The sequence below is a fragment of the Dermacentor silvarum genome, unplaced genomic scaffold (assembly GCF_013339745.2).
Source record: "Dermacentor silvarum isolate Dsil-2018 unplaced genomic scaffold, BIME_Dsil_1.4 Seq315, whole genome shotgun sequence".
NCBI lineage: Eukaryota > Metazoa > Arthropoda > Arachnida > Ixodida > Ixodidae > Dermacentor > Dermacentor silvarum.
In genome coordinates, this window is record NW_023606036.1 from 49,962 (window position 1) to 122,050 (window position 72,089).

Below are 72,089 nucleotides of genomic sequence, written 5' to 3' on the forward strand. Positions count from 1 at the left end.
TCTTGAAGCGGGCATGTGGAGGCCGGCGTCGTGAAACGCATGCCGCAATCCATGAACACCTAGCGAGGCGTCCCATGTCTCAAGATAATGTTTTTTCAAGGTGACCAGATGCGATGCGGAGATATCCTTGTCAGCCTTTGCTTTCACCCATTTGGTTAGATGATTGATGACGACAACCACGTATCGATTCCTACTCGGTGTTCTTAGAAATGGGCCAAGGTGATCCAAGCTCACGGCTTTCACCGGAGCTTCGGGTGGAAGAATAGGCTGGAGAGGAGGCTTTGGCGGGTGAGGCACACGCTTTCATTTCAGTGACGTGGTGCAAGGTTCAACGTAGCTCCCGATTGTCTTTGCTGTGTGAGGCGACTAGAATCTTTCAAAAACCTTCCTAAGCGTCTCGCGTACGCCGAGATGACCGGGAGAAGGAAGATCGTACGTTCGCTCGCCGCAGTTGGTGTTGGCGAGCCCTTCTAGGATTCCTTGGTGGCTGACGTTGTCGAAAGCTCCTTTGATGTCGATTGCTAGGAGGGCATGTTCGCCGTTGCGGGGAACGTTGCTGAGGACTTCTTCCTTGATTTGAAGTAAAACGTCTTGTGTGGACAAGCCTGCGCGGAAACCAAACATGGTGTCTGGCAAGTGCTTGTTGTCTTCTAAGCGTCTCTGTAGTCTCTTGTGTATGATTTTTCGTACACCTTGCCGAGGCAGGATGTGAGCAAGATGGGTCTGAGATTTTCAATTGCCAATTTCTTCTCCGGTTTGGGGATCATGATTATGCGTGCGTGTTTCCACATCGCCGGCACCGTACCTTGTTCCCTGTGTTGGTTGAAAAAGGCCGTGAGCGCGGAGATGGCCTTGTAGCTAAGGTTTCTGATCATGGTGTTCGTGATATGGTCCGTGCCCGCCGCTGTGTATGGGTGGTGGCTGCGATGGCCGCTTCACCTCGTTTTCTGTGATAGGTTAGTCCAAAAGTGGGTGGGTTGTCCCATGTATGGAGTTGTACATGGTTGCGTGGGAGCTGGATCTCCATAGCACTTGTTCTTGATGGCGTCGATGAGGTCTTGTTGGCTGCCTGGGTAGGTGTGTGGTAACCGCTCCAGGGCCTTGTGCCCCTCTCCTTTGGTTTTGGTGGGGTCCAGGATGGCTTTGAGTATGTGCCACGTCTTGGCTGACATCGCGTCTTATCATGTTGCCCACTTGAGGTGCAATTTCATGGCGTTCCGCAAAGGACGAGCGTTGTGGCTGCTGGTGGATACGTAGATGGCCCCTGGCGTCTATTCTGTGGCAGACAACATCTGTACATCGAAGTTCTGTAGGATCAAGTTATACAGCTACGGTATTTCATCAAGAACTTTTGAGGGCAGCGACCTGAGGTGAAGTAAAGTTAGGGTCGAATTTGAAACGTTGGTAGGCTGTCAGATGCTATGTTGCATCGCAGTGCAACGTAGCCACTGGCAAGCTTGCTTCGCAGGCAACCGGCTCGCTGGGGTGAGCGTTTCACCAGTTCGCAGCACGACGGACTTAACAACCAGGTTCAGTGCCAAAACTTTCGCGACACATACTGTGCACCGCTCATTTCTTTCCAGGAGACGACTCCAAATGTACGAGAACTGCCAGGTCGCCCGACCGCATTCCATCATGGGTAAAAATAAGAAACCAAAACTGCCGCATCCCTGGTACACGAAGGTTGGCAGCGACAGTTAGTGGGCGTGTCTCAACATACTCTTTATAATGGAAGGAGCCGTCACGATGACGCGACGCCATACATGACATACCTCCAGAGAATTTTGCCTGGATGGTATGAATGGCGTGGCAGAAGTGGTCATAGGCGCAGGCTCTTACGGTTGCAATAATTTGTTCGTCCAAGGACATTAAAGTGAGAGAAGCAAGCAAGGCAGAGGGCCGGTGACAAGGAGTGTTCTTGAATAGACAAACTACCTACAGTTGGCTGTTCAGTGCCGACACATTTTGTTTCCTTCAACGGGATACAGGAATGGCAAGCGATTACATGTTGCTGACTGCCGAGGAAAAGAGATGTGCAGTTACACACCAGTCGCAGCCCAAATTATTGGCCGGCGTGAATTCCAAACAATGACAAATGGCACAATCTCGGACAAGTCAACAGCGTATACGGAGTGGGAAATGTGACCTTCATGGACCCGTTGACTGGTGCCAAGAGGTGGGCGCATCCCACATCTCGTCCTTCAGGTCGGAAATTGAAGAAAGTTTGCGTCGGTTAGGCTAACCGTGGCGCTTGGATCAGCAATGGCCTCCACGGGGTCATTGAGCCCGTATATGATGAATTTAACTCAAGGGCAGTAGCTGCCCAAGAAACCCGCTGAGGTGATGGGGAGGGCAAAATGAATGTAGAAAGTGTCGTAGGCGCCGCTTCTTTCCACAAATAGCAAAGAAAGGTGGCGCAACACTCCATGGCACAGTCCGCAGGACCTTTGCACAAGGTGCCTGAGTGTCGAGTGACTGCTGTTGAAATGCCACTGGGAGGAAGTTGAGGCGACGACGAAGCAGCACGAGTTCCGAGCGTCTTTAAAGTCGCGGCTTCCACTTCTCCATTTAAGGCTCAAGTAAGTTCAGCAGAAAGGCTCTTCGGATGATTCAGGCGCACGTGTCTTTGAGCCTCCGGGTTTTCAATAGCATCAGCAAAACAGACGATGTGACAGCTTCTATGGCTTCCTTGGCACAAACAGAATGCGCTTTCTGCACAGTTCGGTAGACGTCATAAGCCAGGTCTTGGAGAGATTGTTGTCCTTGCTGACGGGATGTATGCGGCGCGTGGTAGACAGGTTGCAAATGCTCATCGCCGAAACGGATGGCGAGTGCAGTAAACGACTGGTTGACGGAGGACCATGTTTCAGGGCGAAAACACTGGAGGCATTCATATGCCTTGTCATGCAGGCTAGCCACCAGCACATGTGCCGAGAAGATCGAGTTCCATACGTTCAAAGGAACAGTAACCCTGAATTGAACCAAGAAGGTTCCAAAATGTGTAGAAGACCGGTGGCGGATACCGAGAGACTGGCATCCTGACTGGTTCATCCTTTTCTCATGACGGTCGCCGTTAGCGCAGAAGAATTCTTCATAACGCCATTCGCACCAGCGTGGGAACGTGAAAAAGCGAGCTCTCACCGCTTCGACCAAATGAAGGGTAACGCAAACAGTCGCGGTCCAACATCCGGTTTTATTCCTCTATTGATGTTGTTTCCTATAGAGCATGTGATTCCCACCCATTCGGGGACATTGGTCAAGAAATGGGGTTTTATTTCATTTTATAATGAATAATGAAATTTCAGAATTTATCTGTTCACATTCGCTTCATCCAACCAAAGCACTCATCTTCTTCGTCCGTTAAAATATACATCTTATTTTATTGTGATAACAATTATATGGAAACTCCCGGCGCATTTCGGCCGTCGTCGTCACCATCGCCGTGAGGTTCCGTATAAAGTCCAAGGGCGATAAAATCGTCGCCGCGCGCTGAATGCTGTATGTGCGAGTGAAAGCTTGCGAGGGTAAGCCGGCGTTAGCGGCTAAATCTCGTGCACGCAAGGGAGGGAAGCGGGAATGAAGCGCCTCGGCTTCCGTGGCGCGCGAGGCTCCTGGGGGAGGGTACGAAGGGCGGGGGGCGTTCAAATCCAGGTGGCCCGGGCAGTCGCGCGTGCCCGCCCGGGCCGCTGTATCTTGAAAGCCATCTGCGTCGGAGACACAGTCCACCGTGCGCTGTGTTTTCGCGGCGTAGTTCGCACTGATGCCAGACGCAACATGAAGGCCAATTCGCTCGCTGCTTCCCCGCGATTCCTCACTCCAGCGTTGTTACAGCGAGTTTCCGCGGTCATCGGGTGCGATGCGTTCAGGTTTGCTTGTGCGCGCGTGACACTATGCTTGTTAATTTAGTTATTATGCATATGTTTACAAGTTAATACGGCCGAAAAAACTACTATCTTTACTTCGTATAGCTGTCGACTGATTTGCCATCGCAATTGATGCTTCAACTCTCCAGCGAAACTGCGCCATTTTTTGTTAACAGCGGTAATTATTATTGCTGGAGGCATAAATTAATTAATTTGCGCATGGTAACATAAGAGGGTTTGAACATGAACTCGTCTGTATGAGCCCATCGAAGATAACAGCGCTGGAAACACGGAGGAGAAAGGAAGAAGACAGGACGACAAGATTGAGAGCAGTCTGGCTATTCACTGCGCCAATCTCGTCAGAGCCCCTTGACTCGTCCTCACCGACAAGGAGCACATACTTCTCCGGGACCACTCATGATGTATTCGTTCATTTTTATCTTCAGACCCATGCGCGACTGCTAGTTTCATTCTCCCACTATTTTCGTTCGCCCCTAGAGATTCCTTTTTAAGGAATCCCTAGGGGCGCTAGAATCCCTAGAGTCCATATTTGCGCACGCACAATAACACCAACTCTTGGCAGACAACGCTCGTCCTGTCTTTTTCCTTTCTCTTCCGTGTTTTTAGCGCTGTTTTCTTCGATGAAAACTGCGCATTTACTGCAACAAGCATACAGCTTAATTTCACGTAGGTACTGGTATTAGCCTCCGTATTCGCTGCTCCGCATTTCATGTGTTGTTCTCCATGTTCTGGTTTAGGACACCTGAGCAACGGAAGAAAACTGAACAATCAACAGTATCTCACCTTCTCTCCTATTTCAGTATGGTCTCGTGCAGGAAACGTATTGATATCCTTGACGAGTTCACAGGCTTCGAGCACTCGCCTGTAAAGAATCGGCTCATACGGTTTGCCGAAGAGGATGTTGTCCCGCAACGTCGCGTTGAACACGGTAGCCGCTTGAGGCACGTAGCCGATAGTTCCCTGGGGCATCGCAAAAACAACAAGAAATAAACCTTTAGTAGCATTGTTCTTAGTAGCGCTGGCTCTCATGCTACCTGCTGCGAAGCTTTAGTTGAACGATGCAAAGCAACCAGTTACAGCTTAGAGCGGAGCCTAATTCAGCGGATTCACTTTTACACAAACCCTACACCAGTGTTTTCTCCAATCCCTACACTAGAGCCCTAGAATCAATAGAATACAAGCTAGATTACATAGGGAGATACGTTACATGTCACTGGCACGTTGCCCATGTCATGGATTGGCGTTGTTCATTTGTTGCGCATAGTTACAGCGAAAGGTTAAGCAACGTGCTCGCTTTTACTTGGCTGATGATTAAGCCAAAAATACTTTTGTTCATTTCTGTGAGCTAAATAGAGTTTATTTCCGCTTTACTAGGCGCTATTGGATTTGGAAGTCACGCATTTCTAGAGGTATTGTAAAGTAGCTTGCGAAACAAGAGGTTTGCAGCTAGGTGTGTTCAAGTGTTAATTGTGCTGTGAGGCCATAGAGCCTTAGATCAATTAAGTACTCAAGTTTTCTCTGATCTTCTATTTTATGTCATGGTATTGAAATATATGAGCTTTTGCAAATTTCTTTGACTTGCGTGCGAAGCAATGAGCTTCATTGTGATCGCGCTTCCTCGCTCCAGTGGCACAACTCATATATGCTTTCGGCTGGTGCACATGGCAACGCATCCGAAATACTCTGCAGTGGTGAGCTACTTCCAAAAACTTAGTGTTCTTTTCCAGTTGAGATAACATGCAATACGTTTCTCGAGTAGAGGGGGCTTTTTGTTGGCGTACTGCAGCTCAACCGAGCAAAACATGTCTCAGGAATAAAAAATTTACAGCAGAACCCACTTCATGGTGACGGTCGACAGTAATTCGATTAGCATTCAAGCAATGTAGCGACACATTGTCACCACCGAAACGCGTCATGCATGAGCCGTCGACTGCAGCCGGGGGATGGATGGATGGAAGAGGCTGAACCCTTTAAATCGGGCGGTGGCACACGCCTTGACTATTACCATATTTTGTACTTTGTGGAGAGTGAAATTTCACCCCTGCCTTCATTTTAGCCACCAATCAGATAACCTCCGTTTGGTTATTTCTACCCGGCTTAAAGTCTATTTTGCCTCTACTGTCCCTAAACCCAATGCTTTGAAAAAATCAGCCCATTGTTTTGCACTGTAGGGTTAAGCCCCTTACAAAAAAGAATGAGGTGTTCAGCCGTTTCCTCTTCCACTCCACATGCACCGCACAACGTGTACCTTGGTACTTGACTCAGTACATCTTAGTCCGAATACTCCCGTCCTGGCGTCAAACAACAAAGAGCTTCGCCTAGAATTATCATAGATTTCTTTGGAAATTTCGTGCTTCAAAGTTCTGTAGTTCCCAGTGCTCATTTCGTCTGCATCCCTGTTTCCATAGACGCTCTCTCTTTCTTTAACCTTTTTCTTAACCGCTGTTTCCTGGTTTGCACCCCTCCTGCATTCCAACTATTTGATTGACAATTTGCTGGTCCACATCCTCCATTTTGTCTCAACATTCCTCATGTACAAATAACTGAAAAATCTCCTTGCCCACCGCTTTTCTGCCATTTCTCTCAATCGCTCCTCAAATTCCATCTTGCTGCTGGCTTGCCTGCCCTCGAATGACGTCCATCCCATGTCACCCTGTACCCCTGATTTGGTGTATTTCCGTGTGCTCCCAGAGCCAGTCTACGTACCCCTCGCTGCCTAACTTCCAACCTTGCTCGAACCTCTGATCTCATGCACAGGACCGCATTACCGAAAGTCAAACTAGGGACCATCACCCTTTCCAAATCCCTCTCACCACTTCGTACCTATTGTAATTCCACAGTGCCTTATTTTTCATCAGAGCTGCATTCCTGCTACCTTTATTCGTTACATATTTTTCATGTTGCGTTAAGTACTCAGCCCCATTGTTTATCCACACTACAAGATATTGTATTTATCCACTACCTCCAGTGTTATCTCCTGTATCCTATGCTCACTGCCCTGATTATCATTAAAAATCACGACTGCCGATTTTTCTTTACTAAGCTTCAAACCTAAGCTATCTACCTATTTACCACAGATGTCCATTAATCCCTGCAAGTCTTCCTTGCTGTCAGCCATAAAGCCATAAGCACGATGTCATCCGCGTACATCAGTCCTGGTAATGACTGTTTAATCCATTCTCCTTGCTTGAAAAAGGAAAGGTTTAAGCCAAATCCGCTCCTCTCTAATTTTTTCTCTAATCCTTGTAAACACAGCATAAACAACAAAGGTGACAGAAGGCACGCCTGCCTAAGCCCCTGCTGTATCTCTAAATGCCCAGATACCTTGTTTTCCCATTTTATAAGCACCTTGTTACTTTTATAGATATCTTTTAAAAGATTTCTTACTCCATCTTCCACATCTAGAGTACCCACTATGTCCCACAAATCCTTTTGGATTACATTGTCATAGGCTCCCTTGATATCCAGAAATGCAAGCCATAGGGGCCTGTGTTCCTTTTCTGCTATTTAAATACATTGCGTCAATCAGAACAGATTATCTTCTAACTTTCTTTGTTTCCGGAATCCATTTTGTAGTTCCCCAGCACCTCCTCGCTCTCCACCCATGCCTGCAGTCTGTCCTTTACAATCTGCACCACCACCCTGTAAACCACTGACGTCACTGCTATGGGACGGTAGTTGTTTATGTCGGCTTTGTCTCCCTTTCCCTTGTATATCATGCTCATCCTGCTCAGTCTCCACCCGTCGGGGGCTTTACCTTCCATTATCGTTTTGCTCATGCCTCTCTTAATGCTTCTTAGATTTTGGGCCCAATGTCTTTATTAACATAATTCGGATGCCATCAGGACCTGTCGACGTGCTACTAGGAACCCTCTCTCTGCCCTTTCCCACTCGCTTTGTTCAAGTGGAGCCACTGCACTCTATCCTCCCCTGATTGAGCACATGCTACGTTTCGTTCTTTAAATTTTTCTGTCATCATTGTTCTGATATGTTCTATTGCCTCATCTCCCTATAGTCGAACACCTTGAGCTGTAACTATAAACCTCTGCTCTATGCTAGTCTTATTACTCAAGGAGTTGAGATGTTTCCAAAATTTCTTCGCTGCTTTCCATCCTTTTTGTTTACTTCTGACAACCATTGGCTTCCCTTTCTTCTAATCTTCTCATTGATCAAATGGGATGCTTCCCTTCTACAGTTTAAGAAGTTATCCCATTTTCTGTCTACATCGGCCTCTGGTTCACCCTTCTGCTTTGAATATCTGTGTTACCTGGATGCTTCCTCACGTTTCTCCATGGTCTTCTTAACCTCCTCATCCCACCAGCTCTTGGGTTTACGTCTTCTGATCCCTTTGGGCGTGACTCGTACCTTAGCAAGCTCTAACTCAAATAGCCCTGTTAAATTTGCATATGGCCATTCTGTTTTAGTATCCTCTAAAATTACTTACTCAATTTGTTCGGTTGCTATTTCCAGCTGCTTTTCCGAGTAAATATCCCACCTGGTTGTTCATCTTACCTCCTACCTACTTTCATTTCTCTTCCAAAACTCAGATTAATACGTTGTGATCACTACCTAGACTTCTGGAGCCATATTCATCTATGTTCATTACCTTTAGCCTATCATGCATCCTATGTGACATTAGTGCATAATCTATCGTCGACTGCAGGCTCCCTACCTCCCATGTTATTGCCCTTCACACTTCTCAGTACTGTTCCATACAACTAAGTCATGGCTTTCACACATATCCAGCATCATGTTGCCTGTTGAGTCTGTGTACCCGTCCATGTCTTCGTTCATGTCGCCTAGTATAATAATCTCGCACCCTCCTCCTAGCTGATTATTGTCACTTGGTATGCATTCCAGCATTTTTTGTTTTCCTCTTTGGCATTTGCGCTTGTCCACAGGTATGCAAGTCAAGGAGTCTCTGCTCTCCTGCAACTTTCCCTTTTAGCCATAAATACTCCTTGCATACCTCTTTGACCCTTTTGGCAATTCATACTTTTATGAAGAATGCCCCAATTCCATCCCTTTTCTGCGCCCTCTGTTCTATTGCAATATTCCCAGCATAATCAGGTTTACAGGGTGGTTGTTCTATGTCCCTAATAGGCTAAGATGTGTTCCCACAAACCCTACGCCATCAGCTTTTCCTGCCTTAGTTGCTCGTCTATCTCTTCCCACTTCAGCCTATTCCTGCACCTTGCATGTTAATATACCCTATGTCCGAATAACCTTGCCACTATGCTTACGTGTATTTCTTCTACAGACTCTGCGTTTCTTGAATCTTGGGGCTCTCCGGGTCCGTCTTTATCTACAGTGGTGGCCTCAGGCTCTGGGTCCCCCCAAAAAAAGCCATAGCTTGGCGCCCTATCCTACTACCTACGCTCCCGCCCGTGGCACCTGTAGTGAATGCCATCCTGTGCAAAGGGTGGGAGCCAGACTCGTACACTTCCCGGTTTACCTCCATTATGCCGTACCCAAGTGGTCTGCTCAGACCCCTAATGACCCGGTTAGCCTTAACCACACTCCGTTCCATCCCGCTAGCCTGGCCCTGGACCTCTGGGATTGTGCATGGTTACATGCACATTTGCAGAGGCTTCTCTGAGTTTGCGCAACCCAACCTCTGTCTCTTTAGGTTCTGGCTCCTTCCCTTCAGAACATCGTTGGACCAACATGAAATACGACCAGATTTCGTGCTCCATGTTGTCCCATACCATCTTCTGAGCTTTTCCATTGCGTCAACCATGCACTTCCCTGACTGGGCCTCCACCCTCATCCTCCCGTCCGCCTTCACTTTTGTAAGGACCCCTGCTCAGCCCTCACTACGTTGGAGTCCCCACCACCATGACCCTTCACTCTACACGTTCGCCTTCCGCCTGCGATTGCTGTCCTCCAGTTAGCGGTAGCTGGTTCTCCACCTGCCGTGCGCCACTGACATGCGGCGACGGGCTCCCTGCTGCTCGTCCCGTCTCCACCCGAAGCCTGCCGCGCTACATCGCTGTAGCGTTGTCGAGCCCCGTGTTTCCGCCTGCTCTCGCCCGCTGTTCTACGGCCCTAGGTGTCCCTCGCTGCTCTCATAGCATGCCTCTGCCTGAGACTCCGCGCTGTCCTCGCCGTCGCCTGTGCCATTAGCGCCTCCATCCGCTCTTCCAGCACGACCCACTTTTCCCGTTCTTCTTGTAGCTCGCAGCTACTCGCTCCACCAGGTTGGCGTCGGCCCCGTGCCTGTCAAGCAACTCGCGATCCGAGTTTCGAGCTCTATCCTCCCCTCGCTCCACCTTCAGCTTCCCTTGAGCTCCTCCACACTAGCTGCCCATTCCCCTTCCATCCGCCGCATAGCCCCCTTAAGTTCTTCACACAGCCTGCACGCGAAACTAGCCTCCTCAGCGTCGGCTAAACTTGCGAAGTGCGTTTCGTCCAAATAACACCACGTTGCACTCCTCGCACTGCACCAGCTCGCCATCACCCCGACTTCCCTAGCCTACCGCTCCATCGCCCGCAGACCTCCTAACGAGAAGCCCGCCAAAATACCTGAAGAAAGCCCCACGGTAAGCCCTACGGCAATCTCGCTGTCGGCTACCTCCGCTAGCTTCCCTTAACGCGGTTTGAAAGTGCCGCTCTTCACTGATTTCACAATGCAACACGTCCGCCACGACCCGCTTCCAAAAAATACAGAGTTGCCTACTAACATCCAATCAAAATAACCAAGAAACTAAAAAAAGCACGAAAAACAATATATATATATATACAGAGTGTTTCAGCGAACACTTTCAAAAATTCTTAAAGGTTGCCCTCCCGCCTCACCGACCATCGGACACATATACGGCGCGCGCGGGCAGCCAACGGCTGGGCACAGTTGCTGTAGTATACGCTTGCTTAAAAGAAAGCATATCCAGAGAATTTAGGTTGTGCTGGAGGAAGAGACGCGCGCGATGACGTGACTTCCAACAGTGGGTGCTGGTGCACATGAATAAAACAACAAAAGAATCTTCGGCATGTGCAACACGCAACTTCTTAGCACCTGGACCGTCTTTGTGGCAATTGAGAAACAACAAGATGAAGACTGTCAAAATATATGCGCTACACTTTAAAAAATATCTAGTGTTTATGTAACCATAACTTAACGAGAGGTAACAACCAAACCTAAACACTCAGACGTACGAAGCTAAACGATAAAGATGTAACCGTTGAGAGAACCAAGCTAAACATAAGATTAATCGTACCTCTCGCTACGTACACCCAGGCATAACTGAGTTAAGCCACAGCCAATTTTTTTCAACCAAACGCACTCCAAGTCTCGGATGCCCTCTAGCCCTCCGCTCAAGAGCCGCGCATGCGCTGTCGAGCGTAGGACAGCAGGACGATGGTGGCACTAACAGAAGGAACGCACCTCGACCGTCCGTGTAATTGCTGCGGCAATAAAATTAGGGTTTTGGCTGTTCTTTGAGCTTGAGACATCTTAGACATCACGCAGCAACGACAGAGCTTGCCCACGACGTCTCATCATGTCATGCACTCTCATACAGGCGTGGCCTTAAGTGCAGAAGGGTGTGACTGGTCAAGTGTGGAAAGAAGAGTGAGCCGGTGAGGGAGTGCACGTGAATGTGAATGCAAGAGACTGTGGGCACGCGAGTGAACGCGGGTGACCGCAGCTGAGCAGAGGCTAGTATGAGCGAGCGAATGGCGGCGGTGGATGTGCATGTCGACGTGGATGTGCATGTCGGCGGGGCGAGTTTGACTTGACGTACCAGATTGAGTAGCTGCTATATAGAGTGCTGGAGAGTGAGTTTACATGAGTATGAAAGTCAGCTCGAGAGTATCACTGAATGTGAGCGGGAATGAGTACGAAGCATGTTTGCGTGCCTGTGAGAACCAACGCGAGTTCATCTCACTTCTTTGGGCAGCAGAACCGACACATATCAATCGCGCAAACTAATTGTGCAACGCAGACGATGAGATACGAAGTAATAGACAGTTTTAGAATAACGTTTCCAGCCAAACGTAAACGCATTATGTACGTAACAAATGGCGCTATCCTTACTGTGCATGCTCAGTACGTTATTTTGTTTCAGTGGTTTACGTGCGCTATGATAACGTACGTTATTTAAGAACTGTCTAATGTTGCTTCTCAGTAAACTAGAAAGAAAGAAAGTAAGTTTGAACAGCTTCAATCTCTTTAATAAGCATGTAACTGCGTTCAATCCATCACATTGACGCTCAGTGTATTCCATTACACGATTATTGTTCTTGCGCTTTATGCAGAGTGTAATCGTAATATCATGCATTTTATCCTTGACAGATTGGGCCTCTGCACAGCTCGTAGACAAAGTGTTATTGTATTGGCGTGATCTTAAGATTTCCTTTAAGTGAAAAACAACTAATAATATCGCCCACTTTGTTCTTCGTTTTAAGAATCTGCGTTGTTCATGAGCAGATGCTGCGAACTGCCAACATAAACATTGTATTTTAAAGACCCCTCCAATGGGGTCTTTAAGGTAATAAAGTGAACTGAAGTGAACTGAAGCTCTATTTTTGTATTATAAGTACAGATTCCTGTGTCAACCATTGCTATATGGTTAGCTTCTGTCGCACTCGGCAGGACACTGAAATGACTCATCACGGAAGCGCTCATGTTCCTGGCCCACTGGTATGTCCACAGTCTCTTCCTGTATCTATTGCGTAAATTAACTTTGCCCTATTTGCAGATTGTGTATAACGCTGTTACACTTAATACAATAGAGAGTTTTAGCAGAGCGTTCACCGTCCGTTTTGCTCAGACCGGTGTACGCTAGCAATTTGCTCACAACCGCTTAGGGGAACGCTAGTGCCTGTGCACACAGCGCTAATGCCAGCGACGGCTTCTCTCGCTCCGTCAATTGAGCGCACGTGATGGTTCTTGCACTTGTATTTTAGGGGCGAAGCTCCTTAGGGTGTGGGTCGTTCCCTCCTCTGTAGTAGTAGTAGTATGTAGCCACCTGTAGTTTTATGAAGTGTTCACTAGATGGCTTTCCGGTTCCGGTTCCACTTTGCACGCGTTCGGTGCGAACGCGGGCAAAACGCCGACGGCGTCGACAACAGTTTTGCGCGTTGCTGGTGCTGCTGCATGTCCAACTTTATACAGCTGATAAAACTACCTTGAGTCGACCCCATGGCTGCTTCGCATACTACTCAGGGAAGACGGTGTAATTTTCTCTCTCGTTCCCGACGCGCGCTCTCTTTATCTCTCGTCCGTAGCTGTGGTTTACCCGAATGATCCCCCGGTGCTTCGCCCACTCATCATCACTCACTTCGTGGATATGCTCCTTTTTTTCTTCGTCGTTTGGCAGCCGAACTGATAGCTCATCGTTCGCAGCTCGGCAAGCCGCACTTATAAGAAGTACGATATCTAAGCAGTTCTCAGCAGTGGCTGTGATCGCGTGAAATCTGAGCGGAGTGGAGCGTAAACGGCGCTCTGCTAAAGCTGACCGAAGTTCGGGTCAACCAGCGAATGCCCGGCCACCCACTCACTCCCGAAAATAAAACCACGGAAAGGGGCTGTTATGACTTGGGATTGTTCTTACGTCACCATAAGGGTTTCAGTGTAGCGCTACTATAGTACACGAACGCCATGTGTGTGTGTGTGTGTGTCTCTTTTTCCTCTTTATCCGTGTAATAGTTGCGTCATACCGACAAGTCTTCATAAGTGGGGAGGCCTGCCCAAAACTTGCCCGTAAATGGTGTTGATATTCCCGTAAGGAGAAGTGGTCAAAGTTTCACTTGATTTAAATACGAAGAAACTTTTGCATAAAACAGATATGGTGGTCAGCTCTAATGACGAAGCCAACAAACTTTGACTTGTTCTTCTGGTTGTGGGCAAGAGTTATGCATCTCAATAAACACGCGCCGTGGTAAGTCCGAGGGCGCGGGATCAAATGCCTGCCGCAGCGGTCGCATTTAGATGGGGGAAAATGCCAATACGGCTATGTACCCTGCACTGGGTGCACGTTAAAGAACCCCGAGTGGGCCAAAATAATCCGGAGGACCCTGGTACGCTGTGCCTCATGATCATATCTCGGTTTTGAACGTGAAACCCCAGAATTTATTTCAGTGTCAATAAATACAACGTATTGAGGTCACCTAAACGTTCAACCGCCCCATTTTGATTCGAAATATTTGTGATACTATGCATCAGAAATCATGCTTTATTTAAGTAAGCTCCATCATTAACAGGTCTGCAGAACCGCTATAATTGACAAGCTGAAATTTGCTGGTAATAAATCAAACTGGTCATCCTGCACATGTTTGTAGATTCCTGCAGACTGGCTTCTAGATTTAACAGTGTTACGGCGTGACGTTCGCAGTAATCTGTCTACCGTACCGTTGGGTCTGTTAACACAATCCTGAGTTAGTTCTTCTTTCGTTTCACTATATGGCCTGGCGCTGCACTCACGTTGATGCGAGCGATGCCTTTAACACGATGTAAGTCTCCGAGGATGGCAGACAGAAGCGTGGACTTGCCGCTACCGACGAAACCGATGATCGCCACGAGTGAACCAGCTGGCACGCTTAGATTGATTCGTTCCAGCGCTGGCTCGCAGTCTTCCCGGTTCGTCCGCGAGTAGGTGCAGTCTTGGAGAAACACTTCGCCTGCGCGAGACAGCGATGTGCGGGTTTACGTGACGCTGACAGCAACGTCTAAGATGACCGCTGAACGTTTGCTGCCATGGCCAATTCAATTGCTGACTTTTAGGCGCACTTCGGCAGAACTCGGCAACCGACGACCAAAGGCACGGGACATTTACTCCCGTGTCCATAAATGCATCTCCACCTGAAGCCCATGCTTGGATAGACCTAAATGACACCTTGCCTGAACGCGCCCAGTACGCTCAATGCGTTTCTTTCGGCGCGTTCACGCCAGGCGTCATTTAGGTCAAGTCAATCATGGACTTCAAGTTAAGATGCGTTTATGAATACGGGGGTAAGCCGCTTTCCGTGGTTTGCTGCGTAATATGGCTTTCCTCGTTGCGTCTTCAGTTCGAATCAGTGCCCGTGCAAGTCAGCAGCTCGAAAATAAACTAGCTGCAGCCGTTAGATCAACGTATACACAATAATACAATATTATACAATAGCACAATCACTTCTGCAAGATTATTACATATAAACAAAAAAGAAAAGTCCGTGGAGACCTAAGTAGTTCGAATGAGTTGTGAATGCGAATGCAAAAATGTCCACTTGAACGCTGCTGAGCCGTCGTTCGAGCTATGAGCTCCTCGCGCGTAACGAGCGCGTTGAAACGCTTGGTGCGTTATGTTTTGGCCTTACCGAGGCGCAGTTAGAATGCAGCGAGTGCTTGCGCGGACAAGGAGCGCGCGCATAACACAGGCTTCCGAGAACGAGAGCGAAGTTGATGTGTCGTAACACCTCCTTGTTTAGGTGGTGTTGTGTGTCGTCGCGGCGATTCCCTCGCCCCTTACGCAACACCTGGCGCGCTACTGCCCATGAGGTGTCCCCTTTGGCCGGCTCTGCTCCGTCGAGGCGCGCTCGTGACGCGGAGTCGCAGCCAACAGGAATTTAGGTGCGTTTCGCTGCTACAGACGCCGGACGCCGGCTTTTTGCTCAATGACCCATTGGACACTTTCGCATCAGTACTTGCCGTGCGCCTAGAATCGCTCCAGCGTGGAATTGATAAGGAGCGATATACGGTTAGCTGTGCACTTTGGCCACCTCTGCGAGCCTCAGCAATGCCGATGTCTGGTGAGTTAGAGGAAGAGTGTTCTGTAGTTATGAGGTTCTTAATCAAAAATAATATATATATATATATATATATATTATATATATATACTGTGAGCAGTCTATTACCGCTTCATCTTCTTCATCTGTACATAATCATCATGGCCAGCGTCATTCTTTAATTTCGGCGCGCGGCCTGCGAAATAAACCGTCGAGGTTTAACAGCTGTCTCGCAAGTGGTGGAGGCTGCTCTGATACCTTGGTCCTCTACGACTTCGAATTTCCCTGGAGCTTCGTTCTGATCGCTGCTTGCTCCGCCTTTCCGCCATAATGCCCCAAGAAGATCCACCAGGAGCCTTCGGCGTCACCGTCTCTGCCCCACGGCCCTTTCTTCATGGACCACCAGCACGCGGCAGCGCGATCCCACCATGTTCGCTGGCTTTCGTAGTGACGACGTAGACGGCTGGCTGGGCAATTATGACCGCGTGAGTGAGTCTAACCGGTGGGATGATTTTCACAAGCTTCGCAACGTCGCATTCTACCTCACTGACGTTGCCAGGACTTGGTTTCTTAACCATGAGAGCTCCTTGCCTGACTGGGCGGCATTCAAACACCAGCTTCGGCAGACTTTCGGTGCCCCAAACGTCTGCTCTGAGTTCGCCAAGAAAAAAAATATGTAAAGTTGATGTACGCATGAAACTTCCTGGGGAAACATACATCTCTCATATCGAGAAAGTCCTCACCCTTTGTCCCCGTGTTGACGCCACCATGACGTAATCTGATCGTGTTCATCATACCCTAAAGGGCATTGCCCCCGTTGCGTTCAACGCACTGGCGATCAAGAATCTAAATACCGTTAACGATGTAATCGCGACTTGCCAACACCTGTACGCTCTGCAGGCCACCCGTTTACAACCTGTCGACTGTGACATGTCTCTTTCCTCGGATACAGACCTGCGTATGCTGATTGGGACTCTCATACGCGAAGAGCTCCAAGCGCATGGCCTGCTCAGTTCTCTCGTTCTTCAGCCTCAACCTTCGGTTCCTGGCCTGCGCGACATCATCAAAGAGGAGCTGTCCTCCATGACCTGTACTGTGGCTGTGCCCCTCCTTCGCCGTCGACCTCGTATGCTCAGGTTGCGGCTATGCAACCAGCGTTCGTTCCGACAGCGCTTCCTGCTCCTTACTGCTCCCAACCATCTGGCGACTCTAGCACCCCGTACGTCTGCCTCAGCAATTTACACTACCCGGCCATTTGATTATTGCGGTATTCGCGGGCACATATCGCGTTTTTGTCGAAGACAACAGGACGAACGCCGTGGCTACGATGCTTATGAGAGAGACCCGTTGCTTCCTCCGAGACCCACCAGCGCCGGCTTCTCCACGCTCACTTTCTCCACCTCCCAATCCCGAAGCGCTCGCAATTACCGTCCAGGGCGCCGCCGCTCGCCCTCCCCTCTCCGACGCTCGACATCACCCCTGCAACCGGCCACCCGCACTCCTTAATACCGATCGGAAAACTATATGGTGCAGTTTTTGGAGGGAAAGCAGCATGGCTCGCACAGACTACAATTCCTCCAGCGTGCCCGGCCAATACTTCATTAGTGTGTGTAGAAGCTGTCCCAGTTCCAGAATTCAATGATACGGGAGCTGACTTGTGCTCTCGCCTACGCAAGGTTACTACACCTTACAATGGTGCTATTCTATGTGGCGCAAATAATGTTGTGATTCGGCCATCGGCGCAATGCACCGTTCGAGTTTCGATTGACGGGATCGCCACCATATCCAGTTCGCAGTGTTGACTTCCTGTGCTCACATGCTTATACTAGGGTGAAACTTTCTCTCTTCGGGGTCTGCTTTCATCTCGTGCCGTTAACGCCTCGTTAAGTTGACAGAGACCGACAATTCCGACGACGTGGACGAACCGCGCCTTCGCTTATGAACTGCTGACAACTGCATGGTGCCACCTGGCCGCGAACAACTTCTTGTAGTAAACTCTGAAATCACCGATGGTGACGTTTTAGTTGTACCGTGATCCCATTGCCTATCAAAAGGGATTGCTCTGGCACCCAGCCTTGTTCCCTTCACCAACGGCACGGCCACTTTGGTTGTACCCAACCCAACCACTAAGCCAGCCTACCTAAAGGCGCTGTTGTCATTTGCGTCTTGGACACTCAGCCTGTGTCTGTGCTTACCTCGACTACTGCTGTTTCAAAACCACCCTCAGCTATAGATGCGGTCCCTGCTTCTGTTATCGCTAGTGCAATCAGTACCGATATAACACCACAGCAGACGGAGGAGTTACTGGCGTTGTTATCCAAGCATAAAAACTCCTTTGACGTTCACTCTCCTTTTCTGACAGACTTCTGCGACGGCTCATCGCATACACACAGATGTAACTTCCATCGTGCGCCGGCGGCCATATCGCGTTTCTTCCGCCGAACGCCAGATCATCGATACCCCGTTGCCGACATGCTGTAATGAAGCATAATCCGCCTTCCTCAAGCCCTTGGTCGTCACCTGTCATTTTGGTGCGTAAAAAAGACGGCTCAGTGCGATTTTTCGTAGCCTAGCACGCCTTCAACAAAATAACCCGCAAAGATGTATATCTACTGCCCCGAATCGATGATGTGTTAGATTCATTACAAGGCGCGGAGTATTATTCCAGCCTTGGTCTACGCTCCGAATACTGGCAGATTCCCATGCACGAAGAAGACAAGGAAAAAAAAAACGATTCTGTTTCTCACGATTTACTGATTTTCAAACTTTCCCTTCTTAATATTGACGCCAAGCCATGGCTAAAGGATTTCCTCTCTAACAAGGCCCAGTATGTCACCGCTAACGAATTTACATCAGACCTTGTTCCGTAACATCCGGTGTACCACAAGGATCGGTACTCGGTCCCCTGCTTTTTTTCATCTATATTAATGACCTTCCTGACTGTATCTCTAATTCAATCATTAGGCTGTTCGCGGACGATTGTGTCATCTATCGCAAGACAACTAACAATAGTGATTCTCGTAAGCTACAGGACGACCTGGATAGTGTATCCAACTGGTGCATCAAATGGCGAATGCAGCTTAACATAACTAAATGCAAAGTAGGCGCGTCTCCTCTAGCTTTACCCCCTCTGATATATTCCCATACTCTACTAATGGCACTGCCCTGTCGGTTGTTCACTCATATAAGTATCTTGGCCTGTATATCCTAACAACCTTTCATGGAACATGCATGTTGAATATGTCACTAACAATGCTAAGCGAACCTTAGGCTATTTGAGACGAAACTTTGCATCATCACCCCTCACTAAAGCTTACTCTATATAAAACTCTCGTCCGCCCGAAATTAGAATATGCTTGTGCCATATGGGACCCTGCTCACACCAATCTCGTCATTTCCTTTGAAAGCTTTCAGAACCGCGCCGCCCGTTTTATTCTCTCAAATTATTAGCGTCATTCTAGCGCACGTGCATGAAAAGAACACTAGATCTGCCTGACCTTTCATTACGTGGCAAGTATTCTCGTCTCTGTCTTTTTCATAGAATATGTTACCTTAACCCTTCTCTTAAAGAAAACCTTTTCACCACACCCAGTAACTATGATCTCGTATCGACCATCAAGAAAATTGAAGTGCCATCTTGTCGAACTCATTTGTACCATTCTTCCTTCTTGCCAAGAACCGCCAATGAATGGAACCGCCTTCCCGCCTCTACAGTCTCCATTTATGACGCCACTAACTTCAAGATTGCCGTTCAAAGTGCCTTGTAGTTTAATCTTTCTGTTCTTGTTCTGTACTGCAAATATTGTATATTTTCACCACTCCTTTCTGTTGTGCCTAGTAGGACTTGAAAGTATGTATATAATAATAATAAAATAAATAAATAAATAAATAAATATAAATAATAAATAAATAAATAATAAATAAATAATAAATAAATAAATAAAGTACAAGAAATAAAAATAGGAAGTACAAGCAACTCAATGCGGTGGCGAATGTCGTCGATGAAACACGAGCAGTACACTGTCCGTCGGGGTGAATGAATGCATTATTAGCACCGCAGAATAGGTCCAAGATAAGGCGTTCTGACTTTTCGGAGCCGCGAACACAGATCACTACGAAGAACAGACACGGCGGCACCGGTATCGACAAGAGCTGACACAGGTAACCTTTAACAGTTACAGAAAGCATGTTGGCCGGGCGAACAGGAGGAATTTTTGAAGACCGATAGGAAGCAGTTTTCTCTCAAGAACTGCAACAGTTAGTTTTCGAGGTGCTGGGACGCAAGATGGGAAATGGGGCGAAGCGGTGACGTAGAGCGCCGGTAGGGCGAAGTAGAACGACGTCTGGCCGAACAGGAACTATGGAGTGGATTGAGGGCAGCGGGAGGACGGAGAACGCTGCCGAGCAAACGAGTACGCCCCGGGATAGTAGCTGTCATGTCGGCGGGTACGGTCCATCTCATACTCAGCATAGCTCTTCGTTCACCCTGCTGGCGACGGCGGCAGAAGCGAGATATATAACCGCGTATACCGCAGTAAAAACAAACCGGACGAGGTGGACGCCACTGAGGGTAGGATGGCGCAGCAAGCGCCCTGGTGTCCATCGAAGCGAAATGGCCATAGGTCACTTCAGTAGGAACAGAGGTCACGGCAGGGTTGGTAGCGAAGCAACATCCGCGTACGTGGGCGTTGGGTGCGCTACGGTAGTAAGAGGCGTCGTGGGGGTAGTCATGGCTGTCAACTCTTGCTTTACGACCTCGCGCAAGTCGAAGGTTGGGGTTGGGACACAGGCAGCAGGAGAAAGCCGTAGGTCTTGTCCTTGAAGCTCGTCGCGGATGATGCTGTGGATGAGAGCACGCAGATCAGAATGATGGGGAACCAGAAGATCGCTGTTGTCCTTTTGAAGACTGAAGAGACTGCAGCGCGTCTAGGCGCTGGCAAGTGGAAGTGATGTCTTGAACGGAAGCCGGATTTTGCACGATTAAGGCGCTGAACTCGACAGAGGCAATGCCTTTTTATATGTGTCGAACACGTTCGGCTTCTGTCATGCTAGGGTTCGCACGTCGGCATAGAGCCAAGACATCCTCTATGTGTGACTCGTGCGGGAGTTGGAGGCGCGTGGCCAGCTTCTGTTTGGCGACTTCTGCACGGCCAGACGAGGAAGCGAAGATTTCCGCAGCTTGGTGGTAAACACCAACCGGCGATGTCAGCTTCGTGGTTGAAATACCAGGTCTTGGCAACACCGGTCAGATAAAATGCGGCGTGCTTTAATTTCTGGGTGTCGGTCCACCGATTGCACGAACTCACGTGGTCGTAGTTGTCGAGCCATTCGTCGACATCATCACCGCGGAGTCCCGCAATGACAGGGGATCGCGTTGAGGGCTCGTCACAGTCCAAGAGGGCACCGCAGGCGGAGTCGTCTGTGTGGTAGGGTTAGAGGCGCCGGAAAAGCCGTGGTTGGAAGTGTCCATCGTTGTAGGGGTAGCCGGGCGCAAGCGGCTACCGGAACGTAGCTCCAGGGAGGACGGGAACGCGAGAGGACGTCGGGGTCCTGACGTACCTCCACCACTTTATAAGGCCGAGACCGACCAAGCTGTCAAGCGCTTTTTTTATTCCCAAAAGGAAATGCCCCAGCTCATGCGCGAAGTAGTAGAGGGATGATGATGAGGCTATGTACAAATCAAAACGGGGAAGTGCGTTAATAATGCTGACAATATATGTATACATGAAGGCAGTATTTCTTCATATCCGGTGTTTAATAAATTAAAAGAAGTGTAGGCGCACGTAGAAAAACAAAAACATCTAATTTCGACGTTTCGGCCGGGGTACGGCCTGCATAGAGAGTCTGATAAAGGCCGGACCCGGTCTCGGAATCGTCGAAATTCAACGTTTTTGCTTTTCTGCGTGCGTCCGCACTCATATATATATATATATATATATATAATATTATTATATATATATATATATATTAGGGACGAGGGAGGCGCCGGCGCCATTGCGCGGGCTTCGCCTGTTCTGCCGTTCTTCGCCTTTTTCCCCGTCCGCGCCGCCTAACGGTTCCCGCGGTGGCGCTGCCCTCGCGGGGGTTTGCGCTGAGGGCGGGGCGCCGACGTCACTACTCAGCCGCGTCGGCTGCTAGCGGCGGGGCGTGGCTCTCTTATTCCGGGACCAGCGCACGGTACGTAACATGATTTCATCTCGTCCGCCGACACCTTTGTAACTAGGACTAGAGCTAGCGCACGGTGCCTTTGCCCGTGTGGGGAGCGCATACTTTGTGCTGATCCTTTCCCGACGCTAAGCCGACGAGCGGTGCCTAGTGCTCGCGCGAGGTCGTACCACGCCGAGCCGCACTTGCCGAAAGCCCAAGCCGAAGGAGATTGCCCGAGCTCTCGCGAGTTGACCCATTGGTTATCGCCAGAGCAAGTAGCATAGCCGCCGAGACTTTCCTAGTGGCGTGTCCCAGCTTGAGCCTGTGCTCTCGCAGCGACGTGCTATAGGCGCCTGTTATTGTATTTTCGCCCTGGTGCGGGACCCCTTTGGTTCCCCGCCGCGCGGGCGTTTGTGCAGTGCTGGTGCTGACGGATTCAATAAACGGTTTCCGTCCACTCAGGGCTTGACTGTGGTTTTGCGTGCGCCGCTCGTAGCCCCTTGCGGTCTCTGAGCCCGCGCGCGAGCGGTGCTGGAGGCGACGGCTGATGCGGCCCTGTGGCTCGCTTCGCTAAGCTCGAACCCGCGGTTGGTCTCGTGTGAGAGACCAACAACCAACAATATATATATATATATATATATACCCTGGGAGGGTTAGCCAGCGCCACCACTGTCGGATATATATATATATATATATATATATATATATATATATATATATATCTAGTCGTAACACAAATACGCCTGAAAGTGGATGTGAAAACGGCTCCGCGGAAGTTCAATGGCAAGAGCATCGCACGCGTAATGCGAAGACGTGGGATCGTTCACCACCTGCGGACAGTTGTTTTTTCATCCATTTTCATTTTCCCTTAATTTATCATTTCTTTCATTCAATTAGTAAGTACAAGCAATTTCCCCTATGTTGTTCTTGGTGTGATTGTTTGTTGGCTTCTTATGATTGATAAATAATAATCGAGCCCCTCCTTTACCTTTGTTCTCGTTCATATATATATATATATAATATATATATATACATAAGTTGCACGTGACGTCAGTTCCTGCCTTCCGGTTTTGCGTCCGCCATTACCGAGCACATACGTCGTGGTGCCGAGCAGCGGAGCTGTGTTTACGTCCGTGCGGCGGATCGTTTTGCTTTGTGCGTATGCTTTAATCGATTGCCTTGCGCGCATGGCGAAGGAGAATTGTGCAGGACTTTGTCCTGCATAGTTTGATGAACTTGTGGGACCAACGCGGGCCAGGTACAAAGAAAAATCGCCCTATGTGACGGCGTGGATCCATATCGGCTACCAGTTGGTGCGCAAGCCGCTGGTAATGCAAGCCTACTACCACCGGTTACCCATGTTGACATTATAAATTATCTCGTGTTATCAACAAAATACATTATAAATTATCTAGTGTTATGTTTCATTAGATCATATGAAGGCTTACAAGTCGCTCGACTCGCACAACTACTTTACGAGCGGATGGGTCCGGAACCTCATTGCGCAGAAGTTGCCGTCTTAGCTAGTTGTCTTGCTTAGCCAGGTGAGTTGAATGCACTCGCCATTTCATAGCTGTGATAAAAAAAAACAGCAATAACCACATAAAGGATCGACATACATCAGCCTAAGTGAAATTGAAGCTTCAACTCGCGTCGGCCACGCGGCGATGTCGCCGAGCGGGGATAACGTACACCGAATTTCACAATCTGGATCAGAAATGAGCCAACGCAGAGTGAAAGCAAAAAAAAAAAAAAAAAAAAAAAACACCTGTTTCCCTGCTATCCGTTAAAGGAAAGCAGCTTTAGTGTGTCTACTGCCGACTGTATTTTTTACTGCCCCTGAGTCCCTGTTCTTTTCCTTAAATTACTTGGATTACCTGCAACGGGAGCACGACAGCTGCTTTCAAGACTTGTGCATGATCATTACCAGCTTTGTGTCAGCCAACAACACTGCAAACAGCAATTGTGGTGCTCAGTCACCACATTTTCTTCTTCTTTCTTTGCTTGCAGCCGAACACAAGAAGAACAACTGTTGTAAGGAATAGCAAAAAAAAAAAAAAAAGAAAGAAAAGAAAAAAAGAAAAAAAAAAAAAAAAAAAAAAAAAAACGATTTCATGTGATTGCTGACAGAAAATGAAGGCTGTGACGGAGATTTGTTTTGACTGTTTTCTCTTGCTGTAAACATTCTTGAGGTCCTTCCTGTTGATGCGCGCAAGCCAAGTACCTCTCCGCTTCTCGGACGCGCCTTTGTGTGGTCGCACTGATTTGTTATACCTCAGGCAAACAGTACATCCCCGAGTCTGGTCCATTTTTCATGCGATTTGCACTTACTCTCGTACTGCAGCCAAATATTACACAAATCGCCATTGCGACGTACGGCGTCGACGGGAAATGAGAAATCCGCACAGTTGGCGCTGTGTCGTCTGCCGCAATGTGCTCGGTAATGGCGGCGCCTTGCGAGATCGTATCCCAGAGTTCCGCGTGTGACGTAGTTGCAAGTTATGTATATATATATATATATATATATATATATTATATATATATAAGGAAATCAGAAGCAACTTCGCGGTTATCTTAGGTTTATTATTTACCCAACAGTTTCGGTCGGTGGACCGACCTTTTCAAGGGATATAGGAAATTCTCGCAACAGTTTTTTATATCTTCAGGTAGAGAGAGAAAAAAGGCGCCAAAAAAGTGAGAAAGGAGAGATAGAAACAACAACAAAAAAATAAAAATATAAATAAATAAAATCCCAGGGAGAGAGCCAATGGTAGGGAGATACTTGTTGCTAAAGGGGTTCTTCAGGACGTGTGCTTGTCATTATTGGCAGTGGATAAGTGCTTGATATGGTCCCCATTATGGGCGCTGTTAAGCGTGTTTGACATGCACATTTGTCGGAACGCCTGTCATGTTAAGTTGAAATGCCAAAAAGAAAAAAAAGAAAAAACGGAGAGAGTTAAAGGAAAGACACCAAGACCTGGTCGTGCCAGACAAAGCGAAGGGCAAAACACGAGAAACACGGAAGAAGAAAAAAAAAAAAGATTCCACTGTGGAACCTCTAATTGTGACAGCAGCAATGTGATCTACATGCTCCATGTGAAGTCTGCGACCAACAGTATATAGGCCAGACTGGAACCGCGTTCAGACTCCGTCTAAATAACCACAGAGCTCACACCGCGCACTACCACCTCTCCCATTCTCAAAACAATCAGTCTGCCTGAGCATCATTTGATAAATACGTGTCACTCTTCTCCAGTCAGGCTTCCGCTCTTCGTGAACGGGAACAAAGAGAGTCATATTTTATCCACAAATTAGATCAATCACGCACGGCATAAATAAACACATGGGAAACCTCTCGTTTCTTTGTCCATAAGTTAAATTAGCTAAATCAGAACTTAATCCCCGCATAGGCAAGCCGAACACGTGTGTGATGTCGAAAGAAAGCCCACTACCCAGTGGGGGAGCGGACCGAACCACCACATTATTGTGCCTTGCTTTAATTTCATGCTTATTTCGCCACGCTGTACTGTCATATTTGCAGGCTATTCTCCTTCTTTCGTGTTTGCCCCTGATTTTTAATTAATTTCATGCTTATTTCGCCACGCTGTTACTGTCATTTGCAGGCTATTTCTTCTTCTTTCGTGTTTCTCGTGTTTTGCCCTTGTTTGCAATTTCATGCTGATTTCGCCACGCTGTTACTATTATATTTGCAGGTTATCTTTTTTCTTCTCCGTGTTTCTCGTGTTTTGCCCTTCGCTTTGTCTGGCACGACCAGGTCTTGGTGTCTTTCCTTTAACTCTCTCTTCTTCTTCTTTTTTTTGCATGTTCAACTTAACATGACGGCGTGTCCGACAAATGTGCATGTCAAACACGCTTAACAGCGACCCATATGGGGACCATATCAAGCACTTATTCACTGCCAATAATGACAAGCACGTCCTGAAGAACCCCTTTAGCAACAAGTAATCTCCCTGCCATTGGCTCTTCCCTGGGATTTTTATTTATTTATATTTTTATGTTTGTTGTTGTTTGCTCTTCTATCTCTCCTTTCTCACTTCTTGGCGCCTTTTTTCTCTCTCTACCTGAAGATATAAAAAGACTGTTGCGAGAATTTCCTGTATCCCTGAAAAGGTCGGTCCACCGACTGAAACTGTTGGGTAAAATAATAAACCTAAGATAACCGCGAAGTTGTGCTCTGATTGTCTAAATACGCTTGGCCCATGAAAAATTCAGTTACTATATATATATATATCTAATATATATATCCTTTCAACACATTAACACCTGCACATGCCAGCAAAGTTCTGTGACAAGTTCGTTCATGCTTGTAGAGGGCCCTCCATCCCCCACCTCGAAGAATAGCAGCACAGCATACGGAATCGTTTACTAAAAAAAAAAAAATTAAATTATGGGGTTTTACGTGCCAAAACCAGTTCTGTTATGAGGCACGCCGTAGTGGGGGACTCCGGAAATTTGGACCACCTGGGTTCTTTAACGTGCACCTAAATCTAGTACACGGGTGTTTTCGCATTTCCCCCATCGAAATGCGGCCGCCGTGGCCGGGATTCGATCCGCGACCTCGTGCTCAGCAGCCCAACACCATAGCCACTGAGCAACTACGGCGGGTATTGGAATCGTTTACTGCTTGTACACAAAAAGTAGGCAGATCGAGGGACCAGTGACGATTTTAAATTATACAACTATAAAGGCAACGGCTAACAAGAAGTGTAAGCAACGTGTGCGTGGTTTTGATTGCTGAGGTCATGAGAGTGAGGTCACCATCATTCGCCAGCCAGTGTCAATTAGCTGCACGATAGGAATGGTTTAGAGATGTACAATTACCCATGTCCTCCATCAGCCAATCTTCTGATGCGTGCAAGAGGCAGTGCAGTCTTTATTCGAAATGGCAGATTGTGAATCCATGCAAAAAAAGCTTGCGACAATGGCTTAATGCAAGTACAAATGAATATTACCGTTTGATTAGAGCACACAGCCCTCACCAGTGAACTTTTTAGCCGAAGCAACTACGTACCTTTCTGAACACAGGAGTCTGTTCCAACGGGTAATCGTCTGAAATTCTTCAGCAGTGCAGAGCGTGACCACACGACCAAGTGCAGGTTTTGTCTGTTGAAACAGCATGTAATACGGGAGCACTTCTGTAACCAATGTATCGGCGACTACTAGCAAAGCTTCAACTCTCCTATTCATTTACGCATTTCGGACGAAAATATTCAGGGACTGTTGCAAAGTTGTGCTGGAGAAAAATAGAAGGCCATCTTTCATGAAACATAGCTCTCAGACTGCTGTAATTGTAATAAGCTGGTTGCTGTAATGCGAAAGAAAAAGTAAGTTGAAGGAAATTGTTGTTTATTTTCCGTTGCCATCTGCCCAGCGATGTAGTTGTATTTATGTCTAGAGGAACAGGGCTCATTGTAATACATCGCGTGTGGTGTTTTTCTCCCATCGGGAAGCAGCATCGCGCCCTGGTCGGTCCGTAAGAAAGCCGTGCATCAAGAGAGGAGAGAGAGAGAGAACCGCTGTGGTTAGTGAGTGTGGTCTATGTCTGCGGCGCTAGCCACGTGACACATAAGTGATCGAGACTCGAAGCTGAATGCGACGTCTACGTGCAGATAGGAAACGAGATGCGATTGCCCTGGAAGCTGCTTGCATGCGTCTTTGGTAACTGTCCCCTCTAGTATCGTGCCTGCTGATGGAGAATAAAATTAGCAGCATTTTATCGTCGTTCGACGGGGTGCCTCATAATCAACTGGTTTTGGCACCCAGAAAGAAGAATCGTCGTTGATTCGTCCAGCAACGCTACGGCACCGCCAGAACAAACATGAAAATTAGAGCAGCTATGATTTTGGCTGTGCTGTTCAGTGACCTGCGTTCTTTGCTCCGCCTAACTGAGATGGTGAATGGAGATTATACGTGACGCTTGGAATATTGCAATAATCGTCAGAAAACAGATGCGTGTGTTTCAGTAAGAGAACGCGTATAGTAAGTGAATATGTACGTTTCTTTCCGTATTTCACAATCACCATGATTTCTTGCGCTTCACAAGCTACATTTTATGCCATGCCAAAATTTCTCTAGAATACAGTTCGTTCATGGTGCACATACCGAAAACCAAAGTGAATACAATGATAGCGCTTAGCAAGCTGGCCTCGTGTGGAAACATATTGAAGAGTTGAAAATTGCTTGCTGACGATACACAATGTTTTCAGCTATAATGTTTTAAGACAACGAGAATTGCGCTAAGAGACTTACTCGTACAAAAGCTTTATGGAAGCTTGTGCATTCGGTGGCCGTCAAAGTCCTTCGAGGAGAGAAAAACCGTTAGTAGACATTACCACATTCAGGTCCTCATCGCCATAGTCAAGGATGTGCAAAGTTTTCGATGAGAGATAAAAGTAGACGCTGGAGAAAGCTTCGGATGCCGTCAAGAGGCGCGTGGGGTCCAGGAGTGCAAGCGTCCCGTACATTATTAACGTCAGCTGCGCATACAAACAGTCTTGTTCAGTTTGGTGTAACATAGGGAAGTGATGAGCGTAGTGTTCAATAAGCGGAAGGAAGTGTACTATACTGTGCCTTATACTGTAGCTAAGATTCCGATCAAGAAGTGAATTTTGGTAGTTAGTGTAACGCCTAGAGCTAACAATCTGCTCACCAACTGAAGGACTACGAAAAGAGAAAACAAAATTACGTCGTGTGCAGCAGAAGACTAGGTGGATTCCTGAGATTAGAAAGTTGACATACATATATTATAAGATGGAGTTGGCGGAGGCTACGGAAAAGTTATAGAAGATCGATAGGAGCAACCAGAAGCTAAAATCTTAATTATTACTGTTAGCCAATCCCACCTCGCTTAGGTTCCTGATTGTTCCCTTAGGTTAAACTACAACTCGCTAAAGGCCTGTTTGTTCTTTTTGCTTTTTTTCTCTACATACGCGGTTGGTAGCGTCCTCTAACTATGGTTCCGTAGTCTTAAAACTCTCTAAAATGGAGTTTTGGAAATAGGTGAGCGAAAGTGAGGGGACACAAAGTACTGCGTACAAAAGATGAAAAGAGCCTACATAAAATTTGGACTGTTGATTTCATGTACAGCAGAAAAAATGACACGGATATAGAGGGCAGATGAGACAAACAACGCCGTGTCGTCTTGTGCACTTTCTATATGCATGTCACTGTGTTGGGAAATTAGATGACCTAGTAACAGGTCCATATAGCTACCCTCATTGGGATTTGAGAATGCTGACTGCTTGGGTACGCTACTTTATACGGGATGTTGAAACAATTCGGCGTTAGCTTTTAATTTCATTTCATTTTATTGCCTTAAAGACCTGTTCGGGGTATTACATAAGGGGTGGTTAACACGTTTACACAAGAAAATGCAGGTGTTACGGTGAAATACAAGTTTCAACAGTTTCCAAGAATTCTGAGTGACATGTGATGGCAGCGGCACTGAAGGGTAGGTCGTTCCAGTCTCTGGCAGCCGAGGAAAAAATGAAGTCTGAAATGTGACAGTTTGTGTGCGAGGACGAGCCACTTGCAGTCGATGGCTTGTGCGCTGTGACATGCGTGAGGATGGCGTGATGGTAAGGTGGGCGGCTTAGCGAGCTGTAAAAGAAAGCGGTGTACCACGATGGAAACGCGGAGAAACAGCGATGGTGGTGACATGTCGCGATGCTATGCAGAGTCGCATACTGCGGGCCTCTTTTAGCCGATGTTGCTGTGTTCCCTTATTGTCAACGTAATTGTTTTGAAGTCAGGACAAACCTGTAGTACAATACTTATGCTGCCAAGAAGTGTAACGCGACAGAAGACTGCTCCATCTAGCACAGTACTAAAGCGTCGCCATATGCAACAGCGCTGCTGTCCTCGATTCCGTCAAAGTACTCCGAAAAACGGTGGCGCGAAACACCTAAACATTTATAGCACACGTCAGCATTTTTGCCTTTTTTGTTGATGCTTGAAATGCACCATTTCATCATCATCATCATCAGCTTATATTTAGGTCCACTGCAGGACGAAGGCCTCTCCCAGCGATCTCCACTTACCCCGTCTTGCGCTAGTGTATACCAAGTTGCGCCTGCAAATTTCCTAACTCCATCATCTCACCTGGTTTTCTGCGTCCTCGACTGCGCTTCCCTTCTTTGGTATCCTTCTGAACCCTAATGGTCCACCGGTTATCCATCCTACGCATTACATGGCCTGCCCAGCTCCATTTCTTCCGCTTAATGTCAACTAGAATATCGGCTATCCCCGTTTGTTCTCTGATCCATACCGCTCTCTTCCTGTCTCTTAACGTTAGTCCTAAAATTTTCGTTCCATCGCTCTTTGTGCGGCCCTTAACTTGTTCTCCAGCTTCTTTGTTAACCTCCAAGTTTCTGCCCCATATGTTAGCACCGCTAGAATGCAATGATTGTACACTTTTCTTTCAATGACACTGGTAAGTTCCCAGTCACGATTTGACAATGCCTGCCGTATGTACTCCAACCCAATTTTATCTTCTGTAAATTTCTTTCTCGTGATCAGGGTCTCCTGTGAGTAATTGACCTAGATAAACGTACTCCTTTACAGACTCTAGAGGCTGACTGGCGATCCTGAATTCTTGTTCCCTTGCCAGGCTATTGAACGTTATCTTTGTCTTCTGCATCTTTCTTCCACCCAATTCTTCCACTTTCTCAATCATTTGTTGTAATTCGTCTCCATTGTTGCTGAATAGGACAATGTCATCTGCAAACCGAAGGTTGCTTAGATATTCGCCGTTGATCCTCACTCCTAAGCCTTCCCAGTCTAAGAGCTTGAATACTTCTAAGCATGCAGCGAAAAGCATTGGAGAGGCTTTGTCTCCTTGCCCGACCCCTTTCTTGATAGGTAACTTTCTACTTTATTGTGGAGAACCAATGTAGCTGCGGAAACATTGGAGATATTTCCCGAGATATTCTCCTATGCCTCCTGTACTCCTTGATTATGCAACGCCTCTATGACTGCTGGCATATCTATTGAATCAAATGCCTTTTCAAAATCTATGAAACTATATAAAGAGGTTTATTGTACTCCGCAGATTTCTTGCAGAATGCACCATTTACTCGTGATCATTGACAAGTCAGCATCAGGATTATATTGCGATACGTTGATTCTCAACTGTAAGTATGATTGAGCAACAAAATGTAATGCCTGCTATTGCGGCCTCATGGCCACGTAAATCAGACAGAGAACCTAGTCTTATTTATTTTCTGTTCGGTATCCAGTCAAATTATGTTTCAACTCAATGACAGAGGTTATGTATCCGTGCGTTGAAAACTCTCACTTTGCTTCCAGACATCTATATTCTGTACGTGGCTCCGCAGCATCATCAGCATCCACATATTACGGTTAATTTTTGAGCGTGCAGTTCCCATTTCATCCTGTTATACTTGGCCAATTATTCTAAAGACAGGCGGACATCGACCACGGAATTAAAACTTTGTAAGAAAACAAACGAGACGTTCTTTACGGGAGCCCCTTTTAAAACTTACAACACTTCATTAGGTGGTCCGCGTTCGTTTTTATTTACCATTAACATCCCTTGGTATGACGGGCAAATTTAGTGACACTTTCAGCCAGTGCACTTTGTCGCAGCCAGTGTGACTTTATTAGCATGCTGCTACGCTGGAAAGGAAAGCATAATTTAGAGTTAACGAGAGTGTCGTTAGGCAAATCACACAAAACACTGTATATTTGTTATTTTAGTCAAGATTTCAAATATAGCACTGCATTGGATTCCCGCATTATCATGTTGAATCGTCCTCAACAAGAACACAGCAACATTGCATTCATGGTGAGCACAGGAGAAATGGCAGCTTCTACTGAAGGTCGCGCTAGGACAGTGATAACATATTAAATCACAAAAAGTGATTTCACAATTACTGCGCACCCTGCATTGAGTAATTTTTAAAATTATTTGTATTACTGCTAACAAGCTTACACACTTCGTCAAGTGAAAGCGATTTCGACTAACGCACTCACTGGTGAGCCGTCCTCAGCAAGTGTTACTAAACATTTTTGTCTGACAGGCTACGAATGACGCTAACGGCATACTGCACTCGCTCAAAGTGACACTAAATTTACCGGATTGATCCGGGTGTAAGCTAAAAGGTTGTGAAAAAAAGCGCATCAGAATAGAAGACTGTGTGAGTTGGCGTAGGTTCAGTGTATGGCGACAGCACTACTGGTAAGATACTGGTACTGGTACATGTTTTGCTTATTCCATCTTCAGTCCTGCTACGCTGTCGCCATAGAATGAGTTAAAATAACGCCGCATGGTCCCTTTGAGATGCGTGCGCGCTAATGGTACGGTTAGCGCCGCCACACGATCTTACCAGGGAGCTCATTGCACTGTAGATAGCATCGACAGCTCCGTTGATGAGATTAATCTTGAGCACATTCTTTAGTTCCTTCTCCCTGAGCCGTTTCAGGGAATCCAGGTGGCTCTGTTCCCAAGCGTACATCTTCACAGTCCTGATGGAGCTGAGCAGGTCCAGCATGCGCTTGACCCGATCGTCACGAAACTTCATGCTACGTCTCTGCGGAATCAAACAGCATTAGCGCCTCAGAAACAGCTGCTCAGGAGAGCGCGTTACTGTCATGACCTCCTCCAAATCAAGAAGCAAAGTACACGATGACCTCAGGACACGTCAGTCAGTACACGAACCCATGCTTGCTTTCTGGAAATTCCTATTTACGATATTCCCCTATCGTCGAGAAAAACCGTGCCACATTAGACGGGGGGAGGGGATATTTTTGTAGCGTTAGCTACACTGGCCTAGCCAAGCCCGTTTCGCGCGGCACATCAAGAGCCGTGCTGCGCATGCGCAAGGATCAGTGATGTCACACGGCTTGCGCACCGGAGCCACCGGAGCCGGCACCTCTCGCGCACTCCGCCGCCGCCGCGCGCGACTCACCGCCGCCGGTCTGCGCATTCCAGAGCAGTGACGTCGTAGCCGTGGTAGACGCACTGGCGCCGGCGCGCGCTCGCTGTGCAGTCGCCGTCTGACACTGCGCTGGAGCCGCTGCGCTTCTGACTGGCGTTTGCCAGTGTGGTATAGCCATGGAGAAGGAGAGCGCAAATGCTGCTCAACAGCGCAGAAGAACGGAGAAGCTTGACTCAACGGATCCCGAAGTAGTTGCCTGGCAATTAGCGGTTGAGCGTAGGAGACAACCAGGAAAGCTAAGAATAATCAGCTGAACCTTTGCTAACGCTACGTATATCCTGGCATAGCCGAGCTAAGCCACTGCAACTTTTTTTAGTATAACTATTTACTTAAAGAACTGTAGAGTGTTTAATTAGGCATTATGCTTTAGCTTCAAGCCACCATACGCACCTCTTTCTCGCAATATGAAACAATGCATGCAATGGGCACCCCTGAAGATTCGCCGTGTTCGTGTGCGTCTTCGCGAATGCATTTATACTGTATTTAAGAACAGCTAGGCTAAAATAGTGGGCGGTTTCGGCGACCGGTTTCATCCCCCGGATATGTTCGGTGTTATAATTGAGTACACTATATTCATGCTTAAATTTTATACTAATTGTTTTACGTTTCTTTCACTTACATTTGTCCTCTCCTCAGATGTGCGTTCCCGCAACCTGCACTTCCAGTCTGAAACGGCCGTATTAAGTGCTAATTGGACGAAAAGAGCACAAAGATCAAATACGGAAACAGAAGCACCCGTGTTTGCCTTATTTGTTCCTTGTACTTTTTACACCAATCTGCGCTTGACGTGCCGTTTGTACAACACCGTCACCAACAAGCCCGACTACCCAGCACTTTGTTCCACTGACTTCGGTCTTGTTGCTGCTCACATGTTTGCTTTGTAGCCTCCACACTTCCAAACTTTTGGTACTGTCAAGCCCTTCGGAACATTCACAAGTGCAACGATCTAAAGACTCCGTAATAAAATGGGCTAGGCTAGGAACAGAGCAGCTGTTGCCGGTGTCCACCTTTCACTCGTAGACGTCTCAGTACATATTGCAGTGACTAATTGATTTTAGTGATGTTACGCGCGTAAAGAATAACATGGCTGTTGGAAAGTTCATGGTGGAATGCATAGAGTAACCTTTGGCATCTGAGTTTCTTTATCACGCACTTAATTGTTTCTTTACGGGAGTTACTGCATTACGCCCTCGTCAGGAATGCGATGGCTGAGAAGTGTAGTAAGGCCGAAGGCTGAACATTGAATCAGTTTCATTTCAGAAAACGATCCAGCCAGCAGCTGCCGGTTCGGGTTGCGAACTGCCACTTGGAATCTGGCGGCCTTGCTATTAGGCCACCTCTTTGGCGCTGGCGTCGCTCGGTCGCCGTCACCTGACGTGCCGTCCGTACTGCTACGTCACAAGCACCAAAACACTAGAAACAAGCTTTCCACCACGCCAATTTGCAGCTCGGCTGAGCTCTTTCAAAGTCCTAGGTTAGTACCGCACCTATAGTCAGTGACCACTTTCGAACTACATCCACCAGGCCTATCTTGCCAAGCAGTGCTACAAACGATTACACGCACCATACTTAGTCATTGCCTAGAAGCGAATATATTCCATAAGAGGGTGTGAACTCTAGCACGTTAGTGACATGTTTCCAATCGTTCATGCTCCACCGAGATCCCAACCCTTCTACGCACGGAAAGTTGGAATCAATTTATAGGAACCACGCAGAACCAGGCTAGGTAACGCAGCTATTCTCGGCCACAACCACTCACTCACCTCCCTCTCGACTTTTCCTGCCGCACCTGCCAATTACTCGTACCAAGAGCTCCATGCAGACTTAGAAGTTGTGAGTGCACCCCACGTCCGCCCCTCCGCATCTCTTACCACACGAACAGCTGCGATACGGTTTTACGCTCCATACATGATCTGATGCCGAGGATCCAAGCACTGACTGTTACCACCTCTCACGCTTCCCGCTCATCCTTTTGTAATACTAGTAGCTGGAATACGATTTTACACTTTTTAAGATCTCATGTGCTGGGAACACATATATATTGATCATCCCGCCCCGCCCCGCATCAGCCATTCCTTGCAGCTAAAATATACAGCATAAATCCTAATTACTATGATGGAAACACAGGTGTTTGCCGGTGGCCACTAAATCAAGTACACTACGGTGTGCTTACTTGAAATTTGTAGTAAGCCAAAACGAAGAGCCAGAAGCCCACGAGTGCCGCAAGGAGTACCGATCCGCAGCAAAGTCCAGGACCTACGCCTATGCGGGCGCTCAGCATGTAGATAACGATCGGCATGCTGAGCAGCCCAGGAAGCGGTGAGAGCATGAGCTGAGCGTTGAACGAGATGATGGTACAGTCTACGCCCATTACGGACACGATGTAACCAGATGATATGCTGGCACGTGCCGTGGGAGAGTAGTTCAGCACCTGCAAGCGTTGAGGCGTTGTCCCAAGTTTAACGGCCATGAATTCCTCTAACAGAATGGGTAGATTTGAACACTGGTAATGTCACGTGCATCTAACGCGCGTTGATGTTCGGCCCTGTTGGTAAGACATAATTAAGATTTCTAAGCACCCTGACGACGGTGACAAGCAAGTGAACACACACATGTGTTAACGTCAGCAAAGACTTTATTAGAAACGTGTTCCCATATTTACACGCATGCATATCACACTCCAGTGGAAGCATGTCTGTCCATGAGTGTCCATACGAAAGAAGAATGGAAACCGAGGGGCTCGATTTTATTAGTCTTAACCACATAAAGCCAACAGACAACGAAGCCAAGGAAAGCATCGGGGAAATTAAGTGTAGTTGAAATTGTAATGTAGAAAATAATGAAGAAAAGGGAAATGAAAGTGGACGAAAAGATAACTTGTCGCCGGCGGGAGCCGAACCCGCAACCTCCGCATTACGCGTGCATTGCACTACCAATTGTGCTACGGCGACGGCCATCAATTCGTCCACTAACTTGGGTATTTTGTTTACTAGATGTAGCCCTAGGAGTGTTAGCCAGTGCCACTCAGAGCCATGGTGGGAGGATGTGGAACATCCTTTTTAGCCCGATGGCGTCATGATACACGTTATCTTGGGAGAGCAGGCACGTGGCTAATAAACCCTCGCATGCTACCTAATGACATCAAGGCTGCCAGATTCGAGACCCTCGTAATGAAATACGAAAGAAGAATGGGAACCGAGGGGCTCGATTTTAATAGTCATAACCACATATAGCCAACAGACAACGAAGCCAAGGAAACCATCGGGGAAATTAAGTGTAGTTGAAATTGGAATGTAGAAAATAATGAAGAAAAGGGAAATTAAAATGTTCGAAAAGATAACTTGTCGCCGGCGGGAGCCGAACCCGCAAGCTCCACATTACGCGTCCATTACAGTGTCCAACTGCTTGTTCGCGTTGCCAGTGTGCTTAAAAAAACCTAGTGCATCTAGCGATATTGGTACTTTGATGGACAATGTGCTACAAAATACGAAATAGAAGCGCTACCTGTCTTATCGCCATGTTGCTCGTTTGGCTGCCATTCCTCGCTCTACCTCCCAACATAATCGCTTGGCATCATCATTTCCTTACAAGGCGCAGGCAGCTCATCACCGCTAACAAACTTCTTTCGTCCCTGACTAGTATGGCGTCAGGCGTCGCACAAGGCTCTCGGCTATACTGTTGCTCCCCATATCCATAAATGATTTCCCGTCAGACACAAATCTAAACTAAGGTTATTTTTAGGCGACTGAGTCGTTTACAATGCCATTCACAACCAAGACCATATCAGGACAAAATGATCTAGGCTCTAGCAGCACCTGGTATGAAACTGGGCGCATGCTTTAAATTTCAGTATGTGCATGTCAATGTTCTCTTGCAAGCACATCGTCATCCATAGGAGCTATAAAATCATGTTATAAATGTCATGCTCTAAACGTCAAGTTATAAATACCTTGGAGTGCAACTGAAACCGTCACTGTCACGGACACGGCACATCAAAACTATCCGCGCTCATGATTCACGTACATCAGGGGTATTATCTTCGACGCATCTTAAAAGCGCATACCCTGTCTGTCTAGCATTTGTTCGCCCTCAAATAGCATATTCATCGTGTGCCTGGCAGTCTTCACAGCAATACCTAAGCACTAATTTCGAAGCGATTGAAAATCTTGCCGTTGGCTTTATTGCGCTGAATATTCAAACATCTCGACAGCTCCAACCGTTAAAGTACGCCGCGCCGCCTAACGGATAACCTAACCTAACCTAACCTGACCTGACATAGCACCTGGGAATGTATTTCATCGCGGGGCGTGCGTCTGGCGGCGGATTGGCGGTGGATTGGCGGTGGATTGGCGGCGCGTTGCTACGGTGTGACATCAGAGCGTCGCCGGCGGTGTTTGAGCAGTCGCGTTCAACCGCGGTTACTGGCGCTGTGCCATCTAAATTTTCAATATACCCCCCCCCCCCCCCCCGAGCTATCCGCTCGTTTTAACCACCGTTGCCTACTGCTACTTATGAATGGCCATACCTCAGCGATGAACACTAATTTCCCCTACACAGTAATACAATGGGATTAATTACAGACAATATTATTCCTTCCACCGACGGTAAAGTTTCCCGTCAGAAACTACAGCTAACCATTTCTAATAGGCTTCACCTCAACTTTGGCCACGATTTCGCTATGCATATTCGTGTTTTTACCCCTCTACACCATTTTGCTTTTTATTTCATCAATCACCACAAATGAACACAAAATTGTTTTCCTGCTGTAAAATGTTGCATCGATGCAAGGCATTTTTTGTTCATTTGCGTTTTGATTTTCGTTCGTTCGTTGTTCGTCTGTCTCTCTTAATTGTTGCTGTATCAGCGTTTTTCTGAACCACTGGCGTTTTCTTAACTTTTATCGTTCCTTAAGCCATTTACAATTATTGCTACTCATTGCTGCACGCTCTTGCTTATGTAATGCCTCCAGACCGTTAAAATACTCCTACGACCGTGCTCAGAGGGTGGGAAGCACAGCTTTCTTGAAACTTCAGCAGGGCCCGGTGACCCGTCCAGCCCCGAGCGCAGTCATTTGGAAACTTCACAACTAATGCTTGCAGCCCATTTACCAAAGAGCTGTTTAAATAGAGTGTGCATGCACTAATATAAGCTAAAGTGTGTGCACGTTTCATGCAGCTGATATATTACAGTTATTACAGCGCAGGACGAAAAATTGGGTTATTGAAAATCTGTACGCTTGCTTTATTTTACACGGCATCTTAGAATCCTGTATACTCGCGGAGGAAAACGACTTCGCGAGAGCTGGTAACGATGCACATCTTACGCTTTTAATAGCTCAAAAATGAATGTAAAGCCACACGCATTCTCAACGGCGTACTAGGTGGCGATTGCATCTTGGTGAATACAGTATTCGCGAAAAGATAAATAAAATTCTGCAGAGCAACTATGCCTATGCTTTATTGCCATTATTTAAAACGCATCATTACTGCCACCTCTTTTCCGCGTCCTATTTCTAGCTCGTAGTCGAAGAGAGGGTTCCCTTTCAGTTTTTTCCCTGCCACTATCGCAGGTACACTCTAAAAACTAGGGAGAGTATCGCAGGAGTGAAGGGGCCGATCTACTCTTCAAGTCATTGTTTTACTCTCGCAAAATGTCGGGTGGAGTGAAATGCATTGTTGACTCTCTCCACAGCGTGAGAGTGAAATGTTCTTTATAGACCTTTTCACAAACCGACGTTTGAGTAGCGCCATTGCCCGACACGGGCGACCTCTAGCGTCAGAACATGCTATGCCGCCATTTTGGACTGTGAGCCTTGCGAGAGTAGGCCGGCCGCACTTCGGTTGTGCGATCTTTGCCGAGCATTATTTCGGCTGTTTTCTTCCGCTTCGCTTGTCTTGTGCCGCTTGACTTGTTACATGGTTCACGTGATCGCGTGAGCACTCAGTGTGAAGTGCAATGGCAATAGAAAGCCCCGCCAGTGGATGTGGCGTTTCGTGGTCGGTAGCGGTGGCAGCCGCGTCTGCTTCGCCGAGACCTGGCGTGCTTATCAGCGGTAGTTTAAGTGCGAAGCACTTTAGGGGCCCGGGCTGTCGGTGTCCGTCACGCGTGAAATCGCCCGGGCTGTAGTGCTACTCTACCAACGGCGGATCACTGCTTCGCACTTCCCCAGGTTTCACGTTATTGGAGCTGCATTTCGTACCCCGTTCTTTGCTGCCTCTCGAATGTAATAAATTTTTAAGAGCGGAGCTGTTAAAGCTTTTCGTTTCCCCGCGTAGCGTTCGCAAAAACTCGCCTAGCGATGGCGTCACTGTGGACAGCTGCGCCTCGCTTAACTTTGCGATAGCCAATCAATAGCTAATCGATAATCGATCAATAAACAATAAATTCTGGAAAATGCTGGGGATGACTTGTTAGTGCTTAGCCTAGCCCAAATACGTGGCCAATATCTTGCGAAAGCCAATCAATAGCTAATCGATCAATAATCAATAAATTCCGGAAAAGCCCAAACCGTAAGGCCAGCACCAGCTAGGTGCCGATCAGCTCCGCTGTTGATTTAGCCTTGCGCCACTAGTGCAAGCTACGCTAATTTTTTTCATTGTTATTGCTGGGCACATGTGACTAGTCATCGATTGAATCTTATCACCATTACGCTTCGCGGTGGAGGGTTACCTCATTTAGAGAAAGCAAGCGCGTACGTCGAAGCAGGCGCGTCTCATACCGGTGTCACACGGCCTCTTTTGATCGCGATCGAGCCCGATCTTCGGAATGTTCGACCACGATTGGCTCCCTTCCGCAGATTGAGCAAAGAAGCCAATTGCGACCGAGAAATTCTATCCAGATCGGGCTCGATCACGATCAAAAGTGCGCCGTGTGACCCCCAATTTAGGCACTGGAATGAAGTACTGTTTGAACGAATAACAAATGTAGCCTCTGCCACTACATACGAGAAAATATTGAATCGAAGAGCTGACAATTCTCGCAACCTATTGGTAAATGTGCCGAAAAGTGTTTACCAAAATGCATTATTTAACTGATGCGTGCATTGTGTCACATTAGACTGAAATGCTAAGTCCTCAGGTGGTGCAGGAAACCGGTGAAGCGTGAACGTACCACATCGACAGTGGTCTCGCGAAGTGCTGTGTTGCGGACACACTATAGTCCCCAAAATCGTTACTGCCCGCTGGTTGTTGGCGCATCCATAAACTGCACAGAGCTGGCCTGTAGCCTTTTGATGAGTATATATGCCATTATTTACGAGCGTAAGTCATTCGTGACAAAAATAAGCGGAAACATCGAAGGAAAGCTACCACTCCGTAACGCAAGCGCAAGGCAAGCTCACAGTCCAGACCAAACAGGCAACACTGACACATACTCTCCACGCCAGACCGTCGGAAGCGCCCCCGTGAAAACGTCTATACTCTGCTCTTCTGAGAGAGAGTAGAATGCCCGTTGCACTAATGCGGCAACCGAGAGCAAACGTAGCGTATACTGCTGCTTAAACGGCAGAAGGCTGGTCCAAAACGCGACTTTACAATTGCTAGTAGGTACAGCGGGGGCGAGGCACTTCGGGTCACGTGACTTCCACTTAACACGTGTTGTCATGGCAATCGTGGAGCTCCTAGGTGCCTAGGGACATAATCGCTTAGGGACTTTTGAGGCACTGGTCTGCGCGGCGGCTGCTAGTTACTGATCGTGGCTCTTCGGGACCGGGCGCAGCGACCTTGCCAAGAGCAGCTCCTACGTGGGTAGGGAGCGAGTCGTTTAGGGCGCGTTCAATGTCTGGCGGTGTCTGGGCCACGCCGGCCGTGCTTTATTATTGTAGCATTTGTTCCAGTGGCGGAATCGTGCAGTAGTGGTCGTGTAGCATGGCGGCTTTTGAGCTGGGTGAATTGTGGTGGTGCACACAAGCGGATACTGCTCGCGTTTGAGCCCCGGTGCTGCGGCGGAAGCCGCGGTGCCGGGCGCGACGCGAAGCGGCGGTCGTGGGGTGTTGCGGAGCGCAGCGTAGCAGCACCCCAACATGCGTTTATTTAGGAATACCATCGTTTCTCTCAGGCAAATAAACGCATCACTGTTTTGATGATCCAAATATAATCTCACTATCAGGGAGGAGCAGTCTACCTGACTGGAGCAGTATCTTTTTATTGGGGGTGTTTCAGCTGCTTCTCAGCCAGACGAGTCGGGCTGAGTCACTTGCGTTTCACGGGATAGCTATAACGCGGCCTAGAGCGCACGCTCATCATCACTCGTAGGTCGCGTATGTTGTCTCAAGGTAAAAAAAAATGCGCGTGGGCGCCAATATTCGATGACTCATTCCATTTCCCGAGGACACGAATCCTAGCTAATTAAGCAGACGACAAGTTGAGCGCATGCAGACGACGGAAGTGAGAAACGAGTTTGATGGAATAATCGTATGCTTTGAGCTAGCTGCTTTATTTTCACTGAGGAGGAAAACTGTTTTGTTTTATCAGGAACGATAGGTTGAGAGCCTGCATTTCAGTTTCTTAGGCGAAAGGTCAAGTTTACGTCGTGTTACGAAAGCAAATTGGGGCTATCGGCGCCATTTTGTAAGCGTCACGCCTACGTCACGCCTCAAAGAAAATGGCGGAATGTCCAGAATAGCGGCTCAAGAGAGAACTTGTGTCAGCCATCTTTCGAAGCCGCGAAAAGAGGATAGTCGTTCATCGTTCGTTGTATTGAATGACAAATCGTACAAGGTATGTGATTTATAATTTACGTGGCACATTCGGGCGTATATGACATGCTATTCCCAGACACTCATCGCGAAGTTTAGCCGCCGCGATTGACAACGGACTAGGTATGCGTGCGGCATCATTTGATATCTATCTAAAAAGCCAGTCGTCGCTATGAATGCATGTGATTTTATCACTTGCAGCTATCCGAAAGAGCTTTGAAATCGCGAACGCTGATTGAATCGGTTTGGCATTCTACACGTAATGTGTGCGAGTTGCGTAACAAAAGGCATCAACTTGCTGGCGGCATGCTTTTGTTATATTAAGGCGCACGCTTGACAGTGGGTTTTAGCCATAGGTGATCTGCGACCACTGAAGTTATGTGCAGCGCTAGTGCCAGTTGGCAACTTGCCGCGGGCATACACCTGCACGCTGCGTGAGGTCAGTTTGGCGCGTAATTTTGAACTGCCTGCAAACGCATTGGAATTCATGTTTTGGGCTGAATAAGACTGACCTCTTTTTGCTCATGTATAAAATGGCGTGAATTTATGTCTGATTTTGTGTCTGGTGTTGCGGTTTCCGAGCACGGTGAGAATGTGAAACTGGGCTTATGCGTATGAACTCGGTGACGGTTCAAGCGACGAGTTATGCAACGGAATCGAATAACGGTACTGTTGTAAGATTGCAGTGGCAGGGGCGTTCGGCATTGCTGCTATTGCCTTGGTCTCCGCGTTTACTGTTTTGGATATGCCTGTGCATTTGCTAGTATGAGTTGGCACTTAAGAAATATGTCCGCATGAACAGCTAAATCAACCTTCCTCTGGGGGTTCCAAGCTTAAGCTGTGCATTTTGCTATTGCAGGGCAGGTTTGTAATGTATTTACAGTCTAATATTTTTCGTGAAGAAATAAAGTAGCAAAGTAAAATGTTACCTTGCATGTTACCAGTCGTCTGTCATACACAAATTAGGATTTGGTCTAATAAACTAATGACATGGTCTAACTGAAGCTTTTACATGCCTTGAAGAATGTAAAATGCTACATTTCAAACTGCAGCAAGAGTCGAGTATGTCAAACATGATCTGCACTGCATACCTCATAAAGGAAAATAAGTGCATGTCGTTTAGAAAGCTTAGATGAAGGTCGCAGTGAACTTTTTTTTTGGTAGTCTTGAAATGCGGGTAAGCTTGCCATAACAAGCCTTGCTGCCCCTTCTTATAACCACACCCAGTAATATGCATTTGAACTAGAGGAGAATATGTTCATCCCTACTGAGAAGCATGTTTGCGAAGATGATCCTCAAGTTATGGCTTGAGCAGTGGCATAACCAGAGGGGGGGGGGGGAGGCACACTGATCACGCGCCTAGGATGTGTCACAAGCGGTGTTTCTGACACATCCGAGTTCGTCATACAGCTTTGCGCTTTTTGCTTTTGGTAGGTTACAATAAAGCTCCACGCTCCACTGTTCCCAATTAATGACTTCAGATATGAGTACTGCATATTGTAATCCAGCTTCAAGTACAGCATAAGCAGAGAACATGGAATTCGGTCTCATAAATTTGAAGCGTTCCTTTGAAGGCGGTTTTAACTCCTCATGTCATCCCTCATCTTCATCTAGCATCAAATTGCGTTATTGTTGGCCACTTGTTTAAGCCAAATTTAGTCTTATACTTCCTTAACTCCACTGTTATATTCCCTTACTTGGTGGCGGATTTATTTTGTTTTAGTTAAGCTAAAGAGCAGAATTCTCTTTAGAAGTTATATGTGTTGACAACATCAGAAATGAGATGCACACCATACCATCACTGCCCCTCATCCATCCATACTCAAGATCTCTCCCCTAGAGGAGGGGATGCGCTTACGAAGTGTGCGAAGTGTACGAAGTTACGAAGACAATAGTTTTTTCTTAGGCTACCTAAACGCGAAAACTTCGTCCGTCCGTCTGTCTGTCGAGGTGCACTGGCAGAGGAGAAGGGAGAGTCCAGGAAGCGACGTTAGGAGAAGGTCGGCTACCGGACGGTGGGTGAAGACGAGCCGTCGGGTTCCGGATCGAGCCACCAGGACTTCACCCGACCGGGGCCTCCTGCCAACCCGTTCCTGGGCGTTCGCCACTCTACCCTGATCAAGAACTGCTACCCGAGGCTGGCGAGCTGCACCCGTGGGCAGAACGTGAACAGTCGGGCTACGGGCCCGAGTTCTACGCCCAGCTGCCTGGCCAGAAGTCCGCCGCCATCTGCCCGTGCCGCCAAGCCGCCTGCATGCCCTCTGCAAGCCAGGGCTGCCGCACCCTGATCGCCTGTTCAACGGTCCAATACACCGACCTTTGGTGATACCAACGCCGCTTCTTGCATCGCCTCATCACCGCCTCTCGGCGTCGAAACTGTTGTGCGCACTCACATGCGTGATCTGCCCGAACTTACGTGCGATTGATAAATTCTAGCTCGGAGTTTGTTTCTTGCCAGGATATTTCTTTAAGTGTTATTTTGTGGGTTGCTTTTCGCTTTTCGTTGTATTAAAAGTTTGTGTGCATTTTACAACAAACGTCTTTGTCCTCAATTGGGTTCTCGAAGGCTCCACCTCAGAGAACCGTCCAGAAGCGATCAAAGAAAAGAACGTGTCACCGCACATGTCCACCTGACGGAGTTCAGTGCCGTGGAGCAGATCAAGAAACCTAAAAAATCCAGATATCCAGAGTAGCTAATAAGTACAAGTTTGGACATGCTGCCTAAAACAGTTGAAAGTGGTATGAGCCAGTACTCATCCCAACACTATGATTTCCATGCCTAAAAAGAAGGCAATGGTGTCGTATATTCATGACCTCTCTACTTATTTTGAAGATAATCGTGGCAAGGTACCGTATGGATCGTTGTTATTAGCAAGAACAAACTTCGTTCTTAGCATGAACAAGAACATTGCCCATCGAGGCAGACCACCATGTCTGTGCTGACCATGTTTTAACCACGCACATGCGACTTTGTCAGTGAGATTCCTTTCTCTGCTCTCAAAAATGGGCAGGATCACAAATAGGTTCGCCGGTTGACAATCGGCACCATGTTCCTCTCATTTATGTCTTTCTCGATACTTCGTTTTTGTGCTGTTATGCAAATAAGTATCAGGCGTTTAAGTGTACAAGAAAGCTTCAAGCTTGGATAACATTCAAAAGAACAAGATAATGTGAAGTTAATGCTGCTTCATCAGTCTATTACATACCAATGGTAGAATGAAGCAGCGAAACCAGTTAAATTGTGCAAAGTTCACGGAGGTAGTTCGAGTCATGGCATATGCGTGAAAGTAATGAAACGGAAAGATTATTGTTTTTACAAGCACTAATCCCCACTTCCCAGATCAGATCATGAGAATATGTATCTGCGCGAAATGAACAAAACTATCACATTATGACTTATGATAAAAAATATACAATAGATGAGAATACAACAGTTGTGCAATGCGGGAGCGCGCTGTGGCCATAGATGTCTACGAAAGACAGTTGCGTGAGAAAGCGCGACGGCACGGTCCGACAGCGCCTGGAAATTATTTTCATGAGGACGCCAACAGTGAAGTTGAACTTCCTGCAAAAATACAATCAGCTTTGGATCCAACGGAATTGGAGATATGATACACCTCTGTACCGCGTTGACACCGGGCGGACATAGTGCTGGACAACCATGGCAAGATGCGCGCTTTGAAAAAAGGCGGTGCAGCCCATAAACGAGTAACTATGTGAAATATTTACAACCAAAACTAGACGCGCGGCTTTACATGAAAATGTACGACACATTTCTAAATATACTGTACTCTCAGTCAGGAGCATCCATACGTTACATAAGATGTTATCAAACTAGCTGCTGTCATATAATAAGGATGAAAAAATCTTCCTTGCACAATTACTTACCAGCTTCATGCTTAGCAACTCATCTGGTATCCTCCGGCATACAGTATAAGCACACGAGTTTTGTGCTTGAAATGCGTTTCTGGCCATTAGTGTGGTGCATCTTTCTCTTGAATCGTAGTGCCAATATTTTGCGAGTTTGCGCAGGTTTGTTCGTTGTTTGATTTTACATTGTATACTTTGACTTTTTAAAATGTTGCCAATCTGCCTTTTGCATTGCGCTGCGGCGCCACCTTAGCGGACTCCGCGAGAAACTATATGTAGGGCGTCGGGACGCAGAGGCACGCTGCAAGAAGCGAGCTGAAATGGGTTTGTGCATTTGTCAGTCGTTGTAATTTTCGTTTTGTGTGAGTGGCTGCTTGTTGGCCAGGATGCCTAGGCCGGCAATGACTCTGGTGCAACTTACAACCGCAAGTCGTCGAAATATGATGACGGGATTTCGTGCAGCTACGCCGACAAAACCAGTCACCGTGCGATGTGCCTCTGACGAATACATCGCACCGTAACGCGATTGACACGCCGCCTGCGCTTGTATTCCTGTTACTCATATTTATTCGTACCGAATGAGTCCAAACATACTTCGGAAATTGAAATGCACGAACGTGAGCCCTCGCCAGCCACCCACATTAAGTTTAAGCTGGGGTCGATTCCGCTCAGCGGAGGAGAATTCATGCATTCGCCACTGTTAGACCTGCACTGACGTACGCTAATAGGATGACAAAAACTGCTTTTATAGCTGAGTATTGACCGCAGTGGCCATAGCTCTTTGAAGGGGGGACACTGCGCCCAGAGTATTTATGCAACGCAAGAACGGCGCATTTGTTTACATCGGCACGCGTACGGCCACCGCTTGCTGTTCGCTTAAGTGCAGTAGAAACAGTGCATCGCTCACATGAATAATGATGAAATGTTCAAGCATATATGAACACTTCTCATGCACATATCAGAAGCGATCACTCTGAGACGAGAAGGCATGAACGTCCCGGGCACATCGAAAACGGCGAGAACAACCATCTATAGATGCACTGGCACGCGAAAATGCCGATGCCCGCCGTACTCGAGTGGCAACGAGCAGTGTGTTGCTTACGATGCAGTATCGAAAGGGCCATCACTGTTGCCTGTTTAGCATAAGAGGCAAACTGTGTCTTCGGTAACTAGTAAATCTGGCAGCATAAAAATACACTCTCCGTAGTTGCACTTCGTTCATGGAAGCGCCGGCGACTGCGGCCGCGACCGACAGCCTTCGTTGAAGAACGGTGCCTGTACCGCGGGATTAGCACTGCCGCGTGTCGCCACTTCCCACTCTGTGTGTGCATCGTACTATGGTAAGAGTGGTTCACTTCAAGTCCGTAAGGTCAGGACCGAACTATATAAGCAGTTTCCTTCGTCGTACTTGCTTATCTTACATTTCAGGTCCACCGGTATAGCGGACGAACTCGTAGGCTGTGTGAGGCCTAATGAAGCTGCCTGAACAAGATCGACACCGCCTCAAACTTGATGTAGAGGGCTGTAAAGGGCTGGAAATCGTGCATATCAGCGTCGGAAGCACGTTTCGACTCAATTGAGCGTCAATAAATACATACACGAGCGCATTTGCGGCGATATTCACGTTGTCATGTTCTCACTCGGCGGCCGCTCTCACGGCGATCAGCCCACTGGTTTTGTCGGCGTCGTTCGGCACGAAAGCTTATCACGCTACGATCACTCGCTGTAGTCGGTCGCATCGTCGGTCGCTTCTTCGTCATATTTGTATGACACTATAGGTCTCCACTGGCACAGTATCACAACTACAGCCCTACCGAGCGTTGGCGCCGGCGTGAGGTCGACTTCTGAACGACATCGGTGTCGTGTCGGCATATATTGTGATGTACCGGACGTTAACCGAATATCGCTGTGAACAGCTGAAGTTTCTACCAAACACAGCGCAAATGCCGCGTCGTCGACTGGCACAGCGCCCGGCAATAAAGAGTTCGCGTGCTCGACGGCTATGCTGCATACGCGCGTCAGCTGCATGAACCACCGACGCCGTACAAAACGTTTTCGGCGCTCGCCGCTAGGGTACAGCGAATGCGCACTCCGGACATGCAAAAGGTGGATTGGAAATAAGGAGTATTTCTCACTTCATTAGCGATGAATGTTAGAGAAACATTTATGTATTATTGCAAGATGTGTTGTAATGTTAATGAACGTCTTTGTATCGCATGTTATGTCTGTGTCATTATGTTTCTCGGACATTTGCTCAGGTTGTTTTGTGACTGTTTGACTCGGCGACTAAACATCAAATCCGATTGACCAAGCATATGTGCAGAAACAGTCGTTGATTTCTTGAACGATGTGTCCTGCATGTTATTAGCCCAATAAGTTCGTAACGCATCCTATCTGCAGAGGATGCCGCTGTGATAGTAGTTCTTTATAGCACATGCCTCTGGGCCCTTGTAGTTCAAGGGGTCTGTTTAGGCAGTAGTGCTTCTTGCCAATTACTACATCTTAAATATTTTGAATATCGTATCATTCTTTCTCAATGCATTCTTCATTTTCATAGTACACCTCATTAGTCATTGCCATAATCTTAGTACATGTATATTTTACGTACTTTTACCGCGACTATTTTTAGGCCCCTTTACAGCCACACCTCATCTACTTCTCAGAATTCATCGCTCCACTACAAACTCACAAACACTGGCATGGCGCTCTTTGGCCACACGTGGCCCTTGCGCTACTAAACCACTTACATTCATTCAAGCATAAGAGCAGGCGCTGCTCATGAAGGAATCAAATATCCCTGACATGTAAGTGTTGTGAATCGCCTCTGATGTGACCATGGCACTACATCGCGAATGCTTACACGCAATTGGGAGGAATACCAGAACTATGTTCTGAAGGAGTGCTATCACTCTGTTAGGAGGAGTACAAGCACTCTGTTTGGGGAGTAGAAGCACTCAGTTCGACGGAGTACTAATACTCTTGTGGGGTGGAGTACAAGCATTCTAAGGGAGTAGCAGCACTCGGTTAGGGGGAGTACTAATACCCTTGTGGGGTGGAGTATTCGTACTCTAGAAGAGTTGTAGCACTCTGCTTGGGAGGAGTACTAATATTCTGTCCGGGGTACTTGCTGTACTCTCTCTGAGATGGAGGTGTTTTACTCTGGAAAAGGGAGTTAAATATGGGACAAGCAGATACTGCCTCGAATAGAGTTCCCAGAACTCTGTTTTTGGAGATTAAGAATAAAATACAATCGAACGCCTCAACAAAGAAATGACCCATATAACGAATAATTCGTCATGCCCCGCCCGATTTCGTATCTTTCATGTGAACTGTGATCGACTCTACAACGAAGGCCACTACAGCAAATTTGCCTGCACAACGAAGAAATTTAGGCGCCCCGACTGCTCATCTGTTGCTTTACAAGTGTGGCGCCACTCTGCTCTCCGCAGACGCCACTCAGCTGCGTTCTGCTCTAAGGGCAGCGCTAGCGACGCACTGGACGAGTGTGCCCAAGTCAGCGAATTTCACAGTCCTGCCCAACTGCTTCAGGTATTGCTCAACTCGCACGCTGCTAGGTCTAACAAAGAAGCGGGTGCGGCGGTTGACGAATAAGTCGCAGTTGATGATGTTATCATGTACTGACAACCGACGACGTCCTAAGAGCCTAATGTAGGGCGTTAAGTACGCGAATGTCAACGAAGGCTGCAGTGATAAGATCTTGTAAACACTCACGGCAAGAAAGGTGACAAGTGCATTCGACGACCTGCAGGTTTACGTGGCGTCAGCCCCGTGTTCCATCGCGAAGCATGCCGTTGCTAGAATGAGGCCGCCTTCCATTGGACATTCCACAACCTATTTCACCACGTATTTCTTGAATCTATGTTAACTATATATATTGTGAGCGCTAACTGTGCAGTTCATCATCGTCTTCATGTGTGTTTACGCATCCTCATAATAATCATCATTTTGTCGGATTGGTGTTCGTGGGCTGTCCCGCGCTGTGTGACAATAGAAGAGCTCTTCCTTCGTCCCGGGCGTCGTCTCACAAGTGGTGGAGGTGCGGGGCTTGCAATATATAGGTCTTCTCTTGTTAAAGTTGTAGGGCCTGCTTCATTGCGAAAGGTATGGTGCGCAATCTTTAGAGAAGGATTTAGGAGATTCCAAGCACTTCGTTATAAAGGCGTTTGACTGCAACGTAAGCATGTAGACATGGAAAACATGTGATGCCGCTGAGCCGCAACTTCGGACAAAACGGCGCTTTATCCCACTGTAGCTTCCTGTGCTGCGTAACCCAGCGCAGTGCAGACATGGTTGACACCTTCGAATGGTCGTTTTCGGGCGCAATAAACCACTCCCAGAAGGCCGATCTTGTTCGAATGACCGAAAAGGGGCGCTCAGGCTGCATTCGGAAGGTTCTTTCTGGTCGCCGGCTTCACATAAGAGCGCTGAAAGGCTTTCCCATCGTTGCCGTCGAAACAGCCGAGAAATATGATCGTTTTTTGATGACGTGACCTCACCTGTTCCTGTGCTTGCGCTTGCGAAGGGGGACTGTCGCTCCATTCACGGTGACGGTGATTATCATCCGCGACGGTTATTATCGGCGGCGGCGCTGGCAGCGCTGTTGAAGTTCCCCTCAGCTTTCGCTTACTTCCTTCTCACTGCCCTGAATTGCATCCGTGGCCGCTCGGTTGGCGTACGATATGCTCTACTGGGATTCATAGCGCCTCCGGAATCGGCCATCTTGGATTTCGACGATCACAGAGACAATCAGATGAAGCTATGTCTCAGTTTTGAATGCATTGTTAAGGCTAGGTTAGGGTGACAAGCTACAAACGGCAACGTGCTGCAGCCAGAACCTGCGCATGATGCGCATGACTATCTACATCTTCAGCTACTGCGGCATCTGTCCTTACGTCCACTTTTTCGGGTATTTGTGTACGTGCGCATAATGTAGGCCTTTTGGCGCCCGTTCCTGCGTGGAGCATCGGCGTCCCTCGGCGTAACTGAGCGAACGAGCACAGCGAAGGATGAGGAGCGAACGCGGAGCGTAGCGGTAATGAAAGGACGGCGAAAAATAACAAAACGCGAGGAGGAAAGCGGAGGAGAAGGGTATGGCGAAAGCGCAAGTACAAAAGCACAGTGCCGCGCAGATGTGTTCTGCCGCGACGATCGCTACGAGATGGCGTCAGAGTAGCGCGCGTCGTCTGTTCAGCGATGACGCTACCGATAAGGCATGCGGCGAGCACGTCCAACGAGCACGTCTACTCAGAAGCGCGAAGGCGGCGAGCCGAGTGGCGGCTGCGATGACCAGCGTCTCAAGGTTCCAGAACAACACTGTGCGTGCCGAGCTTGCGCCTCCAGCACGCGCCGCGCCTCTTTATCTTTCTCCCCCTTGACAGCCGGTGCCAAGGCACCGGCTGTCAAGAACCCCGACCCCGACCTATGTACCCTGCGTTGTGGTGTCAGTGGGTGTTACACCATATATGGGAACAAAGCGCTGCATGAGCGGAGGTCTGTCTGCGGCGGCTGCTGTGAATCGCGCCCACGCGTCACGCACGCGCTGCCTCTAGTGATCTCCCCATTAGCGAGGCAGTCGCGCCACACTTCGCTTCGTTTGCAACGTGCCTCAGGAGACAGTTTGTCCGCGCCAGCCAACATATCGCGAAATAAAAACATGTATAGAGCTGCGCTCAAATTTCGCATTAGAGAGTATCGTAATCGTCGGTGAATTTGGACCCCACTTTATCATATTAATCGTACATTTCAATAAAATCAGATAATTTATTTTCGGCTTTTCGTGGATTCAGTGTCTGCTGAATTAAAAGACGTTTTTTTTCCCGGCTTCTGCCGGCGCAGGATCAAGTCAGCTCCTTTCCACTGGCTTTCGCCAGTCCTTGAATATTGTGTACAATATATTGGCAAGAATAGTGATATCTTACCCTTCGTAAGATCGCGCCTTGGGTGAGTACCTGTATCCTCTCTGAAAAGCGCAGGCCGATATGATTCGTGTAGCAGGTGAAAGCGCCTTCGGCGATGCAGGCCATCGCGAACAGAGCAACCATGCACGATGTGCTCGATGTTCCTGCAATCAAAGTCCTAGGAAATTGACAGAATAAAAAAAGATAGCATGTTCCAGTTATATGAATTTTTCACTCCTTGTAAATAGGCTAAATAATTTCAACGTGAACTCTCATATCATCGATGAGGTCATATGGAGGGCTGCTACGCGCTGCTAATTGTTGGTATCTCCAGCTTGAGAGAACCACATAACACTGGAAACGAGCTACAACATTTTCGATTTTTTTGTTCATCTTCATTATATCTGCCTGCATTCCTAGTCGGATGATATCTGGTGTGCTCTGCTTGCATGAGCGTAGATAAGCAATACATTTTCAAAAACTAATAATGTAGATAAAAGAAACATACGACTTCCAGAACACTTATACCGACGAAACACCGGTGGCTGGGCTTTATTTTTAGTTACTCTTGCGAAACTACTGTGAAAATGTAGATGCCAATTTCCGCCATCTAAATTTTGCAAAAATAAACAATCAACGAAGAAATGAAGGCCTCTATGTATTATTTGCTTTATGTATTCCAATTCGGTTTCTTTTTTTCCAGGAATATTTAGTTACTATCTTATGGTACAGGATATTATTATGCTCAGGTATTTCTTGCGCAAGCTCTGGCCTATTTCCCCTACGACATTTGATGAACGCCCAAAAATCCAGTTCATATTCGTCTGTCTTTATTTTCCCTACTTACCGTTTAGGAACTCATATTACGACAGTATCGTGCATTTAGTCGTTCCTCATTTTGTATTCCACATTTGTTTAGAACAATCCTGCAGTGAGGTGCAAATATGTACTATCTGGTGACTTCTCACGGTGAAACACAGCGCACGTGGTTTCAATTTACGGCGACGTTTTCATAGTTTCTTTTCTGCTGCCCGTGCATCTGCCTATAAACGCTATAGTTGACAGCTTGCGCATCGCCTCTTCAGCCTCGTTCCTTTGTGTCCTGTGTACGGCAGGTACTACAACGGGACAGAAGCGAGGAAGCAAACAACTTGCGCTTCTTTGTTTCCGTCATGTGCTTCCCTTCCTGGTCAGTGTTCCTTTCATTCCGTTAGGTTGCGCCGGACACAGCGCAATTAGGAACAGTCTAAGTTATGCCTTACGTTGGGGGACAGTGAGGAGAATTTCGATTTTGAAGCTCGTTGTAGCACACGTCGCATAGGTCGCAAGTGCACCACTCAGCCTCATTTGACAGTTCACATTAGTATACATGTATATATATATATATAACCTTATTATATATATATATATATATATTGTATATATATATATATTCGACATCTATTGTATATCTATGGTATCTATATTAACCACCAGCCGTTTGGGCCGTCCTTGTTGAAGGTCCGAGCTCTCAGACAAGCGGCGGTTCTCGAGGAAAGCGCAGGGGGGCTCGACCCCTAGAAAGGGCTGGAGAGCGTGACCAGCTATGGCGTTCGTATTCTTCGCTACAATATGTTATAAGTAACAAGTGAGGTATGCTATGACCTAAAATACTTTCTTCGCTACAATATATATAATATATATATATATATATATATATATATACTATATACTGTGAGCGCATTTTGCGCATATCGTCGTCGTCATCTGTACATACGACTCATCATCATCTTTTGTCTCGTGGGGCGCTTCGTCGCTGCCTCGGGCGGCTGCTCGGAAATTGAAGTCATCGCATCGGTCGACGTCTCACAATATATATATATATATATATATATATATATATATATAGTATATATTAAAACACATTTATGTATATACTATAACCGTATGAAGACTGCGACGATATTTCATAAGCGCGCACCTGAAACCTTTTATTTCAAAGAGGGATGGCAAGGTGTCGCGTAGGGGCCCTAACGGTAGTCCCATTCACACGTTCTGGAATCGCGGATGCCAGCTCAGTGAGCACACGCGGACTTGGCACCTCTGCGGCACATGCGCCAACTCTACAGCGGTGATTTATTTATTTATTTACACATTACGGCCAGCCCTTACACAGGTCTATAGCAGGAGTGGAATACGAACATTTACAAAACAAATATTTTGTAAATTGAAAATTGTACATTGAAACACAAAAGGGACAACAAAATAAACTAAAATAACACCAAGAGGTAACAGTATTAACCGCTGAAGATAACATAGATACAACGTAAAGTATATTAGTTACAAACAAGGATATATCCAATGTGTTTTGCGAAGAAATCAATTGATAAGGATGAAGCGGCTTCTTCCGACCGGGAAGTCCATTCTTTGGTAGCTCTTGGAAAAATGCTATACTTAAAACAATCAGTATGAATAACAGGAGGGCGAATAAACATTGAATGACGATGTCTTGTGGTTTCACCGGAAATAATTTCAAAAACGTCTGTATACCTAATATGAATATGGTGATGAATTATTACGTAAATATATTCAGTCTTTCATATTTAGTTCTAGCCTGTAATGTGGGTAGGTCTGCCTGTACGCATAGTTGAGAAGGGGAGTCCGTCCGCCGATATTTATTGATATAGAATCTGACTGCCTGATGCTGTATTCGTCGATTTTTGATATATTTATAGCAGTGTAAGGGTCCCAGACAACCTTTGCATATTAAATTAAAGGTCTAATTAATGTTTTATAAGCTAGGCGTTTTGTTTCTTGAGTGGAAAATGACGCCTCAGACACCAGAGCGATTTGTTGGCCTTGTCACACACATAATCTATATGGTGGTTCCAGCTAAGATCACTTGTGAAAATCATGCCAAGATACTTATGCTGCTCAACTCTTATAAGTTCATAATTAATAATAAAATAAGAGTAGTTAAGTAATTTACCTTTCTAGAGACTGTCATAACTACAGTTTTTAGCGGGTTTAGCACCATTTGCCATTCGTCACAACCATTTCTTTATCTTCTGTAAGTTTACGTGTAATTTGTCCTGGTCACATACTGTTTCAAGTTTATTGTTTATAATGCAGTCATCTGCAAAGAGCCTGATGGAAACGTATATTCATTCGGGAGATCATTTATAAATAAAAGGAATAAAAGGGGGCCCAAAACAGTGCCTTGGGGAACTCCCGACTTAACACATGAATCTGATACCTTGTACACTAATTTCGAAATATTGCTCGCGAAAAAGAAATAGGATGAGAACCGCTGTGTAATAGAAGCCTTTTTGAACATAACATCACTTTTTCCTAGCAGTCTACGGTGAGACCCTTTATAAAATGCCTTCGCAAGTCCATGAAGATCATATCCGCCTGTCCCCGAGAGTTAATAGTTTCTGAAAGATCATGGGCTAATTCGATGAGCTGAGATGTTGTGGATAGGCCTTGACGAAAGCCATGTTGGTAGATAGATAACAAGTTAAATACATTAAGATAATTTAACAGATGTTTCCAGATAATATGTTCAAGCATCATTGAACATGTTTTTAGCAAGTGATAAAGGGATATAATTTGGTAAATTGTCAACACTCGCCGCTTTTGAGGATAGGAATCACTTTAGCTTGCTTCCACACCTTTGGTAAAAACCACTATGAAGTCAAGACCGAAAAATTAACGCAAGATATTTACAATTCCATTCGGCGTATAACATCCCTCGAGACATCCCTCGATGACATCCCTAACATCCCTAACTCGTTAGGGATGTCATCGGGTCCAGGGCTTTTCCTTATGTTGAAATGAAGCAAGAGGTTCAGCGCACCTTGTTCATAAATTTCAACGTCAGCAATAGGCGGCCTGCCAGATGGAGATTCAATACTCGGCAGAATACCGTTATCTTCTGAGAACACAGATGCAAAATATTCATTGAAAGTCTCAGAAGAAGGATGCTTCTTAGATTGTGTCGTTGAGCGAGCATTCGATGATGGATTAGTATATCTCCAAAATTTATCCGGTGCTTCTTTTAGAAATTTTGGGATTGTGATGCCAAAGAACCTTTGTTTGGATTCTTTCACAAGTATTCCTTCCAAGACATGGAATGGTGAATCGAGTCTGAGTGCTAGGATTCTTTTTATAATTATTACGTTTTCGTTTTAATTGTCTTAAGTGCATTATTACGTTTTCGTTTAATTGTCGTTTTTAAGTGCATTATTTCTCTAGTTATCCAAGGGCTTCTATTGCTAGTTTTTCTTTATACGCTTATTATATACAGCTTTATAGAAGACATGACCAAATTAGCAAAGTGCTCCCATAGACAATCAGGACTCTGATTATGCATATAAAGATCAGAGAATCTCTCATAAGAGTCCTCTAGTAATTCTAGAATCCCAACATCATCAGCTCTAGCAAAGTCTAAGTGCACGCGTGGCTGATTGATTATAGAATAGTTTTATTTTGGTAGAAGTGGCTTAATTGCGTTTTTGTAGAACGCTTACTAATGTCAACATTTTCCTATCTTGCGCTCAAAAAAAAAAGTTCGATGGGGTGCTTGTTATGTCAATGTGTGGTCATGATGGGGCCTGTCCAGCTCAGCAGCTTCCTTCGGTACTGTCAATTTCAGTTACAATTCAGATCCGACATGAGGTCACAAATCCACCCATAGTGAAGAGCATTCCATGCAAATTAACATGCAGGCATCACCCTTAGTAATAGATCGTTGTAGTTACTAACTATGTATTATTAACTGCAGCATTAGGAACCTTACTAACTAAAAAAAGGTAGTGACCGCTGCTAATGGAAATTACAAGAATGTAGTTACCATTAATATTGCGCTCACTTCTCAACTCTACACGTAATAGACGCCGCTAAAGCGCAACAACCTTATGATTAACAGCCAGATAGCGTGTATCGTATGGTTCACAAGCGCTGCTTCAAATGTATAATTAGGTAGAGGGCATTGTAAAATCATAACAAGGTAAAGTAAAAAAAGGAGAGAACATCGTTATTTTCGTCATAGCAAATCACCATCAGTTATATGTACCTAATGATCAAGCTTACCAGAGACAACATTATCGTACAACGAGTTCGGGTAACTATGCACAGGGCATCATGAATGACCGATAAACAAAAAATACGGCAGAGACACTTAAGACTGCTTACGTGTGGGAATGCGAAAGCATTATAGCCGCTTTGGTGAAGCGTTTAGTCAGCCAGATTGCTGCAACGTGACGTGTGCATTCACATACGCACTAGGCACACTTTTAGTCAACCAGAACCATGGGGCCGCCGTGGCGTCTACTGTGAGAATTTAGATCAAAATTTAGATATGTTGTTGCTCCATGTGATGATGTACCATTCGATATATTTTTAGGCCTGCATAGTCTATAGAAAACTCGTATGCAAGACCGAAATGCAGAAAGTACAATTTCCTCAAGACAGCATTTCGCTCAAATGATTGCACACTTAAAGGAGATTACGATGTGTGACGTTTTCCTTAATGTACTGCTCGTTGACCTGTGATTGCTTATGACCACCTGGTGCTCATATTAAGGCTCGCTAGGTTGGTCACGTTGTTGTGCGCAGCATCGACGAGCTGGCAGAGAGTGAAAGCAGAGCATAGGAGTAGAGGAGGTGCAGAGAGAGAAAGAAAGATACACAGACAGAGAGCGAGAGAAACAAGAAAACAAAATGAACTTTCTTGGCGAGGCAGGATTCGAGCCCGGGTACCCGCGGTCCGAAGGCGAGCGTCATATAACCACTGCGCTATACACACACGTTTTTTTCTTTAACACATGGAACGCAAAATTGAAGATATATTACAGTGCGGACATAGCTACACATTTAAAACTCGGGGCAAAAACACACATGCGTCCACCCACGCTTGCAGAACATGCATTTTTGGGAACCGTATGGTTGCATTGTACCGACGATTGTAAGACAACTTGCTATGGCTGAGAGAAAGAGAAAATGAGAGTGAGAGAGAGGAAAGAGAGAGAAGGCATAGACTTTCTTGGCGAGGCGGGATTCGAACCCGGGTACTCACGGTCCGAGGGCGAGCGTCATACCCACTATGCGCTATACACCCACGCTTGCAGAGCTCCGCTGTGTTATCAGATTGCATAAGCGTGGCTTTTATTGTGAATAGTTCCTGTACATACATAATTTCATTTGTTGTTATAAATACCATTACAAAAATAAAAGAGCCGCCATGGCGTCGGGAAGGCGCGCTCGACTCTCACCCCGGAGGCCCAGGTTCAATTTCCACCGTGCACCAAATGTACCAAATTTTCTTTTCAAAGCAATTAATTTACTTTGTTTGCAGAAACCTCCCTGAGAAATTTGACGTCAGTCCGAGCATTTTTTTAGCTGTTTTCTTCTGTGTGCCTTCGGTCATTTTTGGTACCACCGCACGGTCACGCCGCCGACGCCGCGGCAGGAAATTCGGGTAATGAGGCATATAATGCTTTCAAATTAAAACAATAAAACGCACAGAACAACAACAAACCTTACTACGCAGCATATATTCTATGAACTACTTTAGGAGGAGGAGCACAGTTTGTAGCGATGAGCAGCTGTGCACTAGGATAAATTAATCAAACTTAGGGATCTAAATTTCTATTGTGTACTATGCATACGTAAGTCGACTTCGTCTTCCACTTGGGCTATCCCGACCCGAGACAACAGTACTTTGCCCGACTGTGGCTATGTGTTGCCTTTCAACAAATTCGTTGCTTTCCGCATCAAAAGGGAAGGTACTGCTGCCTGTGACCACCTGCGGCAGCGAGGAAACTACTGAACACTTTCTTTGCCGTTGTCCCTGATACAGTGCACACAAGCATCACTCGTGACCGTGCTGGCTCGTCGTCTTGGCGACCGGCCGCTTTCAGAGCAGACAGTCCTGGAACGCCGGCCTATACAGTCGTTTTACCACTAGTCGGTGGAGGCACCTTCGAAGTTTTTGCGTTCGCGTGGCCTATTAGAATATAGTTCCCACGGACGTTCCCAACCTCCTCTATTTTTCTCGTGTCTTTCTTTATCTCTCCGCTATTCCTTCAGTCTTTCATTTCTCCTTACGCTTGCCCCAGTGCAAGGTAGCAAACCGTAATCTCTTCCGGTTAAGAACCTGAATATCTTCCGGGGGACATTCTGTTGTGAAACGCTATTAATTTGATTTAACAATGAACTCTTAGTAGCCCTAGACTTGGTATTTTATAATGATTGTGCATTATTAGATTTATCTAAAGCTTTTGACCTTTGCTGCCATGAACTTTTTTACCGTAAGCTCAGTAAACTAAATGTTGATCCTAACGTACTTGCATGGATAATAAAAAACTTTTTGTTAAACCGACAGCGATTTGTAACTTCTAATGGCTATTATTATTCTCTTTGTCCTGTCCGTTCAGGAGTGTCCCAAGGTTCTGTCCTTGGGCCTCTTCTGTTTCTAATTTACATAAACGATGTATCCGATTTTTATAACTCTTCGATTAGGGTCTTTGCAGAAGACTGTGTTGTATATCACGTCGTTTTTTGTGGTACTTGTAGCGTAGAAGGTACGCATGCGCTGTACGCAGCCTGTAACAATAAAGGTTCTTTTCTGTTCCTGCATCAGCTGACTGTTACATTGTGTCAGAAGTGGGCCGACCGTTGGCTTTTCAAGCAGTCACTTGAACGACCGAAGGGGCGTCGCGCCAACGCGTCAGGACAAATGGAGCTACTGAAGCCACCCGATCAGCTACTCCTGTCCGAGAACATCGCAAAGAAGTGTGCGTTGTTTAAACAGAAGTTTGAGGTCTTCCTGAAGGCAACAGCGTCGACCAAAGAACCAAGGACGGAAGCTGCTAAGACGGCGTTGCTGCTGAGTGTGGCTGGGGATGACGCTCTTGAGGATTTTAGCAACTTCACTTTTACGGCTGAAGAAAGCAAAGATGACTACGCAACGGTTGTGAGCAAGTTTGAAGCGTACTGTCAGGAGCAGCAGAATGAAGTCTACGAGAGTTACGCATTTCGTTCAAGGAGTCAAGCGGAAGGAGAACCGTTTGAACAACTGCTGGATCTGCGGAAGCTTGCCCTGAGCTGCAACTTCTTAACATTGAGCGACTCGATGTTCCGTGACCAGATTGTATTCGGCACAAATAATCCGAAGTTATGTGAGAAAATGCCCAAAAGCAGAACAGATCTGCAAAGCTGCTGAATTGTCTGCTATCCAAAGTGAGACGTGGAGCCAAGCAACCTCCAAAGTGAGACGTGGAGCCAGGAAACGTCAGCGGTTCAGATGCGGCAGGTGCAACCGAACGCACGAGCGTTCGGGAAGACATGTTTTGCGTGCAAAGGGGCTAATCAATTGGCGACCTGTTGCCGGAAATAGGTGCAGTAGGAAGGTGCAGTAGGAAGGTAGGAAATGTTGGTGCAGTAGGAAGGTGCAGTAGTTCACGATGAGGACAACTTCAACATGCTCAATGACAGGGTGTGCACGGTGGAAAGGATGGCTGACTGGATAGTTGCAGCCAAAGTGGCCAACGAGAATGTTGTTCTGAAGGTAGACACTGGGTCCCAGGCAAACTTGCCGCCTTATTCTGTCTTTCGCAAATGCAAAGCGCAGACAAAACTGAAACCATGCAGCTCCGTTCTTCGGTCCTACAGTAGGGATGCTATTAAACACTTCGGCGTGGCGACCCTATCAGTGGTCATGAACAACAAGTCCGGCACCTTCCTTCTTCATAGTGAAGAAGAGCAAACAGGCATACTTGGACACAGGCAACGGAGGCGGGGATTGGTGGTTCGTTTGGTCGATGCAGTGGACTCCAAAAGTTCTGACAAATTACCACAAGAATTCTCGCAACTTTTTCAGGGTACCGGCTGTGTAGCCCGCCCATACCGGATGGTCCTGGGCGAAGATGCCATACCAGTAATACAAGCGGCGTGGCGCGACGCGTCCCGGCACTGCAAGAATTAGTGCGAGAGCTAGGAGCTGCAGCGCATGAAAGAGGCCACATCATTCACCGAGTCAATGAACCAACAGATTGGGTGAATCCGCTGGCCATTGTCCGAAAAAAAAGGTGGCAAACTTCGGGTCTGTATGGACCCTAGAAACATTAACGAGTGCCTGAAGCGAGAGCAGATGCTGAAACGAGACGATATTGAGGCAGCACTTGCAGGCGCTAAATACTTCTCATGCCTGGAGGCAAACTCAGTGTTTCATGAGATTCCGTTAGATACGGCCACATCAGCCATTTGCACGTTCGCTACACCTTTTGGGCGTTACCGTTTTCTAAGACTGCCGTTTGGGATCGCTTCAGCGCTTGAAGTGTTTGAAAAGACGTTGAGCTCGATTTTTGATCGAGCACCAGGCGTGGGCGTGTGTCGATGATGGGGTGCCATCGATGATGGGTGAGTATGGGGTGCCACCCGGGAAGAACATGACAAGTGCCTTCGTGGGGCACTGGAACCAGCAAAGGAGGCTGGCTCGACGTTCAATGCAACTAAATGTAAATTTGCGTGCACCGAGGTTGAGTTCTTGGGTGACATCATCAGCCAAGACGGGATAAAATTGAATCCCGCATTCATTGCATCAATAGCCGAAATGCCGAGCCTGGTTGATAAAACGGCGGTTGAGTGAATGCTTGGTGTGGCCAATTATTTCGGGAAGTATATTCCCATCTTGCTGAAAAGTTCAAGTTGCTGCGAAGTCTCATCAAAAAAGTTGCAGTTTCGCCCGAAAGGCGAAGCATCGATTGCGATTGCAAATTAGTAGTAGCTATACGAATTAAGGATAGTAGTTTTATTCGGCCGTATGAAGCTGTATATTCGCTTACTAATTAATTAAACAATCACGGTGTCACGCGCGCACAGGTAAACATGAACACATCTTACTCGATGACCGCGGGAGCTCGTCGATACGCTGGAGTGAGAAAACCCGCCAGCGGCAGCGAGCGAATTGACCTTCGCGCTGGTCCTCGTTTGAACACGAACTAAACGTCGAAAGCGCAGTGCATACAAAGCTACCGGAACTCAGCGAATGCACTTTGGCCCATCGCAGACCGCTTGAAGATGAGGTACCCGCGGGCGCACACTTCGGCCGCGTCGCAGATCGTTTTAAAGGTAGCTCCGTGAGCAGCAACCGCGTAAGCAAAATGCACCCCTCCCCCCTCCCGTCTCCGTCGCCTCCTGCCCATGCCTCGCACGTGAACGAAAACCGGACGCTTCCGGCCGCCTTCCTCTCTCGTGTGCGCGAGATTAAGCTGCGGTTGCCGGCTCACCCTCGCACGCTTTGACTCGCGCACACAACGCACGGCGCGCGGCGACGATTTTATCGCCGTTGGACTTATACGGAACATCACGGCGACAGCGATGACGACGGCAAAAATGCGCTTGGAGTGTCCATATAATTGCTATCGCAATAAAAAGTCACAATCTTCGAGTGGACAGACAAGCATGCCGCCGAGTGGGCTACTATTTGCACAATATTAGCAGCACACTTGTGCTGGCAATTTTTTGATCCTAAGGCAAAAAATCAGCTCTGACGCATCGAAAAATGGGCTAGGGGCTGCACTGTTGCAACGTCGTGGAGATAGCTGGCAACTTGTCGCCTACGCATCAGGTGTCATGACTAAGAGCAAAGGTGGAGTGAGAAAGCCCGCCAGCGGCAGCGAGCAAATTGATCTTCGCGCTGGTTCTCGTTTCAACACGAACTAAACGTCGAAAGCGCAGCGCATACAAAGCTACCGATACTCGGCGAATGCACTTTGGCCCATCGCAGATCGCTTTGAAGCGCAAATCTCTGGATACTGGTGCGAAATCCCTACCGTGCCACCAGAAAGGAGAAATGATTAGGGTTCGTGACAAACAGTGGACTCGCAAAGCGCGCATAAAAAAATACGCAATGGGGATAACATTTGGGTGTGAAAATTTTCACTATTTTGTTTACGTCCGAAGAATTATTGTTGCCACGAACCACGCCCATTCCTAGCAATTGCGTCGAAAGGAAGTGGCCATATGCCACCAAGGCTGCAACTTTGTTACGCTTGTTGAAGTACGATTATTTACTTCAATAGGTTCCAGGAAAGCAATGCTGCTGGCCGACACGCTGTCAAGGTCGCGCAAGAAATTACAGGTCATCAGTGCCTCCCGAGACGATGTAGAGATTCACACTGTTGGAGCCGTCACGGATATGGTGAGCAGCAAAACGCTGAATCGACTTGTTGAGGCCACTGCAAATGATCGTGATCTGCAGTGGGTTATACGGTAGATAGAGAACACTGTAACCTGGTTGGCAGCAGGAAGCAATTCGCGGCGGAATTATTCCTCATTGAAGGAATTGTATTAGAAGAGACTAAAGTAGCCATCCCAAAGTCGATGAGGGCGGAAATGCTACAACGGATACATGAGGGGAATTTGGGCTTGAATAAAAACAAGCAAGAACTCGACAGCTAGTGTTCTGGCCCGGCCTCAACTGCGACTTAGAAATAATTTTAAAGGGTGTGCTGTCTTCCGGGAGTACGCTTACCATCACAACGCCAGCCATTTCTGATGCGATCTACACCGCATTATGCTTGGTACAGAGTCGGTATCGATATTTTCCAGCACGCTGGTGGTTCCTACTTGCGCGTGTATGATGCCCTATCCAACTTTCCAGAAATTGAAAAACAACGAGACACCCCAGGTAGCACTGTAATTGACAAACTGTGTGGCACCTTCGCACGTTACGGGATTCCAGTTGAGGTTTGCAGCAACAACGGTCCCCAGTTCTCCTCTTTTGCTGTGTTTGCATCCAGGTACGAATTCAAGCATATTACATCGACCCCTGGATTTGCTCAGTCTAATGGACTTGCCGAGAAGGAAGTTCAGACCGCGAAAAAAATCTTGGAAAAAAATCACAGCATATCCATGGGGTGAATGATGATGTGGGCGAAGCTCCGGAGGGAATCATCGGATCTCCCGCTTAAGGGGACGCTAGCACAAACGCGTTAAAAACGTGCAGTACTCTCTAGTAAGGGGGAGCGGCCACAGCGTCTTACGCAGCCATTTACACATGCCGGAACGTGCACCAAGTTTGCCGACGCCATCACATGACTGCTGAGAGAGTATACCCCCCGTATTCATAAACGCTCCTCGACTTGAACTTGACTTGCCACCGCCTTGGGCAGCGCGTTCGAAACGCGTTGAAGGTAAGGCGGAGAGGCCACAGCGTCTTACACCAGCTTCTTACACGGGCCGTAACGCGCTAGCACAAACGCGTTAGAAACGCGCTAGAAACGCGGCCTTTCGTTAATGTTGGGTATTTATTGCCATCGTGGTGCGTCTGTCTATGTGCGCTTCTACGCCGTTCTAAACGGTCGCGTTTTTGATGTTCTCCGCCACAAAGGATCAATCGGCATCAAGCCGAGGTACTGCACAGGTTTCTACCAGCAGTAATGATTATTGTATCGTCCTGCCTCGTCTGCCCTCCGGTAAGCTCGTCGCCGACTCCGTTTTTCTGCATGCAGACCTCGCTGTTTGTCCTTACCGGGCCCAAGACTTTAGAGATGCTCTCCGGAACGTTATCGATCTCAAAGACATAAGCTCGATTGGTCAATTTCAAATGTCACATGTGTGGATGGTGACTTGCAAGACAGCGCTAGCTAAAATCAAGCTAGTCACATGTGGTGAATTTCTGGTTCGGGGCCGCCGCTGTGTTGTGATAGACCCTGAGCCTACAGAAGTTAAGATGAAGCTGCTATGGCTACCTGAACGCATGGAAGATATTTACATACATGAAGCACTTCAGTCATTTGGGAAGATTAAAGCCATATCTGCAGAAACTTGGAGGGTGTCCGATATGGAACAGATGCGCACACTTAATCGAGACGTCGTAGTGTCACTGGCGGATGGAGTTCGCGTCAGTGACATTCCGCATCTACTGACTGTTTGTGGCCTACAGAACCTAGTACTCATTCCTGGCAGGCCACCGTTAAGCCTACGCTGCCACAGAGTCGGGCACATTCGACGACACTGCCGTACCCCACGATGCGAGGATTGTCACCGGTTCGGACACTCTGCAGAAGAATGTGTGGTGACATACGCCGGTAAACTACGGAACCGCACAAGACCACCCGACGATGCGTTGCAGGACCATATCATGGATGCTACTGAAGTTTTAGATGCAACGGGTGACCTTCCAGGTGCTGTGGTGTCTGACGCCAACGCTGTCGACAAGGCATCGGGAAGTGAGTGCACAGTCGCGGCGATATCTGAAGACAAGGCAGAAAATGCAGATATGACGCTCCACTGTGTGAAGGCAACGCCGACTGCTTCTGAGCCAATGGCGAGAGAACAGGATAACCTCAGTCGGGCTACTGCTGCAGAAACTTCGAAGACGGAACCGCCTAGTGCACAGCCCCATCTTACAGCACGCACTGCAGACGAACATGTCTGCACCGAAATACCTGCAACTAAGCGCCCTGCATCGTGCAACACGGTTACGAGTGAAGAAAGTGACTCAACAAGCGGTCCTAGACAGTCGCGTCGTCGGAGAACATCAAAGCATTCTGGAAAGTGCAGACGCTCGAGATCAAGGAGACCTGGAGTTGGTACGGGGGAGGATTCGCCTCCGCCTTCCCCGCCAGATCAACGCATGCAGTAATGAGGCATACCTTGTAGTCACCATGGCGCTGTCCCATCAACTTTTTTGCAACGTTTAACGTATGTGGCCTGCGGTCCCGCCAAACAGGTGCAGCTACGCCGGTTGCTGTTCAGCAGACACTTTGACTTCGTAGCCGTTCAAGAAACGAAGATAGACAGCGATGAGGACACTGAGAAGGCTTTGAAGCCATTTCTCTCTGTTTATGTATTTGTGTCACATGCTGTGGGCCTTTCGGCGGGCTGCCTTTTGTTTCTCAGGAAGAGTTTACCATATTCTGCTGTCGAATATAATGTTGACAGTGAGGGGCGATTTATACAATGCGATTTTATGTTGTATGGCTTGCCATGGCGCCTAATCAATGTATATGCCTTTAATGATGCACCGCGACGCATTAATCTTTTTGAGAACATAGCTACCTTACTTGACTGTGACCGTAACGTTTGTTCATGGGCGATTTCAATTGTGTGTGCAATCGAAATGACCGTACTGGGCCTAGTCGTAGTGATAGGAGTGCTGAAGTGTTGTCTCTTATAGTTGAGAAGGCTGGACTGATAGACACAGGGGCATCGAGTAGCCTACCCTCTTATACACATGCACAAGGAAGTACCCACACACGACTTGATCGCATTTATGTTTCATCGGCTCTTATATCCCCTGAAATGTCCTGTAAAGCAGAACCTGTTTCTTTTTCAGATCACTGCATTGTTACCACGCAGATTGGAAAAAACACTCGTTCAAATTTCAGACCGAACTGGGCGCTCTGGAAACTTAACTCTTCACTTGTGAATGATGGGGACTTCATTTCTCGTGTGCGGGTGGCACTCAAAACTTGTTTGCCTGCTGATACGCCTTTATTTGCCTCTTGGGAGCTTTTCAAACAAGACGTTCGGTCAATCGCGATAGAAATCGGGTCTGTGAGGTCGTTCTATAGAAAATTAGAAGAAAATACTTTACTGAAAAGTCTTAATAATCTCTATGATCTAGAATGTGAGGCACCTGGCTCTTATGTGGACGAAATTACTAAAGCTAAATGTGCACTTCAGGAATATGACGCAATACGCTACAGAGGTGCCCGTGTTCGATCGCGTAATAATCGTACTTTATATTCTGAGGAACCCACACGTCAAACTTTACTTGATGAATACCGCAATGCAAAAAGCAGGCTAATACCAGATATTTATTCGAACGGGTCTCTGGTCTCTAATACAAAGGAAATAATGTCGGAATTTGAGTTTTACTACACGGCATTGTTTAACGCCCCTTCTGATAAACAAAATGATAATGTGGTAAGACGCTTTGTATCCTTTGTAACCCCTTTAACTGAAGAAGAGTGTTCTGTCATTAGTGGTTCTTTCACTCAACAAGAAATAGAATTAGCTATTGACCAATTACCGATATCAAAGACGCCGGGTCCGGATGGCATTTCTGGCGAGTTTTATAAAGCCTTTAAATTCCTACTTTCTCCCATGTTACTCAAGATTTTCAAACTTGCTTTTGATCTGGATACTCTTCCTCAGTCATTCACTAGAAGCCACACAGTGTTCATTCCAAAATACACCGACAGAGAGAAACTGCGATATGTTGAAGGCTACAGACCTATAACACTGTCTAATGTAGACTATAAAATTTTTGCAAAGGTATTATCAAACAGACTACAATTTGCAATGTCTATTCTTATTGGTTCTCACCAAACCTGCGGCCTGAAAGGCCGCTCAATACAAACAAACATACACATCGCCCGTACAGTACTGGAACATTGTTCCAGTTCTTATGATCAGCTAGCAATGCTACAAGTAGACTTAGCTAAGGCTTTTGACAGGGTTCGTCATTCTTTTCTCTTTTCTTCTCGACCATGCTAACGTATGCTCCGTTATATTTAAAGGTGTGAAATTGTGTTATAATGATTGTTCAACTCGTTTGATTGTCAATGGTCACCTGTCCAAGCCTGTGTCAATTCATTCCTCTGTGAAGCAAGGGTGTCCCTTGTCGCCATTGCTTTTTGCCCTTTACTTGGAACCACTTTGTTTAAACGTTATTCACTCTACTAATATTCATGGTTTCAGTGTTTTGGAACAGAGGTGAAAGTGCTGGCATATGCAGACGACCTCGCTTTCTTTTGCACGGACAAGCCCAGTATCACAAATGTGTGTCTAAAATAGAGGAATTTGGAGCAATTTCTGGTGCACGAATGAACCGTGATAAAAGTTTGGGGCTTTGGTTTGGCTCATGGATATTTAAACCGACATATTTTGCTGGCATTGAGTGGACTTGTCAACCACCAAAATACCTGGGCGTTCCATTGGATGCATATAAGTCAAGTGCACATTACTGGAGAGAACGTGTACCACCCTAAGACGCTATGCCCAAACATTCGTTCCACATAATCTCTCAGTCTTTGGCAGAGCTAAAGCGTGCAACTTATTTTTGGCAACAAAACTCTTCTATGTGCTGCAAATAATTCATTGTTCCAGGGTTTACATACAGCAGTTTCACCGAATATTGCAACCTTTATTGGTCATCATCTTATGAGCCAATGAGGCGCGACAATTTTCAGACCGGTTAGTGCAGGCGGTCTTGGCCTGGTTCACCTTTATGTTAGACAATTAGTGTCTCGTTTCGTCTTTTTTCGAGACTGTTCTCATCCATTACTTCGGGCATTCTTGCAAGTTAATCTCGTCAACGTTTTACCAAATTTAGTAATTTCGACAAATTTTGCTTCACATCCATATTTGCAGGGATTCATGCGTGAAGTGTGTCTCTCAGTGCGTTTTCTTGCAGTGAGGTTCTCAAATGAGTACTTATTCTCTATCTCAAGGAAAAATCTGTATAAAGATCTAATTGATATGCTTTTTAAACCTCCGTTATACCGATCGCTGTACATCGGCTTACCTGGAGATGACGTCCTTACACGGGTCTGTAAAATGCCTATTCCTCCTCACACTAAAACATTCTTCTTCAAAGTGCACACTGAAACGTTACCTGTTAAAACCTGGTTAAATCGGAAAGGAATCTTTGTATCTTCGATAAACTGTCGTCTCTGTAATGTACCGGAAACCATAGAACACTGTTTTATTGATTGCAAGGATGCCATATTGTTTTGGGACGTTCTCCAAAGGACTTTAAAAAGGATTTTGATATAAATGCTTATGCAATACGATATCTGATACAACCTCAATGTGACGATGTGCCTTTTGATATGCTCCTGCTTCTGGCGTTGCACAGTTTATGGAAAACTCGCATGCTAGATCGGAATGCAGAACCAATTGTATCTTCGAAGTCACATTTCATTCGGATGATTTCACAGCTGAAAGACTTTTATGATCAGAGAGACTCCAACCAGACTGGTATCCGTTGTTGTTGAAGTGTATCCTTTTGCCTCCCTTTTAGAGAACTCTTACCGTAATAATTGTACTGTGAAGTGTTTGTTTTGTGCTTGTAGACGCGGCTGACTGTTTTGGCCGCTATGGAAATATCTTACGTATTCGTAATAAATACCATGAAAGAAAAAAAAATGTCACAGTTTCGCCCTAAGGACGAAGCAATGAATGCGATAGCAACACAGCAATGTCATACGAAGTAAGGTGAGCGGCTTTGGTAGCAATATGAATTGTAGTAAACATGAGCTGATTAAGTAAGCAGGTGTGCTGCGGCGTAAGTAGACCGACATGAAGAGAGACTCGATGACCACGAGAAGGCGCGTGTGAAACGGTGGTGTTGATGGAAGCGCTTCCCGTGGGCAGCGCGTGCGAAGGGACACACCTGTAGCGCTGCACTGCCGATCCGGGCAGCATTGCGTGTGTAGCGTGAGTTGGAAAATGTGGCCCGACTATTACGAACTGAATGAACAAGCGTGGTGTGAGCGCGCACAAACACGAAGAGATCACATGGAATGACAGCAGAAAGACGTTGTCAAAAACGCTGGCAGCAAGCATACCCGCAGCGGGCGAAGGTACGTGCGGTCTATCGCTTCAACGGAAACTGAACTGCGAATGCACGGCGCTTAAAGGTCAGAGCCGTGTGGAGATAAGAGACGGTGCGAGCGAGCGTCGAGCGCGGTTGTTGGCAGAGAAGTGCGCCCCCCCCCCCCCCCCCCCCCGCTTCCTCCGGCGCTGGCTTCCCGCTTCCTTGCTTGCGCGTGGGAGAGATAAGAGACTGCGGACGAGCGACGAGCGCGGTTGTTGGCAGAGAAGTGCCCCCCCCCTGCTTCCTCCGCGCTGGCTTTCCGCTTCCTTGCTTGCGCGTGGGAGATTGAGTGCGTTCGCTCTCCGTGATAGCGCGCGTCCCCGCACGCTTCCTGTCGGGCATACGGCGCGCGGCGAAGATTTTCTATAGGGAACCTCACGGCGACGGCGACGGCGACGACCACGGCGACGACGACGGCGACGCCGACGGCAGAAATCCGGTGCAAGTGTCCATATAATTGCTATCGCAATAAAAAGCGCTTCGTGGCGTAGTGGTTAGCGCCGCGCGTTCGAAGCGAGGGGTCCCTGGTTCGATTCCGCGCTACGGACACAACTTTTGGAATTTTTTTTCGTAAAACGCCGGAAGCGTTCTGCGGGCTGGAAGCTGGCTTCCGGAACCAGAAGCAGAACCAGTGGAAACGGAAGCGGAACCGGTGGAACCGGAAGCGGAAGTCGGCTTCCGGTTATACTATACGTATACATATTATTGTATATATGGGTATACATACATATACGGACAACAACGCCATCTATTGAGCAATTCATAAAACTAGACGTGGCTACCTACTACGACGGGGACGAACGGGTGCCGCTATAGGCTCCGTACAGTCGAGTTTGCGGCTGCTCTGGCGCCATCTGGCGCAGCGACGCAACAGTGTTGGGAAGTGGCGCCGCAGCTCGGCCGGCTCGATGAGTATTCGTTCCCGCGCGCTTCATTTCGTCTCGGCCACGGTTGAAGCCGTTTTGCTTTGTTCACCAGCCTCCTTTTTTTTTATACGTCTTGCGACGGTGCAATGGCATGCGCTTCATCGGCAAGCGTCGGAGGTGAAAAAAAAGGGCAAGTGGAACCGGCGATACTGCTGCGTAAAGGGCTGTCACAACCACGAAGGCCAGCCCGGGATAAAGTTGTACAGGTTTCCTGGCAAATCTTATGAGATCGAACGGCGAAAAAAAATGAATCGCAGCTGTGAGGAGAGTAAAGTAAGTCAGCTTCTTTGTTATTTGTGAGAAGGTTTTGTTCTGTAAAGCGTGCTACACATGCGCGTTTCACAGCTCGTTGCGACGCCAGCGGCCATGGCCAGCTGCTGAACATTTAAAAGAAATTTGTCACGACTTTGCTGATTTGGCGACTGCTTGCAGTTGTCGTAGCATTCGGTATGATCAGCATAGCACTGGCATGTGCGATGAGCAATATTTTATGCCAAGGAAGCCTATTTTGTGCTGGCGAGCACTAATTCACGATCCTCGTTTCGGCCGCTGGCGCTTGAGCGCGGTTTCACATGGTGCGATTTTTCTTGTGATATACTTTTGCGATGTATCATTGTAAAAGCAAAGCGCGTATGCAAGGAAAGGAATTCGTAAGCGAAATCGTATCTTGTGAGAGGGCCTAATGAGCTTCGATCATTGTACATGATGAAAAACGAACATTCGCGTCATGTAAATTAAGATCGCCTAGTTAATAAATCTCGTTTATCAGCGCAGCAGGTGGCTCCGACTGGGTCCCAAACGAGTCAACGAGGACAGCATGGTCACTGCCACACGATCCAACAATCCGAATCGTTTAGCTCACTCGACATGACTGTGCTGACGACAGCCTACGAGTGAGCGTGTAGCTGCACGCGGTCCAGATCGAGCTGTATGACAATATAAAGTAACAGTGTCACAGGGGCATCAAATGATAGGCCGCGGCGTACAACGCGCCGGAGCGAAATGAGGCATGTATTGCCAACAGTGAGGCGTCGATTAGAAATCGGTCAACTACAACGTTTTCAGGGTGCCAGTTTAGTGACTTCAATTTTAGTATAACAGTAAGCTTTACTCAAGTGAAGGATGACGTCGTTTACTTACTTTCCCTGTTGCGAACGGCAGTTCGCGTGAACGTCCACGCCGTCCACTTCTTTCACACAAGCAACTCGCGAAGCAGCGTAGAGCTTGTCTCCGCTGGTTAACGCTGCACCGTGAAAGTAATCGTCTATTCCTTTAATAGGCCTGAACCCCGCAAAAACTATTTCTGCCATCACAGAGGGCCACGCTTGTACTTTCACGTACACACACGCACAAAAAAAGAAGGCGGATCGCGGATATACGTGCGGCTTTCGGAGGCGTGTATACGTAGTTCCGAAATCTCGCGGTCTTCCCCCTTCCCAGTTTCGCTCCGCCCGCCACATGCGACGCTGAGCATCGCGCCACCGCTGCTGCGCAGCAGCGCCGCCTGTTCACTGTACGGAGCCTATAAGGAGCTTCGCCCCTAAAACTAGACGGGGCTACCTACTACGACGGGGACGAACGGGTGCCGCTATAAGGAGCTTCGCCCCTAAAAATCGAGACACGGCAGGACTACTGGCTAGGACTACTTTCCTACCGTTCGACTCCGCTGGAAGACGGTCGGTCGGCCGGTGAGCTCCTGCAGACAGAAGACGTACGCAACTTCCGGACTTCAACCAACAGTCAAGAACAACTGTCTTCAAGCGCAAATCTCTGGATACTGGTGCGAAATCCCTACCGTGCCGCCGGAAAGGAGAAATGGTTAGGGTTCGTGACCAACAGTGGACCCGCAAAGCGCAAGTGGAAGCGCCATGGTCATACCGGGTGCATACTGAGGATAGAAAGAAGCTTCGCCGCAACTGCAGGCATCTAAGTGCGACGCTGGAACCTTTCAAGAGCAGCACACTCAAAAGGGACGAGTCCGAGAGTGAGTGCGAGCCCGTCAACGAGCAGGTTCCCAGTCCAAGAGGGGTGGCTGCACCATCCACGGACGGACAGTCTACACCAACAGTGAGGCGTTCCACCATGCAGAAGCAGGAGGCAGCCTAACAGGCTTCACTGCGATCACAACTTCAACCATGCAAGTGAACCAGTGACATGTTTCAAACAACGAATAAAACGGGGAAGATGTATCGTACAAGATACGCATGCGCTGTTCGTATCGGACACACCCAACACCGATTCCTGCTGTTGATGCCGACACGTGCCTGCAGGGGCCAGACTCTAAACGAACAGCTTGTATCAATAAAGGTTATTTTCTGTTCCAGCGTCAGCTGACTGTTACAGTACTGACACATCATTCCTACAGTCTGAC

General features: G+C 47.2%; 1 protein-coding gene and 1 non-coding gene across 2 annotated transcripts; both read right to left on the bottom strand.

The window, feature by feature from the left end:
- Window positions 1-4,672: 4,672 nt before the first annotated feature.
- On the bottom strand, window positions 4,673-26,794 carry LOC119434900 (uncharacterized). Its single transcript, XR_005188684.2, has 3 exons — window positions 26,767-26,794; window positions 14,308-14,504; window positions 4,673-4,844 (listed from the first exon to the last, which is right to left on the bottom strand). It is a non-coding gene; the product is annotated as an uncharacterized LOC119434900 (transcript).
- A 1,251-nt stretch (window positions 26,795-28,045) lies between these two features.
- Window positions 28,046-51,368, bottom strand: LOC125939654 (ATP-binding cassette sub-family C member 2-like). Its single transcript, XM_037701931.2, has 4 exons — window positions 51,218-51,368; window positions 34,887-35,144; window positions 32,102-32,305; window positions 28,046-28,231 (listed from the first exon to the last, which is right to left on the bottom strand). Exons 1-4 carry the CDS (start codon window positions 51,338-51,340, stop codon window positions 28,046-28,048), a joined length of 771 nt encoding a protein of 256 aa, XP_037557859.2. The 5' UTR covers window positions 51,341-51,368.
- Between the last annotated feature and the right edge of the window lie 20,721 nt (window positions 51,369-72,089).

Excerpts from the sequence above, each read along its gene's own strand:
- LOC125939654 (XM_037701931.2), bottom strand. The coding sequence starts at position 51,340 with ATGGTTGCTCTGTTCGCGATGGCCTGCATCGCCGAAGGCGCTTTCACC. Across the intron at positions 32,306-34,886 it reads TGGCTTACTACAAATTTCAA|AGACGTAGCATGAAGTTTCG; the intron begins GTAAGCACACCG and ends TTGATTCCGCAG. Across the intron at positions 28,232-32,101 it reads ACAGTGCAATGAGCTCCCTG|CTGACGTTAATAATGTACGG; the intron begins GTAAGATCGTGT and ends TTGTATGCGCAG.